The 72,089-nt window shown below is 43.3% G+C and overlaps 1 protein-coding gene across 1 annotated transcript; it reads left to right on the forward strand.

Moving 5' to 3' along the window:
* Positions 1-19,430: 19,430 nt before the first annotated feature.
* NEF1 (no exine formation 1) lies at positions 19,431-47,123 on the forward strand. The gene is made up of 4 exons (XM_086519949.1): positions 19,431-20,888; positions 44,552-45,126; positions 45,391-45,610; positions 45,683-47,123. The coding sequence occupies exons 1-4, from the start codon at positions 19,695-19,697 to the stop codon at positions 46,997-46,999; spliced, it is 3,306 nt and encodes a 1,101-aa protein (XP_086376075.1). The 5' UTR covers positions 19,431-19,694; the 3' UTR covers positions 47,000-47,123.
* The last annotated feature ends 24,966 nt before the right edge of the window (positions 47,124-72,089 follow it).

Here is a 72,089-nt window from a genome sequence, read left to right on the forward strand (position 1 = left end):
TGGGGATGGTGTTACCCATCTCCCTAGCATCTATATACATGTCCTTTTCCCTGAACTTAAAGGAGATTCTCCTTTCAGGAAATTTAACATGGGCAGCCAGACGGTCAAACCATGGTGCCCCTAGGATTACATCCTCATGCTTGAGAGGAGAGATAAAGAAGTCCTCTTTGTCCACATAGCCTTGGACATGAAGCCTCAATTTCCCGATTAAGGGAGTGACTGAAGCTTCTTGCCCCTTGAAGGCATTGTCTGCGGGTAGGATATCTCCCATCTCGTAGGATTGTATGCCTAGCTTGGTGGCTAACTCCATAGATATAAAATTGTGAGTAGAACCAGGGTCAAAGAGAATAAAAGCATCATGTTCTCTTACCTTTCCCCAAGCATGGCATAGAGGAGATCCTTTGTGGTGAGTTTGGTGAATCTCCTCCTCTTGGATTTCAACCAAAGAAGCTCGAGGAGGATCTTGGCGGTTGTTCTTTTGGGGACAAGCGCGGTACGCATGCCCTTGTTCGCCGCACTTGAAACACCGGTTATCTTTACGATAACGCTCAAGCTCTTCAGGAGAGAGTTTATTCTTTCCTTTGAAAACTCCCTTCTCTTTAGCTTTGTTGGAATTGCCCTTAGGAGACTTTTGGACATTGTCCTTCCCCTTAGGCTCATTGGAACCCTTGTTTTCCGGGGGCTTATTATTTCTTTTACCCCCCGTTTGGAAATTGATTCGCGAGGCCACCATAGTATGGTGTATTACCGCCGATATGGTACGTGGCCTTTGGGAGTTGACATACTCCGCCATTTCTTCGGTTAAGCCCGCACAAAATTGTTGCTTTTGCTCTCCAAAATCCAACTTTTTGAAGACAGTGGCTTTGAGTTGTAGGTCCCAAAACTTGTCTACATATTTGTGGATGGATTCATTGGGAGAGAGCTTTAAGCTTCGCCATTCGGTGAGTACTTTGTCTTTGGCATCGGTGGCCAAAAACTGCTTCATAATGGAAGCTCTTAAAGCCTTCCATGTTCGTGGAGCTTCACCGTTGGCTCGTAGGCTAGACCACCATTGTCTGGCAGACTTTTGAAAGTGCATAGCTACATGGTGTAGCTTAGAGGACTCCGCGAAGCCTCATCTCCAAACGCCGCATCGAATTGCTGGATAAAGGCCAAAACTTTGTCTGTAGCACCGAAGGTGCCATCATAGGTAAGGAAAGAGATGCTCTTCCCTCCCTCTTTGAATTTCTTCAGCTTGGACGACCTCTTCCATGCGGCATAGGATTTTCTATGGCCTCTTCTTTTTGATGGTTCAAAAGTTGCACCATCACTTTCTTCAGAAGATGAAGAATTTGAAGAAGGTGGAGAAGAGGGTGACCTCTTTCTCGCCTTTTTCTTGTCTTGATCTTTGTCGTCTTCACCATAGCTTTCATAAGAGGAAGAGGATGAAGAAGATGGAGAAGAGGGTGTCCTCTTTCTCGCCTTTTTCTTCTCTTGCTTTTTATCATCCCTCTTTGAATTATGGCGTGGAGAAGAGTGTGATGGTCTTCTCCGCTTTGGTGGTGATGGAGAGCGTTTAGCCCGCCGTCTTCGTGGAGCCATCTCCCCGAGGTGGCGGGAGACTCACTTCTTTCTCGTTCCTTCGGTGGAGGCTCTTGGGTTCTCCTTTGGGAAGGAGATGCATCATCAAGAAGTAAGTTCTTGAGCCCTTCATATGGATTCTCTTCTTCTTCCCGAATCGGAGAGAGACCTCTTTTGGTAGTCTCACAAGGAGGCTTCCTAGGTGTTCTCTCGTCATGGTGATGAGCTTGGAGAATCCCGTGAGCACGGAGCTGCCGTTGCACTTCACTTTGGAGAGATGGATTGCCCATGGCTTGTTGAAGCCTAGAAACAAGATAATTAACAAGCATTGAAGCATCATTAGTAGCTTGCTCATGAGCAAAATCAAAGTTATCAACATTAATTTCACTCTCTTTAATATTGTCAGCCATTCTAACAACTTTTAGGTGTAAACTTTTCAGGTGTACTTTGGCACTTCAAGCCCTAGTTGCTACTCCTCTTTACCCCTTTAGAAAAAGCACTCAAGCTACTGTACCCGCGGCTCGAATACCATTAATTGCAAGGAATAGAAGAGAGGGTCTTTCGACACCAAAACAGCACCGGCTCCTGTCAAGCTTCTAATAGCTCAATAGTGGTTAAGCCGTAGGCAAGCCCCGTAGGACTCCACTATTAAGACCATAGCTCTCGACGGTGATGCCCCGTTAACTGCACAAAGGCAGGCGCACTGCAAGGCTGAAAAATCCCTATTCTACTTATTCACAGGCAATTAATAATACCAACCATTTGTAGCTAGCTTGAGGACCTCCCTTCTTGAGCAAGAAAAGAGAAACCTTGAGCTCTGATACCAATGTAACATTTAATGGCCTAAAATCTTTTGTGTAGCGGAATTTAGCATGAACATAGTGGGCATTTCATTAGAGTTGATTCTTAATGAGATTTACAAGAGTGCTTGGGTGGAGAGAGCAACAAAAAGCATAACACCTAGTTAGATAGCATCGACAATACTTTCAAAAGAGAGAGCAATTAAGCTATTGACAACAGTTGAGGACCGGATTTGCATGGAGCCGGTCCCCCCTCCAAAAGGCTTGGTATTATGGTTTCTCCCATCAAGAGAGACATTGTACAATACAATTCTTTGTGTTCCTTCAAGACTAGCTAGTGCAATGAAGATGGAAGCTTCATACACAAGCAAAACACTTAATCAAACACAACTTGAATTATCCCCGTTCTCAGACCCAAGACCTCACACACCTTCGAAGATGGTGAGAGCTAGCAGGGTATGAGAGTAGATTGAGAGGAAAAAAGAAGTATCTTACGAGAAAGAAGTACATCTCCTCACATAATCACTCATATTAGCATAGCTTAGCTTAGTAATTAGCTTGGTAGAGAAGATGAGCATGCATTGAAGCTTGGCCCTTGGTTGGATTTGCATCCACATGCCAAGAGAGTGTTGATGTAGGCTTCTATCTCACAAGCTTGGAGTAGGTGATGAGCTCTCCATTAAAGCTTGGGAGGAGATAGAGTATTTTCCCTTCACACATGGTCAAGTGTGAGAGTGTGTGTGTCAATGCCAAGCAAAAATCAGCCCCCCCTCTCTCTTGGGCGAGCCCTAGCTGCTAAGTAAGTCTGGCTTTTGCCTCATTGGACCTCCCCAGGTCAAAAGCCAATAGGGATTAAGCAGCATAAGTGATAGCCTTCTGACATGTGTCCCCCTTTCCCCTTTTGTGAGAGCTTTAGGTAATTAAATAATTAAACTAAACTCTCATTGGACCCCTTTGCCTCCTGGCCAATAGGAATCAGGCAAGCCATGGGGCTCCTGAATGCTCATTGGACCCCTTGGGAGACTGCCCAATAGTCTTCTAGGACACTTAATTCTTATTGGTTTCTTTTATTAAATGTTTTTAAATTAATTAAACTAGATTTACTCTAGCTTAATTCTCATTGGTCCACTTCAAGGGTCTTCCAATAGGAATTGGGCACACCTTGTGGGCATCTGGCCTAGGGAGCTGACATGTGTCCCTCATTCCCTTTGTGTAAAGGGAGCCTGTGTGTGTGTGTGTGGCTTTCTCTCTCATCCCCTAGCTTTGGGGCTCGCCCCCTCCCATGTAGGGATATGCAAAGACTTTTTAGGGCACACACTAAGCATCCAATTTTCCCTAGGGTTGACCTTTGGACACAACCTTTGAATTTTGGAACCTTAGCATTTTGGAAGTCTTAATGGGCTGAACCTTAGGGTCTTTTTGGCCCATTGTTTCACATAGCTCTTTTGCAGATGGCCCCCCCTTTGGATCCCTATTTTCCCTCCTTTGGATCCCTACTGTGGCCGGTCTGCTAACTTAACCAATATTCTAGCTTTTTCTCCCTTGGCACTTCCCCACATTAAATGATCAGTTTAATATGAGAAAATCATTTAGGAGAATTAGATATTGATTATTATGACAAAGCATGGCGTTCTCTCTGGAAGCATGGCGATCTCTCTCTCTTTCTCTCTATCTCTCTTCATGGAGGAGACAAATTCGATGAAAGAATCGGTGAAGGAATCATGGAGAAAGGTCGTGGCCCTCATGCTTCTTTGCATGGATTTGCATGAGTTTGCATGCGGTGCCATGGAGAAGTGGAGGAGAAACCGAAGCTATCGAGCGTGTGCAGGGAAGCTAAGCCGGGAAAGGGGCCGTGATCGGACCTGCGTCAAATCGGTCGAGGTTAGGCTCAGTTGGAGCGCCTTGGCGAGGAGGTGAAGTCCCGACCCTGCAGCAGGCCCAAATTCCGCCTACAGCGCGAGTTATAGCTTCTTCTTCCCCAACGTTGTTGCCGCCATGCCTGGAACTAGAGGTTTTATTTATTTTTTAAGTTTTCCATGGTGCATGGCCGCCCTTAGGCGCCCAACCAAGGGTGCCCAAGGGGCAACCCTAGCACCGGTAAGGGCCAAGCCCCACGGTTCCTACGACCTGTATTGAGGCAGCTGATTCTTGCGAGCAGTTTCCGATGCATACTCTGCAGAATTTGCATCGGGATATGTGCCGTTTTTTTTGCAAATATCCTTGCATCATACAACGTGATGATGCTCATTGGCGGCGTGAATACCGCGACAGAGGAATATTTCCATGTCATGCATGGGCCTCCGCAAAAGGGGCCATAGTTGGAGAAAGCAAAGTGCTTTCACTGCGCATTGGAAAGGTGCCAAGGGTAGAGAAGCCATCTATTCGACAAGGGGTGCGAAGTACGCATTCCCTCAGGTATGCTGTTGATTTTATTTTTATTTTTTTAATCTTGTTGAGCATGCGTTCATGAAGTACGCCACTACTTTTATTCCAACATGCTTGTTGGCAACGGCATGTAAAAGATTGCTCCTGCTGCCATGCTGTTATGCATCATGGATGCACCACTGTGTTGCATGGCCGGATTGACGATCGGCATGCTCACGTTCTGAAAGTTTAGCAAGAGCCTTTCTTTTTTTTAATCTCTGAGCTTAGGGGTGCGGCGAAGCAAGGCTTCTATATGTATACATTGTTAAACCGCACCATGTATACATATAGACATGAATGATCACGGCTATCATTCATAGATCCAAGAAGGTACGAGCTGCATAATTTGCACGTTTGTACCTCGCATGGCCGAATCTTTGCAGGACAGACAACCCTCTCTTTTCGATGACTAGGGCAGCCACCAGCTGCTCGCATGATCGGCATGGCCGATTAACTGTCATCGTTTCTTGAAATAGACGATAAGATTCGTCAACAGGAGTACTTTATGAAATCTGCAAGTAGACAAGGTCTATTGTTTATGCATGCTTGACAAGGTCAACTCTTTTTGCTAGGTCAGCGATCGCTAATAGAATTTATTGGCAAAGAGGCCAGACATAGTTATATGAAGCATGGCTTCCCTGAGTACCTTGATGGAGCACGCTCATCACAGGTTACAATTTCCATCACAGGTTACATTTTGCTTCAAAGGCAAGGCCAAGGGCCAAATTTTCAGTATCTCAAGGAGACAGGCAGCAAGTTGCTCGGCATGGCCGACTCCTTGTCAATGTTTCTACAAGCCAACATAGGATGCTTGTCACACAATACTGGTTAATTTCACTTGAAATTGTTCGACAAGGTCGATTCTTTTTGTCATGCTATTTGCAACCACTTCAATTGGCTATTAGCACTAACAGATTTAGCTGAAGCACGGCTTCTATTTACGCATCTTGTGTCATAATAATCAATATCTAATTCTCCTAAATGATTTTCTCATATTAAACTGATCATTTAATGTGGGGAAGTGCCAAGGGAGAAAAAGCTAGAATATTGGTTAAGTTAGCAGACCGGCCACAGTAGGGATCCAAAGGAGGGAAAATAGGGATCCAAAGGGGGGGCCATCTGCAAAAGAGCCATGTGAAACAATGGGCCAAAAAGACCCTAAGGTTCAGCCCATTAAGACTTCCAAAATGCTAAGGTTCCAAAATTCAAAGGTTGTGTCCAAAGGTCAACCCTAGGGAAAATTGGATGCTTAGTGTGTGCCCTAAAAGTCTTTCTACATCCCTACATGGGAGGGGGCGAGCCCCAAAGCTAGGGGATGAGAGAGAAAGCCACACACACACACACAGGCTCCCTTTACACAAAGGGAATGAGGGACACATGTCAGCTCCCTAGGCCAGATGCCCACAAGGTGTGCCCAATTCCTATTGGAAGACCCTTGAAGTGGACCAATGAGAATTAAGCTAGAGTAAATCTAGTTTAATTAATTTAAAAACATTTAATAAAAGAAACCAATAAGAATTAAGTGTCCTAGAAGACTATTGGGCAGTCTCCCAAGGGGTCCAATGAGCATTCAGGAGCCCCATGGCTTGCCTGATTCCTATTGGCCAGGAGGCAAAGGGGTCCAATGAGAGTTTAGTTTAATTATTTAATTACCTAAAGCTCTCACAAAAGGGGAAAGGGGGACACATGTCAGAAGGCTATCACTTATGCTGCTTAATCCCTATTGGCTTGACCTGGGGAGGTCCAATGAGGCAAAAGCCAGACTTACTTAGCAGCTAGGGCTCGCCCAAGAGAGGGGAGGGGCTGATTTTTGCTTGGCATTGACACACACACTCTCACACTTGACCATGTGTGAAGGGAAAATACTCTATCTCCTCCCAAGCTTTAATGGAGAGCTCATCACCTACTCCAAGCTTGTGAGATAGAAGCCTACATCAACACTCTCTTGGCATGTGGATGCAAATCCAACCAAGAGTCAAGCTTCAATGCATGCTCATCTTCTCTACCAAGCTAATTACTAAGCTAAGCTATGCTAATATGAGTGATTATGTGAGGAGATGTACTTCTTTCTCGTAAGATACTTCTTTTTCCTCTCAATCTACTCTCATACCCTGCTAGCTCTCACCATCTTCGAAGGTGTGTGAGGTCTTGGGTCTGAGAACGGGGATAATTCAAGTTGTGTTTGATTAAGTGTTTTGCTTGGTGTATGAAGCTTCCATCTTCATTGCACTAGCTAGTCTTGAAGGAACACAAAGAATTGTATTGTACAATGTCTCTCTTGATGGGAGAAACCATAATACAAAGCCTTTTGGAGGGGGGACCGGCTCCATGCAAATCCGGTCCTCAACTGTTGTCAATAGCTTAATTGCTCTCTCTTTTGAAAGTATTGTCGATGCTATCTAACTAGGTGTTATGCTTTTTGTTGCTCTCTCCACCCAAGCACTCTTGTAATTCTCATTAGGAATCAACTCTAATGAAATGCCCACTATGTTCATGCTAAATTCCGCTACACAAAAGATTTTAGGCCATTAAATGTTACATCTTGCATAATGACTCACCACGTTTGGCATATGCTATGAGCATACAAACTTGGGACGGATTTGGCAAAATGCTTGCAGATTCTTTCATTCCGTATACGACGGATGTATATGATACAAGAGGGCGAATATACATATACAACAACTCTCTCTCGCACGGCAGATTTGGCTATGAGCCACGTTTACGCGAGCTTTTCCTTTGGAATTTTATAACAACTGGTTGCAGCAACACCTACCAGGTTAGCCAAGTTCAAGTTTTTGCAGTTTTTTTTTCCATGTTTACACTTTACTTGGCAATTACTGTCATTGTGCAAAGCAAAGTGCTTTGGCAATTTTACATGAAGCACGGCTTCTCCCTTGTGCCGAGATACTGCCATTGATTTGGAATCAAGGGCTTTGGCACACAAGTTTGGGGAACTGGAAAAATAGGGAATGTCAGCTCACAGAATCCCTACCAGTTTCTTCTGTGCAAGGCACTTATGGTTTTGGTTCGCACGCTTGAGACCATCATAGTAGCCAAGGGCTTACGTTTTTCCATGCAAGGCATGCTAAACAGGTGGCATGAATTCCACCACTTTATGTATTATGCTTCCGCTATCACACTCGCAACTCTGTCAAGGACAGACTAAGTGATGGATTGTTGAACCTACTAGTTGGTTGCTATCAACACCCAACAACACTAAAAGGAACCTAAATCTAGGACTTATTTTCACGGGCAATGTGCCAATGCTAAGTCATTTGCATACAATCACGACCCTGCAAGGCAGGTAGATCAAGAGGTGGTTGTGTTTTTCTGTTTCCTCTCTCAATGAGAGAGTCATAGCAGAAACTTGTTGCATGCTTATAGGATACGCTGCACGTTAGGCATAAGATGCACACGAGCATGGCAATCAACTATACACGTCATAGTCATTCAAGGAAAGTTCCGCAGCCCAGCATGCTCTTCTTCTCTCTCGTTCTCTCTATTTAAGGGAATAATGAAAATCTTCTAAGAAGCTTTTGATACGTGTTTTGCTCGTGAGTCAGCGTGAGCCAAGGTGCTCTAACTCTCAGCTAGCACGTGTCTAAGATGCTACTCAAATTAGTCTTCATCGGTTCGTCCATTGAACACTAATTTGCACAAGGGCTATGAGCCACACAGGCTAAGAGCTATTGTCAGGCCAAGGGTAAGACCCAACTATTGGCATTCTTTGGGTGATTGTTTTCAAAAGTGAATAGATCTACCCAGGGAAGTATACATCGACGTTAATGGACAAGCAAGGGTCTTGTCATTCACGATGTTTACAGTGTCATTTTTGCACTACATGTTTTCAGTGTGACACTCAAGTTGAGTTTTTGATAAATCTTCCACTCACAGCAGCTGATCTCTACAAGGAAGTATAGATGCAGCAATCAGTTAAGACAGCATGGCTGTCCACAAGAGCTACACAGTTCACTTGTGTGGATTTCTTACTCTCTCTATAGCACTACCGAGTGTCTATGGACATATTGTTTGGGGTACGACCCGGAGGGTGACTGCTAAATCACCCCATAGGCATTGAGGATCACAAATTGATCTCTCCCAGTTAAACTTTCAAGGAAAGAATTTCGCAATCTACCACACGGTAGTGGACGAATTCAACTTTTCGAGTCGATTCCAATCATTATGTACACGGTTAACTATGTTGGTTATCGTTGCCTGCTAGTTGAGCAGTTTCTACAGAGGGTCTTACCAAGGGGTTTGACTACGTAGATGTTAACCAAAGGGGTTGGATTGCGCAGGCAACACCCACGGTTTCCAGTGCAAGTTGTATAAATACACTTGAATTTTTCAAAGCCATGCCAAGGGCATGTTGGAACATAGTATTTTGGACCGTAGCGTCCACTATAACTTATGTTGTTACGAACCTAGTTGTAGGGTTCGCTTTGGCACATGTTGTCACATGGGATACAACATGGTCTAGGAACTCAAGGGGTTCAATTTAGCCAGTGTGGAGCATGATAATGAGGGTCCCTCTCACTCTTGTCGCAGAGTGTTTGTAGTTACCTCCACACACGAGTACCAGCTCGTACTTGATGGATGTCGCTTTTCTTGATATCCTTGTTTGAGACATATTCCACATGTGGAGAATATGAGTCTCTTGGACTGACACTGGCGCCAACTTTTACCAATGTGTCGCGACGAAGTCCTTAGGTGCTAGTCGCATCCATTGGTTCGACCATTTTAAGCACACAGTATCAGGAGCAATTTCAGTGGCCAGAAATTGGCGGGTACTAAGTACAAACTTGTTACAATTACAAGTGCTGTGAAACCACCTTAATGGAGGGTCGTTTCTACATATAGCTAAGTATGCTATATACATGAGAATGTCTCATGGTTGGTACCTAGGTGTGACTGAGTTGTCACATTCTGTTATGGTCCAACTTTTGTTGCAAAATATGCTATATTCATGAGAATGTCTCATGGTTGGTACCTAAGTGTGATCGGGTTGTCACATTCTATTATGGTCCAAATTTGTTGCAAGACTTTCACGTACGTACCGTAGAAAGTCTCGTCATGGAATTGCGGTTCGGATATGTTTGTGTTAAATGCATGCACACTAGGTGTTATGGGCCCTAGTGTTTAACACAAATTTATTCGGAGCGGCATGCAAATTCATGGACATTATTGTTTCTGCAATTTTTTGCACTGAAACTCCAATCTGCTTTCAACCTAGTTGGTTGTCTCCATTCCATATCGAGTATATGACTGGATAATCAATGATTGAGTCAGAGTTTGTCGTCAGTCGTGGGCGACTGTCTGAAAGTGGTTGGGGGAAAGCACCTCACTCTTACTGTTGCTATTCATCCCGCGTAGGATGGGCAGCTTACAAGCATTCTATTTAGTACTAAAGGATATGCAAAGTGCATACGTTAGTAAAGCACGCTAAAGGATATGCTAAGTGCATACGTTAGCAAGAAGTGAAACAACTAGATCGGTTACCTTTCTGGTATGGAGTTTGCTTCATATGATGAAAGGCATGTTACGGCTAGTTCTAGTCTCTGCCTGTTATTCTCAAGTTATCAACCTTAATCATCAGTTTGGATGAGGTTGACTATTGGCAAGAACCACAGCAAGTCAAGGACTTGGTTGCTTCTGATGAGTATGTCAGCATAGTACTTTCATGGAAAGATGAGCCGAGGTTGTATTGCACATTCCAGTACCTTCAGCAAGTCTGAAACCTAGGTATGCATTTAGACACCTCTTAGTTGTGATAACTCGTTTAGCATTCTCAAGTGAGTTCTAAATGGAGCTTTCACTCTCTTTTGATTATGGGTCAGTTAACCAAGACGGTTGCACAGGGACAACAATGTGGAAAATCAAGATGTTACTCTTGATTTCATTGAACCTCCCACTGAACCGGGTTCCGATTCAACGAACCATTGGATCCATGAGGGATGCCACGGTGGAAAACATTAGTGTTCTTATGAAGATACCACCACTTGTGTTTTCGAGGACGAAAACTCTTTCAAAGGGGGAAGTAATGTCAGGACACGGGTCCTACGGGCAGGGCCCTACCCTAAAGGGGGGTCACGGACCCCAGCCACGGGCCAGCTAGCAGTGTGGACAGGGGATCCTAGGGCTAAGAGCCTATAAGTATGGGCGGTTGGGTGGAGGATCCGGGTCTCTAGCTCCTAGGGTTCTTATATTAACCATATACAATATTATCTTTAATCCCTAAATTCGGGATTGTTATATGGGCCATGCAAGTTCCATATTTTTCCTAATGGACATGCTCAAGACCTTAAACAAGTGTGCAGCTAGGTTAGCCACTTGAATTGTCTCAACACGTTGTTTGCATATCTACAAAGAATTTCTTCACCATGTGGAAGATGTGTAGTCTACATCTTGTCATTTCACACATGTTCTCTTCCCAAAGTCAACTACAAACAAAATCCCACACCACATATCAAGAAATGCATGATCAACTTTACATAGGTAAATCCAGACCCACACACATAAATAAACCCAGACACACGATAATAAACCCAAACACATTGAACTAGATTGAAATACAACACAATAGGATATTCTAATATCTTGCTTTTGCCTAATTAACTCAATAGGAGTGCTACCCATCTTGGCCTTATGTTTGAGTCACTCACAAGAGCGTGTAGAAAATCCAAGGTTGATTGATTGATCCTTTCATTTAGGAGTGTGTATTTCACATATTTTCCATAGTCTCTCTACTAGATTGGTTGTTTCTACATGCCCATGTGGAAAGAGTTGTCCATATCTTGGCCACATGTGGTGCCATATGCATGTCTTTGTATCCCAGCCATTACTAATGTACCTAAGAATATTACCATGCATGAGTAGTCCATGAGCAATTGAACATACCTAGTCTCAAACTCCTCCTTGTACCACATTGCATTAGATTCTCCATTGATGTATACACACTACCAAACAATTCCTTACGAATCTATAGATAAAGTGACCAAATTACATCATATAATTTGAATCATAAACCAATTTACTCTAATTTCCACATCCAGCTTAACAAGTTAATCTACATTACAAACCTACAAAAGAAAATGCTTTACCCATGCTTTCTTGGTGTGGAAATAGCATACCAAGACACTACATGCCACTTGTTGTAATGTCCCTTATTCACCCACCTCCCAACAAAAATGATATCTCTAGACCACTTTCTCGTGGGCTTGTAGTAAATTGATGCACTTGTCAAAATCACCAATGCTCGAGGGTGAATGTTGTTCATTCTTTGAAAAACTTGCCTCAATGTGACTTGCAAGGTAATGCTTTCTTGGCTTGTTCCTGCATCATGGATACATAGCATGAACCACAATGGTAAGCCAACTCCATGTTGATTTGGCAACATTACTACGTATAGTGGCATCCTGATAACATTGGTTTTGAACATGAAGTCTATTGCCCCAGGCTTTATTTCTTGAGAAATGCATGCACATTTTGTGCATCCAACCATCTTGGATAATGAGGATGAACAACCTATCTTTATCATCTAAGGCATCGGGGTTGTAGGGTTGACAATATAGCACCTTATTTTGCTCTTTCAATTTAAGTGCCTCAATGTGCATTGAGGACTAGTCATCGCTTCCTAGTTTTCCTACAGAGAAAACAAAAGGTCAACTAAAATTTTAAATACAAGCAAATCCAAGCATCCTAGTAAACGTGGGCTCACACTGATAGACCTAGGCATGTGTAAACCTTGACATCATACCACCAAAAAAATAATCACCATGGATTGAGTGGATATACTTTTGTTCAAAGATTACCTTTAACATGAAGCTAATATGAAATTATTTGAGTTTCTTTTGGTATCATGAAGAATATATACAACACTTGATCTATTGGTAATGTCATCTTGATGCGGAATAGTTTCTTAGAGACACTCGCCTTGGAACCATGGTGATATGTACCAAAATCGAAGACATCCTGTATGCATCATTTCTTCATAGTAGGATGCACTAGCAAGTAATAAAGATCCTCCCGTGATCCTAACACATGACCATTGTGGCCAACAATGCACCCTTCTTCTTACTTTTTCCATGGTATTTAAGGGATGTGAATCACACCCATAAGCGCGCAATCACACTTCTTGGAGGTACACAACAATCTTCAATGGTCATGACCCGCTCTTCATGCCTTGCCTTGTCAATGACACACAAGTTGAATCAAGGTTTTGGAGAAACATTTCCACATCTACTAACATAATATGGCAGAAGGGGAAGCCCTTTACACGTGTCGCAATCTGCAACTTGAAGGCTAAAGTCCAAAACTAAAAAAAACCTGTTCCCACGCGATAAAGGGGGAGAGAGGGGGAGAGAGAGAGGCCGCTGAAGGCGGCCGCCCGTACTAGTAATTAATATGGCTTTGTGCTTGATATAAATAAAATTTATCATATTTTGAACATCAACCTTATGCACCATGGGTTCCTCAATGTACCCTTCATCCTTGGGGGGGGGGGGGGGGGGCTCTTCTGTCTCCCGTGTAAGCCTGAGCACTCTCCTATCAAACTAGGAAGGCAACCTTCATAGCTATGAATTTCATCAATGAAGGCAATGTTGCATGAGCACATGCGTCCTCAAACACCTTAATGTATGCAAGTGATATTCCATGTTGCCTCATGTTCGTGCACCATGTAGATGCAATGGATAACATGGTTGATTGTTAATTTAAATGATCACTTGGTTGGGATGTTAAAACCATGCTTTCCCAATCTTCTATGCATGCAATTTGTTTTTTGTTCTCAGTGGCAAGAAACATGGAGCCACCTTGATCCACTACTACATTATAGCGACTCTTTCATTCTTGCCCACTTTGTCAAATCCAATAAGCCTCTCTTGTCCTCGCCCTTGAGAGAACCTATGGTAATTGCTTTCCCATACTAGAGGCATGTTAAAGAGCGACAAAGAGCGAGGGAGCACGCGCAGATGCACCTCCTATAGCAGAGTGCTATACTGGCACATCGAGAGAGGAGAGAAGAGAAGAGAGAAGAAGTACAGAGACATTGGGTGCAATCTCCCCCCATGCAAGAGTTGAGTATTTTTCTCTTGCACGTATTTATTTATAGATTTTTTGAATGCTCTAAATGGATACAAATTGTCTTCTTGGACATAAAATGGAGCTCATAAAGAGCACTTGAATAATGAAATATCCATAAACACGATATCTTTTTGCATAGTACAAAGTTCTCTCATGTTTTTTCTACCTGTCACAACTGCAATAAATAAATAATTATCAATTTCCATTACATATCTCTCTGCTAGAAAGCAACTATCCTCAATTGCGAAGATAATAATTTGTAAGCCATACTTGTAAAGAACAATGGTTAAAATTATGTGTGAAAAATATAATGCAGGAAAATGAAAATTCATAAATCTAAAGAAACACATTTGCTTATGCATATCATCATCCACATACTACATATTCTAGTGTCCCATACCACGAGAATAAGCAATCTATGTCACATCATGATGTGATATCATTGGTCACATTCATCGTTCAATAAATCAATTCTCATAAATCTCAAGTCCAATTCCATACACAATGTCGACAACCAATCATAATAAACCAAACTCCAAATCTAGGTCCAATGGTAACAAAATCATAATAAGAATAGTAATGGCCAGCCAATTGCAACATGATTTTGTAATTGGTGTCTCCTAAATTGGCAAATCAACATCAATGAGATGTGCTACCTAAATCATCAAAGCTGCATTTGTGTTGCCTAAATTGCCAAATCTACATTGATAGTGTTTAAATTAGCAAATCTGTTGTTTATTGGTGTGTTGCCTAAATCGATGAATCTGCACTTGTGCTGCCTAAATCAGTGGATCTGCACAAATAACTGGTGTTGCTGAAATAAAAAAATCTACACCAAGATGTGTATTTACATACTGCCTAAATCGGCAAATCTATGTGCATGTGACCAATGGACTAGGCAAGGTATAAAAGACAAAACTATTACTACCTGTTTGTTGATACCAAACTGAAGTAGGTTGGAGTACTAATGTGGGTGGTTATATAATCCCTTGAGTCTTGACAAATCATCTCATAGAAGCTCCAAGCAATGTAAGTATAAGCCATGACATTAGAGATAATTGATTTTATAGCTTATAACACAATGTAGACAAGTAAAAAAGCCTTGTGTTTGAAAAGTATTTGGCAGTATACTTGTTTGTTGCAAAATTGCTTGCATGTAGCCTATTAGAAATATATGCAAAGAGAGTCACTTAAATAAAATGAGCATTAATTTATCAAACCAAGTATATTAAAGTGGGAGATTGTTGTATAAGAAATGTTGTAAGAGGTGGCACAAATTTTGGAGATCTTAAGACAAGGAAGGAAGTAGAATAAGCACAAAGGTGATGTATTATATATGGTATCTAGGTGTAAAGATACATAGAGAGAGAGAGAGAGAGAGAGAGAGAGAGAGAGAGAGCTTACTCATGAAGTGTTTCTTAAAGACAAAGTATTTAAGATGGTTGTTTGCTAGATTTAACCAAGGATCTACCCTACTATACAAGTCAACAATTTAAAAGTTTTTAAAAAATTGGTTTGCAAAGTGGCTATCAGGTACGCATCAAGGTATTCTGCCCTCCGAATATAATAGTGCAACATCGAGATCCACGATAGGAGTACCTGTAGTAGCAGAAGGAAACCAACATTGTGAAAGCTCAAAGGCAGCATGTGCATGCGTGCAATAAGTGAGATGCATACATGATATTCTAGGAAATGAACAAAAAAATCATGAATTGTAACATTGCCAACTAGAACAAGCGTAGTACCTGAATAAAATGTAATTGAGTTAAGGTCTATTAGGTTGACTCTAAGAGAAGTACACAAGAGCTAGGGCTAAACTAAGTACTAGATTGACCAACGTTAATTAAAAAATGTCGACTAAAGAGTAGTTAACCCTAGGAATGCTCATCGGGGTCTAAAGAATAGTGATCTTGTCACTTATACCACTTAAGTGTGATCATCATAAAATACAAGGAAGTTTGTGCTATTTTCTTTCTCTTTTCTCTCCTTTTTTTTTTGGTCATAGTTGCTACAAGTAGCTGGGGGACTCGATGTTTCAAATACCAGCAACAGCTGGGAGACCCGAGGTCTCAAATACCAACTTGGGTGTATGGTGCTCAAGATCAGAAGTCATGTTGATATATGAATCCATGGTGGCTGTGCAATGCTAGAAAGCAAAGGAGAATACCTAGATATCAAAAAGATCATAGCCGTACGGTGTATGCCAGACGCTTGTAATTAGCCATTGCTAATTACATCAGGGACCTCAATTCAAAGATGTAAGCTTGCCCCAAACTCAAGTTGTTCTTGGATCCGTGATGGTATTGAGGCTTCAATTGTTGTTGACCAATTTGCAGCTCGTACCAATCGGCATAGAGCTTCCTCAAACACAATCAATTTCAAAATAACAACGCTTTAAGACTTAGAAAGTGGAAGCCGAACTTATGCAATTGTAGCAAACTGGTTTGCCAATGATGTGTCGAAAAACTTGCTAAACCCTCCCGAACCCTTGTCGAGTAGCCGAGTTGCAGGCTTGAATGTCGTGGCACGCCCTAATTCAAAATAAGTCCTTGCACTAAGGCCAAAGGCCTTTGGGTGCTTATGTATGAAAAAGAAGACTAGCGATGGCGAGCAGCCGAGTTGCGGGCTTGAATGTCGTGGCACGCCCTAATTCAAAAAAAGTCCTTGCACTAAGGCCAAAGGCCTTTGGGTGCTTATGTATGAAAAAGAAGACTAGCGATGGCGAGCATGCCTTTGAGGGCCAGAAAGAGAAAGAGAGAGAGAGAGAGAGAGAGAGAGAGAGAGAGAGAGAGAGAGAGAGAGAGAGAGAGAGAGAGAGAGAGAGAGAGAGAGAGAGAGAGAGAGAGAGAGAGAGAGAGAGAGAGAGAGAGAGAGAGAGAGTTCAGTAGCTTCCCAAAACACGCTGCTGTGGAGGAATATCCTCCTCACGGCCTCTCGATCCATTTAAGCTCACCTGGACGTGTTATGGCGGTCATGGACTTCCTCTCCCCCCTAGCTGCAAACGGCTCTGCACACACAATTTTTTCTCCCCTTGTTCCTCTATCGCCTCTTCTCCAGAGAGTTTTCACACCCCTCCTTTGCTCATGCACATGCAAAAAGGAAGTGGGTGGCTCTACGCCCTTTGCCCCAAAAATAGACGCTCTGATATCAATGTGAAGCCCTTGGTGGGACTGCTCTCGAATGAACCTCACAACCTCCCTTTATATAGCCCCCTGGGCCTCATTCCCTATCCACACTAGCAGTCTGCCCCTTGGGCATGGTCCTTGACCACCAGGGTTTATGCCCTTTGCATGACAATAATCATATTTCCCCTTAGTAAGCTTCAATTATCTATCCCAGATAACTTTGCCTCGTGTGACCACGCCCTTACACAAAGCCAAATTTAGATAAGTTGACATGGCTACAAATAAAGAAAAGTGGGGAATCTACTAGAGGGGGAGGATCATTAAAGTCAACCAGGAAGTTGTTGAGGGTTGGTGAGTGAACATGCAAGGGCATCTCAATGTGAGAGAGAGAGAGAGAGAGAGAGAGAGAGAGAGAGAGAGAGAGAGAGAGAGAGAGAGAGAGAGAGAGGCAACAAGTGTTGCATCTGGCAACCTCCAAGGTATTTTGCCTTTTGTTATCATCAATCCCTTTTGGAACCAAAGGGAAACCATCGGAGACCTCTTCCTACAATTCCTCTTTCTGTTGTGCCCTTTGAACCTGTTTTGACAATAGCTACCCCATGGCAAACATTGAAGTAGTTGCTTCTAGATGCATTACTTAACACGTCACTCCAAGCTCTTAGGATGATTGCAGGTCAAAGTAGCTCGGTGGCCAAATGACAAATCAAAGAAGAGGCCAACTCACGTTTGATGAAGGCAATGTTAGCGGCACTTTCAGTGGTAGCTTCTTACAGATTTACATGTGCTTGGCTACGTATTGGGCTCTCATCAGAGTTAAGATCATTTGTCCACCACAAAGCTATGTGACTCTAAATATACACATTAGTTGGGGGTCTATAATTGACTTATTGTTAAGGAAATTGATCCAAAGTCTACAATATGGTATATTGTTTGAAGCACGAGGATTTCTTTCTGAGTTACCCATAAGGGATGTGGCCTCTTAGAATGCAACAAAATGGCTGGGGGATGAGATGGTCCTAACCAGATAGTGTAGACAAAGTACCTTATGGGGGACGGTAAATCTTGAGGAGAGACCATGCATATAGGGGTTCCATTTTCAAGAAGGGAGGCACCTCTCTAACATGGGCGCATCTGCAAAGATGAAGCCCAAGAAACCACCCCACATTTCGGTAAGTGGAGGTGCCTACAATCTTCAACGAGGTGCCTTCGTTCGATCACGTGCCTGATGAGTGGTTCGTGCTCTCGCCACATCAACTACGATCCAACCTCCCCCCATGCCTACCAGAATCTGGCCACCTGTGCGCGCGCGCGTGTGTGTATAAACACCCACCAACACAAACCTTCCTCCATTGAACTTGGCTCCAATCACGAGTTTCTCTCAGTGCTCGATTTGTGAGAGAAAAAGAGGTTGGCAGCTCAATAGTCAACTGCAATGCATCAACTGCTCAAAAAATTACAAGAAATAAGACGGATCCACGTGGATGCAGTCAGGCTATTGTCCACACACACACACACACACACACACACACACACACACACACACACACACACACACACACACACACACACACACACACAGAGAGAGAGAGAGAGAGAGAGAGAGAGAGAGAGAGAGAGAGAGAGAGAGAGAGAGAGAGAGAGAGAGAGAGAGAGAGAGAGAGAGAGAGAGAGAGAATCCATTAAATGAGCAACTCCTCCTCTGAGACAATCTATGATGGTTACGTGCTATTGTATCTTTCTCACAACAAAGAGGTAGAGATGGAAGCAAACAAGAAAGAGTAGCAAAAATATTAAGGCAAGTTGCATTCACAATGTTTAAGCCAATGTCAAAGTCAAAGGTGAAAATTAAAATACATGGAGGAGATGGATAGAGAGACCGACAGAAATAGAAAGAGCGGAGGGAGCGTATTGTATAGTATTCTTCAATGGTGCTCATGTGGTGCACATCATTTATACATATCATGGTGACCCTGTGAGTGTATCCAATGGTCCTTCTTTCTTATCGTGCTGAGGTTACTACTCTTAGTTATGTAGTAAAAGTGTTGCGTAAGTCAATATTGTCGACCATAATCGAGAATTGATTATACAACTTGTGTTACATAGGAAAAATACAAAGAAAGCACATAAAATTTTTCATTTAGGAAGGAAGGATTCTGTTAAAAGAGTGGAGTCATGCTTGACTTCTTTGCCGCAACAACGCGCGGGTCACATACTATTTTGTGAGCTCATTTATGAATATTTCTCAGACAATTGAAGATGGATGTCTATCATTAAAAGGAACAAACTATGTGGCTATTGGAGCAATCCATCCAAAAATGGAGGCATTTTGGGAATTACCATGAATTTCAGGGCGTATTTTGGTAATTTTCCTCTAATCAGATTTAATTTAATGAGACTTGATTCTCTCTCGGACTTCCCCTCAATATCGACTCATAGCTAAGCTCACAATTAACAATGGTGTCGTATTTTACCCTACGACGCACTCGCAGGGCTTTAGCCATGCTGATTCGAAAGATGCGAGCTCCGAATGGCGATTTGGGAGGTGCTCAGATCGGTTGCGCCCATTCAAACGCAGAAAAATCAGGCTAAGCGCGAGAGAGCGAGACTGATTCCAGTTTTGAATGCACTCGCATACGCCGGCCAGCTTCAGAGTTGATCGTGTGAGATCAAGCTTAAACGCGAATAGTTCAGAGCTTATGCAATCATGGATGCCTCTTACAGAACCAGGGGTTCTGCAATGATGACCCCTATTATGCAGAGCATGGACTCTCCATCATCATCAATGTCATCATCTAGCTACAATGGATATGGGCAAGCAAATCGGCTCCGGTCCAACGATTCTCGGTTTATGGCAGGTAGCTTTCAGTACAATATAAGGGTAGGCATTGGCCTGGTTCCATGTGCGATTTTCCTGCTTGGAATGGGGGGCAAGCCAGTCCTTGGAACCCTCACTGTTGGTCTCATGCTCTCCTACATACTGGATGCGCTACATATCAAGCATGGCACATTTTTTGGAATTTGGGGCTCCCTCTTTGCGTCTCAGCTGGCCCTTGTCCTAGCAGGAACAAGTTTCTTTTATATGGTCTCATTTCCCTTGTACTGCTTGGCCCTGTTGCTTTCATTCCAGGTGAATTTTCTTATTGGCATATGGGCTTCCTTACAATTCAAATGGTTGCAACTGGAAAACCCTTCTGTGATCCTTGCCCTTGAACGGCTCTTATTTGCCTGCATACCATTCGCTGCTTCTGCCGTGCAAACATGGGGCATTGTAGCAGCATTGGGGATTGATTACGCTCCCTTCTATCTTATGGTGATCCTCTTTGGATTGTACTGGCTTTATGCCTTGCCTTTACAATCGTCGTTCAAGAAAAAGCCTGAGAAAACTTATGGAGGAAAGATTGCAGATGAAGCCTTGATTCTAGGTGCACTTGATGGGGCATTTCACACTCTTACACTGCTTTTTTTGCCTCTCTTGTTCTATATTGGTGTCCATCATGCCCACATGTTGACGTCCATCAACGCCTTTTGTGAACTACTACTGCTTTTCTTCATACCATTGCTTTTTCAATTGTATGCCTCAACCAGAGGTGCTCTATGGTGGCTTGCAAAGGACCCGAAACAGTTCCATCAAGTTCGTGTAGTCAATGGAGCAATATCAATCTTTGTCATCATCATATGCCTGGAGGTCAGGGTTATTTTTTTCTCTTTTGGTCAATATATACACATTCCAGCACCATGGAGCTATCTTTTAGTGTCTATAGCTCTGCTGGGAGGTACATTAGCAATTGGTGCTTATGGGATGGGATTGATCAGTGATGCATTTAGCTCAGTTCTCCTAACAGGAGCAATGATGTTGGCATCTCTTTCCGGTTCTTTGGTTGTTGGTCTTCCTCTCAAGGTAATCCATGCTACTCATGTTTCATTGCATAAAGTTTTTCACGTGTAATGTTAGTGTTTTACTGTCACAAAGAGTTTCTCTGTGTAACATAATACGATCTATACAGTGAAATCTAAAGGCATTTTTGGTTTGCTTGCCATATATGTTGTTTTACAATGCCACAATATGTGTATGAAAACTGCTTGCTTTGTAGTTAAGGTTCATAGTGGGGTTTCCTTCATGGCGTTGGCAAATTTCAAATGTCTTGTGCGACCCTCTTTTCTCCATTTTTGAGTACATAGGATGTGAATTTCTCTTTATATTAAAGGGACTTGGAAGGTTTTGGCCACCATATCTCTATCCATAATTTGGTTGATTCTTCAAGCTCAGATTGTGTTCATACATGAACTCTTACCCTCTTGGCTATTTCTCCCTGCTGGATGAGTTTGAAGTGCCTCCTACTTGCTTTATTTTCTTTGTGCTAATGATAGTACTTGTGCATAATTTTTTGGGATTAATGTATGCTCATTCAATTGTTTAGGCACTCGTTTAGAGCTACTAATGTCCTTTTGTCCATGCCTAATATTTTAACCAAAGCATGAAGCTGTTTGAAAAGGGATGCATTTTAGATTTTTTGAAGAAAAATTTTCTTCAACAAAGTAAAGCATCTGTTGTTAAAGAGATCAAAATTATATAATGTTGTGCAACGTAGATAAGGAGTCTGTATGTTTTGTCCACCAATTGTGCTCCCCGGGAACGCTTTTGTTGTGAGATGATGAGTAACTGTCTTGCAAGTCGTCGAATTTTGCCAGTAAAAGCTGTCGGCAGTTTTGGGAATGAACGCTTTTTGTAAAACTAAGTGGTCCACGGAGTTGAGGGTTTCTAAATATGTATTGTGGAGGCATCTGTAGGCTCGAAAAGGTTTGAGTGATCTTCCTTGAGCCCAGGCTGACACCATAGTTTTTTCCATACACATATTGTTTGAAATACCATATTTACCTGTAAAAAGGAAGGTATGATATGGAACGATACTTCACCCAAGCCATAATTTTGAAACTTTAATGGAGCTTCTATATGTTAATACGCACAAATCTTCCCAGATTCTCAGATTCTGGTTTGCGCACCAATTTGCCTTAGAAAGCCAACCTTCAAAATTTAAACTTCAAAGACTACGGCTGGACTCGGACTCAGGGCTGTTGGAGACATCATCTTCAGAGAACTGATCTAGACCACGCGAGCGAACAGCCATTCTGTTGAGAAAGGAGCTTCTTTAAGTAAAAGAAAAACATGCCCAGACCTTGCCCCTACCACGAGTGTCTGCAGCAAGGCAGCGCAAACCTTGCATGTCCCTACCCGCAGCGCACGTGTCTCTGTCATGCGTGCCTTTTCCTTTCCAGAAAACTAGATGGTATTTCATTGAGATCTGCATTAAGAAATGCATTTATCAAAAGCGTGCACACATACTTCACCCAAGCCAAAACTAAAATACCCCCTAAAGTCATAATTTTTTGCATTTTGAGCCCTTGCAGTTGGCTGCCAATGACTTCTTATGTTTTGGTTCTCAACAAGTTATGAATCTCTACTTATGTTTTGGTTGTATCTACTCTCAAGTTATGAAAGTCGATGCTCTCGCATCCTGAATCTTGTTTTTGTCAATTTAGTTATGGCAATTGTGTACTTAAATATGAGTCTCTAATTTATGGTGCCCTATTTGTAGAAACTTGAAAGTATGAATTAAGTTAGGGTCACGTATGATTCAGCCCAGGACAGTGAACAATACTTTTTTCATACTTTCATACCTATGTGTATGCGGATAGAAAATGTATCGAAGAAACTATGGCTAACACTTTTTCTATGTTTTTGGGAGGGGGATTTTCGTGCGCGCGCACACACTCACATTGGTTCTTGGTGCTTGAAGATCAAGAACAAGCAGATTTCTGCTGTCCAGCTCTACTAAACCCAATCAATAAACAAATTCCCAACCGCGGGCATGAAGTGTTGCCTCTAAATGATAACGGGGCATGACTGAACCTGAGGAGCAGAGCACGATGTGAGAGCCCAAAGCTTGCTGGAGAAAGCGGCGAATTGAGGTTGGAATCAGAGTAAATTCTGGGGGTCTTTATGTAAGTGGAGGCACCGTCCTACAATTGAATCATAGTGGCATCTGAGCATGTGGATCGTCCGCATGGTGAGAGAGAAACTTCAGCGAGTCCATCCACGTGAAGTTTTCAGAGGAGACACATCCTCCGTCTGGTTTGCCATGTAATGTATTTGGTAGATCGACGATAAAACCCAACGAATGACCATATTGATTTAGACGCATTACATGCTTTTTAGAGTTCTATAATTCTATTTATCCTCTTCTTCCCATCAACAAAATTTAATGCTCCTCCTCACGATTCTATTGGAATCTTTTAGTTGTTTAATTAAGCACATGTCTTCATGAGAGCACTACCTTCTCTCATTAGGCTCAAGCTCGGTTGCTTGTAAACGGCAAGTTCCTGCAAGGTGGTGAAACAAACAAACACACCACAAATTGAACAAGTTATGGAATTGAGTATTGAAAGTGAAAAAGACACCATGGGGTAGATATGAGACAAGACACCATGGGGCAGATATGACAAGTTTTAGGGTTAGGGTTTCTGTGTTGAGGTCATAGACGCATTGGATCAATGCGTTCTTTTGGCCCACCCGGGACTCACTTCTTCTAGAAAGATTGTCCAGACTCCATGCCAATCTCTTGGTCAAAGCTGGAATCTTCTGTGCCATGATCAATGTCACGGGGACGGACACCATGTGCCAATGGAAAAGAACTTTAAGCTCTTCAAATTACAATTGAACTGAAAGAGAGAGAGAGTGCACGACGCACGAGACGGGGAGTGGCGGAGTTCCACCCCAAGAGAGCACTGGCCCCAAACCTTGGCGCCTTTTTCGGTACTTCTTTATATTGCTTCAACTGAGTACGACTCCCATGGCTGTGCTCTTCATCCCTCGTGGGTAGACTACCTGTTATGTCCCGTTCATAGGAGAGGGGATCTAGCCCAGACGCCGTCCGAATGGGCGTCCAGTGTCCGGGCGGACATAGTGTGAACACGGCCAGTGTGGCCGGCCATTATTATAAAAGGGAGGCCAAGGTCTCATTTGCAGTTATTGACCCCCACTGGCAGAGTGCCAGTGGTTAGCCCGCGAGGCTAGGAGTGCGCGAGGTCACCTCAAGGAGGTGAGGCCGGGTGGTATGGGACGCTCGATCTTACAGGTGCACGCCTACGTCCTTGGGCGCTGGCCCCAGCACGGGGGAGCTGCCGGATGGTGGCTAGGGTCGGGTGGTTTGTTCGACGCGTGTCTGTAGGCGATTCGTGTAGCCGGGAGATCCACTCCCCTCGTTTGTTTCATCGTATCAGAGCCGGCTTGGCTGCACGAAGGACTGTGTGCACACCTACGGGCTGGTTAGAGTCGGATAATCACTATATTATGTAATTTTTAATGAAATAATTGTCTAATCGATTATTTTCTTCTCATCAGCATGTTTGCAGGTGAAATTTAATGTGTTTTTCACTGATTTTTGATAAAATTCAACAATTTAGCAGGTGGAAGTGCTGAAAATCAGAGGATTTTTACTGAATTTACTGGTTTTCGATGAAAATCAGTGTATTTATCATTAACTTGCTGGTTTTAGATTATTATTCAGCATACTGTATTCTTTCAAATCTCTCTTTGTAATGCTCCTCTCTGCGAAGTGCGCAGAGAGAGAGAGAGAGAGAGAGAGAGAGAGAGAGAGAGAGAGAGAGAGAGAGAGAGAGAGAGAGAGAGAGAGAGAGAGAGGCTCTCCTCTCTGTTACCTCCAAGGTGGATCGAAGAGAGAGAGGATCCTTGCGTAGAGAAATTCATGCCAGCATGGATCCTTTCCTTCCACGCGGCATCCGCACCGCAGATCATCGCTCGATATTTTGTTAGCCTGCGCTGAAGTCTTTTTTTTACGCTATCACTTAAACTTGGTTTATTTAAATTAAGTGACCCTTCTATTTTTTTTAAAGTGTGGCCAGGACACCTTGAGTTTTTTAAAAGAGTGAATGTGAAACCTGCAAGTTATTGAAACAACCCACTTACATTGGGTTTCAACCCTCTGCTTCTCTCCCATTACTCCCCTCTCTCACCTGCTCGCACTCCCGCGCTCCCGCCATCACCTGCTTGCCTTCGGACGCTCACGTCGACGTGTAGAGCTTCTCGAAGTTCAACTTTTCGCGATAGAAAAGTGCAAAAAAGGCCTAGTTTCGCGTGAAACTTCCAGTTTTTCACGCACTTTGCCATGGATTCCTCCAGCTCGGATGTGCAACGTGACGACGCGCCAGGTAATGTTCAAATTCCATTCACGCATGCTATCTACACATGGATTACAAGTACTTTCAAGAGTTTCGACCAGCGTGTTACCGCTCTGGAAAACGCGAACATTCAGACGAACATTCGCTTGGCCTCTCTCGAAGGGGTCGTGCAAGGGCTTGGTTCTCGGCTTACTATAGAAAATACGGCTCAGTCAACGACTGCGCGTATTTTCGAGGGCGAAACCCATTTCCAGCAATGGACGCAGATTGCTGCTTTTGGGCGTTCACAAGGTGGTCCGACTGCCACGATTCCATACAAAACTACAAATTTCTCAGGTGAAGAGGAGGAGTGTACGGAACTGGCCGTAAATAACTAGCTGCATCAGTGAACCCCGTATTTTGATCTCCATGGGGAGCATGATGAACGGAGGATTCAGACAATTCCTCTCTATCTGCGCAGTAAGGCGCTTACCTGGTGGCGCGACATGACAGAGAAGCCTACGAAGTGGGTTGTTTTCTGTGTGCTTCGAAAGCTTACGCTAAATTGTAGAGTCTTTCGATGAAAGCTCTATCTTTTGATAAGTATACGACAACTTTCAAAGAGGCGCTCACCTTTTACAAGGTGGATTCTATGCACGCTGTGCACATGTACCTACTGGGATTGCATGAGGATTACCGTTGGGCCTTAATCAAGGACAAAGCCCCAACTGATGTCGAGGATGCAGTGGCAAATACCAGTACGTTCCATTTGATAAATGGAGCGAACTATGAGAAGAAAAGAGCTGCAGACCATCAATCCGGTGAGGGTGCTTCGAGGAAGCGATCCCGATTCCAACATAAGTCAAAAGAACTGTGAGAAGAAAAGAATTGCAGACCATCAATCCAGTGAGGGTGCTTCGAGGAAGCGATCCTGATTCCAGCATAAGTCAAAATCACTGCCGAAATCTTCTCAGGAGAAGAAGAAAGACAAAAATGCTTCAGTTGCTGATGCAGTGAAGAAGGGGGCTTGCTTCGGATGTGGCCAGACAGTCACCAACTCAAGGACTACCCCAAGAAGAAGAAGAAGATACAAAAACCGCAAGGTCGTCCTTCGGTTCAAATTCACGAGATCTGAGGTAACTCTGATGTTGTTCAAGTTGAAATCCATCATTTAGCGCACAGCTCATGCACTAACTGTACTTTTAGCACCAAAGTGTTTGATAAGCACGATCTTCTCCGTTTCCCCGAGAAGATCAATGGTCATGACGTGACCGTACTCCTTGATAATGGAAGCTCACACAATATTGTGGATGCAAAATTGGTGCAGATGTCACAAGGCGGGCACCATGTGCCAATAGAAAAGAACAGATTGAACAACTTTAAGCACTTCAAATAACAACTGAACTGAAATGGAGAGAGAGACGACATGCGACACGAAGTGGCGGAATTCCACCCCAGAGAGTATTGGCCCCAAACCTTGGCGCCCCTTTCGGTATTTCTTTATATTGCATCAACACAGTACAAGCCGGTACTCCAGACTCTGCACCTTCGTATTGAAGCATGCAAGAGAATGAGCCCTAGCCTCATATTTAAAGGCCCTTGGCCTGAAAAGCAGTTATAGTAAAAAGCCTTTAAAACTCAAAAGCTTCTGGTCCAAAAAGCAGTTTACATAAAAAGTTTTCAAAAGCTTCTGGTCCAAAAAGCAATGCCAAAAGCTGTCAGCGTAAATCACGGAAATCCGTACAACCTACCCAGTCATCATGCCAGTCTTAGGGTTAGGGTTTGCAGGTTTTAGGGTTAGGGTTTTCAGAATTAGGGTTTGCAGGTTTTAGGGTGAGGGTTTAGGGTTTGCAGGTTTTAGGGTTAGGGTTTTCAGAATTAGGGTTTGCAGGTTTTAGGGTTAGGGTTTCAGCAGGTAGGGTTTCTGGCAGAAATTAGGGTTTAGGCCCCTCGGCCACATCTGCACGTTGACTCCATTCTTTAGGCTTTGACACGTCAACAGTTTGTTACAACAGAAACCGACCCTGTGGACGCGGGACAACGACCATGAGTATCGGGTGAAGATGGCTCGTGGCGAGGATACGGATGTATGGAATCGGATGGTTTCAGACTTGTCGCTCGACCTGGTTGATTACAAAGAAAACCTGGATTTCCACATCATGCGTTTGGACAGAGCAGATGTTAATATAGGAATTCCATGGTTTTATGATAAACAAGACTCATTGTATATAGACTATGTACATCACTCTCTTGTTTTTGTTAAGCAGGACGTGCCTCATGTATCTGTGTCGCTTTGTAATCAGAAGTCTGTAAATAATGGTTTTGCAATACCAGTTGTTACTGCATTGGAAATGTATAAAGAAACGAAGTCTTCTGATGTTGACTTTTATCAATGTGTACCATCTGCTTGGTTTGATTCATTAGTGCTTGGTACTTCTGTCACTGAGTTTCGTAAAAATGTTTCATGTTCTTCTGTTGAACTTGGGGATTCTGACGAATCCAACCTTATTCGAGAAATCATGACCGATTTGAAGGATGTTTTTCCTGATGATCTACCTCTTGGCTTGCCACCTTCAAGAGGAGTAGATCATGGCATTGAGTTGGCGGCTGGTAGTCAGCCCTTCTCAAAGCAACCCTATCGGTTTAGTAAAACCGAGGAGGATGAGATTCGGCAGCTGAAAGATTATCTCGATCGAGGTTTTGTTCGGCCAAGTAAATCCCCGTGGGGAGCGCAAGTGTTACTTTCTCGAAAGAAGGATAACACTATGCGCTTCTGCGTGGATGACAAAGGGTTGAATAAGCTCACTATTAACAAGTATCCGCTCTTACGCATGGACGATCTGATAGATCGATTTTCTCGTCTTTGTTCTAGTAAATCTGCTTTTGTTGTTCAATCTTGCCATCTTATTTCTTTACTAGTTAAAAAAGGATATACTCATTCAAAAGAATCATGAAAAACGTTCGTTCATTTTTGCATCGTAGTAAGTTTATTTTTAATGTTTCTTCCTTTAGAATGTTCAAGATAATTAGTAGTAAATTCAATAGAAGTGGGGAGCTAAAAAGCCCACTTATTGTTTGATTTAATAACACCTTATGTTGTTGTTTTGATCTTTAGCGCTTCTAGTATTTTTACTATAGCTTGACAAATTGCTAGCCTTTATCATGGTTGAGTATGCCCATCACCTTCGGAGGGTGATAGAAACTCAACTCGTTGGTTTTGTAGAGTACATTCAAAGCATGAATGACCTCTATATAAACCTGCACCTACTCTTGGGCACTGACGACGTGAGTAAGGATGTCATAGCTGTTGTCCAAGCTATGCATGATAAAGGTGATAATCTTATTCTTCCTGTTTGGACAAGCAGCGAAGTTGAGATCACCTATTGTCAAGTTTAGTTCTTTGCTCTTTGTAGGTTTGTAGTAGTATTTTTGTTTCGATTTCGTATTTAGCTTACCTGAGGACTTAAGAATATGTTCCGTTAGAAGTTGTTGTGTGAAGTTTGATTTTTAGGATTAAGTTTTTAAGATGTTTTATCCTTTTTTGCTTAAAGTTGAGTACCTGTTTTAAGCCAAGTAAGTTGCGTCAACTTATTTTACACATACCTTTTCTAAAACCATTTGTTTCGTCAAGGGTGCAACAATGTTTTGTTTTATCTAGTTTTGTTTCGTAGCAAACAAAGTGATTTAGTTTGTTTTGTTTGTTTGTTTTTGTTTTTCTTTTCTTTTCTTGGTCCCTTGCTTTTATAGTTTTATGAGTGCTTTATTCCCTCTTATAATTCGTGAGTTCAGACTATTCTGAACTTATGAAGGTATATATAGATTTGATAGATCGACTCCATGGAGTGTTGTATTTTATGAAGATAGCCCTACGATCAGGCTATCATCAGATACGGATCAAACTGGAAGATATTCCTAAGACAGGCTTCCATACGTGTTATAGTCACTACGAGTTTTCGGTCTTGCCATTTGGTTTGACCAATGCTCCAGCTACGTTTCAGCAGATGATGAATGATCTGCCGAGACCATTTTTAGGCAACTTCGTTGTTGTATTTTTCGATGATATCTTGATCTACAACCGAAGTTTGTCTGAGTACCTAGCGCATATACGCACTGTTCTCGAAGTACTGCGCTAAGGCTTCTCTAAGTGTGAATTCTTTAGGAAAGAGCTTCTGTACTTGGGTCATATCATTACTTGCAATGGAATTCGCGTTGACCTGAAAAGTTGGATAAAGTGCAAAATTGGCCCATTTTGAAGAATGTACGCCAAGTAAAGTCCTTTTTAGGCTTTACTGGATTCTTCCGCAAGTTTATCAAGGATTACTCTAAAGGTGTTGCTCCGCTTATGCAACTATTAAAAGGAGGGGTGAAAGGGCCAAAGACTTCGGGACCTCATCGTAAAGGTAATCCCATGTTGTTTGGAATGAGCGTCTCGACGAGAGCTTTCGGACACTAAAGCACTTGGTGATTATTGCGCCAATATTGCACATTGTGGATCCTAGCAAACCGTTTGTGGTTGAAACGGATGCTAGTAATTATGCTATTGGTGCCGCATTATACCAAGATGGACGTCCTGTTGCGTTTGAAAGTAAGAAGCTTTTTGACGCTGAGATGCGTTATCCAACGTATGAAAAGGAGCTTTACGTCGTAGTCCACACCTGGAGGAAACGACGGCACTACTTGTATGGCTCTATGTTTGTTGCATGGACAGATTATCACTCCTTGCGCTATATCTGTGATCAGGGTGATCTCAGAGGCCGGAAGGCTAGATGGGTTGAGCTTATGCAAGAGTTTGACTTTGAGATCCGTTATAGAAAAGGATCTAGCAATCGAGTTGCTGATGTGCTCAGCACGATTCCCGAGGTCAATGCCTTGTCTATGGCTGAAATCTCGATGGATTTCTATCTCTCTCTTTGAGGGCTATGTCGTTTTGATGGCCATTTGGCAAGATATGGAACGAGGTCGAAGCGGGGCATGACTCGCATATAGGCTTGGGTGGTCCGGAGACCCAAGTGAGTCGTGCTGGAGAGATGAGACAGCGACAATATTCCATTAGAGGTGGACTATTGTTCAGAAATGGTAAAGTCTGCGAGTCGGAAATCGATGAGATTCGACAAAGGATTTTGTGCGAATGCAACGATGTTCCTAGCGCTAGGCACCCAGGCATTCAGAGAACTTTGGCTTTGGTCAATCGATATTTCTATTGGCCAAGAATGCACTCTTACATAGAGAGCTATGTGAAGAGATGCGCTCAGTGTAAGGTCAATAAGGCAGAGTGCCTTAGGAAAGCTCGCCTACTACATCCATTGGAAACCCCAGATGCCAAGTGGCAGAGTATCTCCATGGACTTTATCGTTGGTTTACCAAATACTGGGGGCAATGACGCTATTTGGGTTGTGTTCGATAGACTTACAAAAATGGCGAAGTTAATACCAACGAACTCGACAGTAAAAAGCCATGAGTTGGCGGTTTTATTTGTTGATCAGCTTTATAAGCTGTATGGTCTACCAGAGGATATCGTCAGTGATCGAGATGCTAAGTTCACTGGCCGATTTTGGCGAGATGTGTTTGCTCATCTTCAGACGAAGTTGAGTATGTCGTCTTCTGACCATCCTGAGTCCGACGGACAAACTGAGAGGATGAATCAGACATTAGAGGACATGTTGAGAGTGTCACCAAGAGGTGTATTTTTCCTGTTGCCTTCCGTAAATAAGTACTAGATATTTTTATTTATTTTATTTTTACTTGTTTTTCCCGGAACCCTTGAAAAGGTGCAAGTGGACATTGCATGGCCAGTGTGAAACGGCTGCGGCCGAATAGGTTTCTCACAGCGGGAGTCTGGGTCGGTCAGTCTGGGACTGGTCGGGCCAGTTAGCACTGAATTTTGATGAATATGGAAGCCTGTGAGCGCCAAATGAAGTCTGGGCCACTCGGAAAGTCACTTATAACTTTATAAGTCAGTGGGAACTAGAGAATTAACTCAAAAGGGGCAAACTGGACACATGGCGGCTCCAGGCAGTTTTGCCACTTCCAGCATGAAGAGGGGGCGCCCAATTTGAGAGAGGAGGTTGATTTGACTCAGAAGTGACCTACAGTGTGTGTGTGTGTGTGTGTGTGTGAGTAGTGGGTGCAGGTCTACAGCTTTAATGGAAAGCTTGCCGCGCCCAATTTGAGAGAGGAGGTTGATTTGACTCAGAAGTGACCTACAGTGTGTGTGTGTGTGTGTGAGTAGTGGGTGCAGGTCTACAGCTTTAATGGAAAGCTTGCCTTCTCCTCTGTCTCATGTAGCGCGATGATTTACTCTCGTGCATCTCTCTCTCCCCTTTGGCACATATGGTAATGCCCCACTAGTTGGGCTACTCAGATGAACATTTACAGTTCTGGAGGTTGATGCGCGTTTGCCAAGGCAAGAGCCTTCTGAACAGGAATTGGATTAGCTAATTGCTAATCCCCCACAGGTACGCACAGTTCCATCCCGAAAGATTGCGAGTTTGGAGAGTTTTCTCGCGTGAAATCGTCCGATTCACAGGGGAACTGTCCCATTGCGTGCGGGAGCCCTTGGGACACGCTTAGGCGTGTTCGCTCCGCTAAAAACGATCCGAAACAGCGAATTACAGCCTGCTGTGTTTTTCTGCAGGTTTAGGGTTTCGCACCTAAACTGCAAGGGAACACCGGGGGAGCCTCGTGAGACCCTTGGGATGCGTGTACAGGCTTTTGGGCACCCGGCAGTGAAAAACAGGGAATTACAGCCCGCTGAAATTCTGTGACAGCTCACCAGAAAGCTTTCAGATAGTGAGGAAATCCGTCCTAGACAGGTGCTTTTGACCTACAGGGGTTTTTGCGTTGTTATGCTGCCAAAATCAGGTCGAAAACCTGCGTTTTCAGCCCTCGCCAGGTTTGGACAGCTTTGTGAAAGCTTGTGCGAAGTGGTCAGATGGTCTACCTTAATTTGAATAAAGAAATACCGAAAGGGGCGCCAGTCTTTGGGGCCTACAGGGTGACGGTCTCGTGTGCGCAGTGACATTCTAGTCGCTGGACGCAACTGTGTTCTCTTCCCTTCTCAGTGCTTTGTGTAAAGTTAACAGGTAATTGAAATAGTACCCGCCCTCTACGTTGTACATGCCGGTTATATGGTTCCATCGACGGGATAGTCACTTTTTCTTCAAAAAGTGCAGCGTGGATCGTTGTGGGTGAAAGCAACACAGAGCTTGTCGATATGGCAGAGAAGAGAGACCAAGTACCTGAAGAGGGATCTTCCTCACATGGCACGGAGAAAGTTCCTTCAACTCTTCAAGAAGAGGACAGGTTGTTTAGAACTCAACTGCGTTGCTGCATGGACATGTTTTAGCAGTTGGCTAACAACCCAAGGATGCAGGAGTTCTTACAGGCTCCGACACAGGGTTTTCAGTCTCCTACACAGGGCACGATTGAGCCGTTGCAGGAAAAGGAGATTTCCAATGTGCAGAGGACTCATGATGCTCAAGGGAAAGCCCATGTGGTTGAGCAACTAGCGGTGTCCTATGATCCAAAGCAACTTGCTTTAGCTGGACAGGAACCGTTTGTGAATGGTCAAGGGATTAATGAACATGCTATGCGTCAGACCCTTCCATTACCTAATACTTATCTTGTTTATTTTGGAGGTGGTTCAGTGTTTCAAGCTATGGCTGGACCTTCCACAAGTTATATGCCAGGGAATGTGTTCGGGACAATGCAAACAGGCATGGGTAACCCTATGTACGCGAACATGGGTGTCCAACCAGGTTTTCAGGGTGCCTATGGCCAGTTTCGAGTGCCTGGAACACAATTTGGTATGGCTTGTTTTTTGCAGCCATACGTACAAAATGCAGATATGACAGGTAAAACAGTTGATGCGAGTGCTGGAATGAACAATCATGGAGCACCACTGTTACAGGCACCTGTTTATGATAATGTGGCTCCTTTGAGTCAACCTAAGGATTACAAGGAAGGTGGGCAGGGAGTGAAGTTTGAAACTTTCAGAGGAACTGAGGATCAATTGAAGGCTTTGACCTTCATACAACAGTTCGATGCAGCTTATGTTGGAGGGAACTTCACGGAATCTTCAAAGATACGCAAGGCTGCCACTTTCTTGAAAGGGAATGCGCTTCAATGGTGGACCGCATTGTTGAACCAGGGTCAAGCCCCAACAACGTGGGTCCAATTCAAACAGCTTTTTGCGCCTGCATGGTTGACGAACACTTTTGAAGTGGATGTGATGACAGAATGGCACGAGTTGAATGCTAAACAGTGTGCGAACTTGGAAGAGTACAATAAAAAGTTTTGGCCGCACTGTTGCCAGTCACCTCTTACAGGTTTGTGCCATTGTCAGAACAGATTGAGAAGTACTGTTGCGGATTGCCCAAGAAAATCAGGGACTACTGCACAAAGACTACTGTCATGAATATGTTTCAGTTGATAGAGAATGCAAGAGTGGCCAGCAATCTGTCGAAGGGCGATTCCGATGGATTTAATAGCCACAAGAAAGGGTCCCAGGGCAAACAGTTTTCGGCCAAGGGCAATGTTGCAGCAAAGCCTTCTGAGCCTTCCACAAAGAAGCCCTCCACTGAAGAAGGTGATACGTCCAAGAAGCAGTCTAAGTCTTCTTCGGGACGAGGACAAGGACAAAAGAGGCATTTTTCTGGCAAAACTTTTGAAGAACGGAAAGCTCTTAGGGAGGCCAAGAAATGCTACATTTGTGAACAGGAAGGACATTTTGCAAATGAATGCCCACAGAAGTCATAGGATAAGGATGACAAGTCAGACCATAAAGGGAAGAAGCCAAAGCCAAGTGCAGGACTTGTTCCAGATTTGGTTGGAGACCAGCCAAACACAGATGCCACGGAGCTGTGCAGAGCTTGGGGCAAAGTTAGAGACCAGACAGTGCTGGTTTTCTTTGATCCAGGAGCTCGTGCAAATTTCATATCACCAGAATTGGCATCAAAGTTGGGCATTCGTGCAGAGGAGATGGGTATGACAGGGGAAGCAGGTTTGGCATGCCCAGGTCATTGAGAGCCCGTTACTCCCATTTTGGGAAAGCTTCGTCTGCACATTCAGAGCTATGTGGGTGCGGAAGAGTTTCATATTATGCCACTTGAGGGCTGTGATGTGTTGCTGGGTATTCCATGGTGTTACAGGTTGCATGCTATGGTGGATACTTACAACAAAAAGATTACCCTTGTACATAGAGGAAAGACTCATGTCCTTGATGTAAAGCTTAAAGGCGAGTCTGTTCCAGTTGTTTCTGCTTCTGCTATTTCATCTGTAATAAATAATCATCTTTCTGCGTACTTGATCTTTGCAAAAGAAGTACCTCAAGTTGTATCTAATTTGTCTACCTTAGATAAAGATAGGTCAACTTTTTTGAGTGGTTTCAATGATTGTTTTTCGGACTCTTTACCAGGGAAGTTACCTCCTGAGAGACCTGAGGATCATACTATAGATCTTGTGCCAGGTTCTAGTCCACCGAATAGACCACCATACAGGGTTAGTGCAGCCCAGCAGAAAGAGATTATGAGTCAAGTCAACGAGCTTTTAGAGAAGGGGCTGATTCAGCCCAGTTCATCCTCTTTTTGTTCACCTGTACTCTTAGTGCAGAAGAAGGATGGTTCATGGCGCATGTGCATTGACTATCGCGCCTTGAATAAGAATACTATCAAGAACAAGTTCCCCATACCGAGGATAGATGACATTCTTGATCGGCTTGAGGGAGCGTCATTGTTTACAAGGATAGACCTAAAGAGTGGCTACCATCAGATACGCATTAGGCCAGAAGATGTCCATAAGACTGCGTTCAGGACAACATTTGGTCTCTATGGGTTTCTTGTTATGCCATTTGGTCTCACAAATGCTCCGGCCACGTTTAATAGAATGATGGACAAAATTTTTAGACCACATAGAAACTTCGTGGGTACCTTCTTTGATGACATGATTGTCTATTCAAAGTCTGAAGAGGAACATAGGGATCACTTGACTGCAGTTTTCAATGAGTTACGTAAGAACAGACTACTCATTAATGCGAAGAAGAGTGAATTCTTTTTGCAAGAAATTCACTTCCTTGGGCATATTGTTTCAAAGGATGGGGTACGCATGGATCCCGCTAAAGTGGAAGCAATTAGGTCATGGCCAGACTTGAAGTCCGTACGTGACATTCGAAGCTTTCTAGGCTTATGTTCCTACTACAGGAGGTTCATCTGAAATTTTGCTGAGATTGCTTCTCCACTCCATGCACTACAAGGAAAAGGAGTTACTTTCAAGTGGACAGCCAAGGAAATTTTAGCGTTCAAACACTTGAAAGAGAAGCTGACTTCAGACCCGGTAATCATTTTGCCAGATCTTTCAAAACCTTTTGTCGTTCAGTGTGATGTGTGTGGCCATAGTCTTGGTGCAGTTCTAATGCAGAATGGTCGAGTAGTCGCATATGAGAGCAGAATTCTTTTGAAGACTGAAAGAAACTTGCAAGTCTATGAGAAAGAATTGCTGGCAGTAATTCATGCTCTCACTAGTTGGAAACACTATCGTCTAGGGGCTGATTTTGTTGTCCAAACAGATCATCAAACCTTGCGATATTTTCTCACACAGACGAAGTTGTCTGAGAAGCACATGCGATGGGCAAATATCTTGTCAATGTTCCATTTTCAGATTGTGCATGTGCAAGGGAAAAAGAACGTGGTGGCTGATGCGTTGTCACGAAAGCCCCAAATTTCAGCAGTGTCAATTCCGTACCATTGTGAACTAGACGAAATGAAGACACAATATGCTGAAGATTCAGATTTTGCAAGGATCTATGACCAGCTAGTTGATGGGCAACATCATGAGCACTATATGCTTAAGAAGGACTTTCTCATGATGCATGGAAAGTTATGCGTTACTAAACAGTTACGGCCAAAGATTTTGATGGAAAGTCATGCTCCACCTTATGCTGGGCATCGTGGAATTGATGCGACAGTGAAAGGGGTTGAGGCATTCTTCTATTGGCCAACTTTACGTCAAGATGTTGACACATTTGTAAGATCATGCTTAGTATGCCAAAAAGTCAAATTTGACAGACAAAAGCAACCGGGATTGTTGCAGCCATTGCCGATCCCAGATAGGCCATGGGAAAGCATAGCAATGGACTTTATCTTTGATCTTCCAAGGACGCAAACAGGCAATGATGGGATTTGGACTATCATTTGTAGGTTCAGTAAGCAGGCCCATTTCATTCCTGTGAGGAAGAAGATAAAGCCATAACACATGGTCAAGATATTCATGAGCAATATCTTTAAATATCACGGGATGCCTCAATCAATTGTCAGTGACAGGGATCCACGTATGACGAGTCTTTTCTGGAAGACATTGTTTGAGAACATGGGCACTACGCTAAAGTTCTCTTCTTCGTTTCATCCGTAAACTGATGGACAGTCAGAAGAGGCAAATTCTACTATTCTGGACCTGCTCAAATGTTATGTGTCAGAGCACAAGGCAACTTGGGAACACCATCTTCCATTGGTTGAATATGCTTACAATAACACTGTGCATACGTCAACAGGTAAGACACCATTTGAGATAGTGGAAGGAGGGAAGAAAGTCCCGCCCATTTTGCAGACTAAGGACAAGATTTTTGAGGTAGACAAGTATGTGCAAGATATGGATGAAACATACAGAAAGATAAAGATTGCTCTTGAGAAGACTCAAGCTAAGCAAAAGAAAGCTGCTGATCGTCACCGTCGTGAACTTGTATTTTCACTTGGTGATTGGGTGCTTTTGTGCTTTGAAAAGGCCAGGTTAAGGAAAAGGAAAGGCAAGGAACGCTTGTTTCCTAAGCTCAGTATGCGATATTATGGTCCTTTTCAGATTTCAGAAAAGATCAGCGATGTAGCTTACAAGTTAAAGCTACCAAAAGGCTGGAAAATACATAATGCTTTTCATGTCAGCCTTCTAAGACCCTTTGTTGGTGATGTGCCAGAGAATATGCTTGATGAGGAACAACCCGAAGTGGAAGAATTGGATGAAATCCTTGTTCCTGAACAAATATTGGCACATAAAGAAAGAAAGGTTAGAGGAAAGGTTGCAAGACGCTATTTGGTGAAGTTCAAGAACTATCCATCATTGGATGCCAAATGGATGGAAGAGTCTGAATTGCTTGCTTCAGAGTACACTAGAAGGCTTCTATGCTTGATATATGTGTCGTAGCCAGGTTGGTGGGATTGTTTAATCGTCCAACGCTACATTTCCGGAAGCACGTATATCTTGGATTCCCATCATAGAATATATGTGATGTCAGGAGATATTGCATGTATTGGCATGCAAGCGAGGTCGCTTGCAGTATTTCAAGGGTGGGGTGTGTCATCAGGAGGTGTATTTTTCCTGTTGCCTTCTGTAAATAAGTACCTAGATATTTTTATTTATTTTATTTTTACTTGTTTTCCTCGGAATCCTTGAAAAGGTTCAAGTGGACATTGCATGGCCAGTGTGAAACGGCTGCGGCCGAATAGGTTTCTCACAGCGGGAGTCTGGGTCGGTCAGTCTGGGACTGGTCGGGCCAGTTAGCACTGAATTTTGATGAATATGGAAGCCTGTGTGCGCCAAATGAAGTCTGGGCCACTCGGAAAGTCACTTATAACTTTATAAGTCAGTGGGAACTAGAGAATTAACTCAAAAGGGGCAAACTGGACGCATGGCGGCTCCAGGCAGTTTTGTCACTTCCAGCATGAAGAGGGGGTGCCCAATTTGAGAGAGGAGGTTGATTTGACTCAGAAGTGACCTACAGTGTGTGTATGAGAAGTGGGTGCAGGTCTACAGCTTTAATGGAAAGCTTGCCTTCTCCTCTGTCTCATGTAGCGCGATGATTTGCTCTCGTGCATCTCTCTCTCCCCTTTGGCACATATGGTAATGCCCCACTAGTTGGGCTACTCAGATGAACATGTATAGTTTTGTGGGTTTATGCGCGTTTGCCAAGGCAAGAGCCTTCTGAACAGGAATTGGATTAGCTAATTGCTAATCCCCCACAGGTACGCACAGTTCCATCGCGAAAGATTGCGAGTTTGGAGAGTTTTCTCGCGTGAAAACTCGTCCGATTCACAGGGGAACTGTCCCATTGCGTGCGGGAGCCCTTGGGACACGCTTAGGCGTGTTCGCTCCGCTAAAAACGATCCGAAACAGCGAATTACAGCCTGCTGTGTTTTTCTACAGGTTTAGGGTTTCGCACCTAAACTGCAAGGGAACACCGAGGGAGCCTCGCGAGAGCCTTGGGATGCGTGCACAGGCTTTTGGGCACCCGGCAGTGAAAAACAGGGAATTACAGCCCGCTGAAATTCTGTGACAGCTCACCAGAAAGCTTCGAGATAGCGAGGAAATCCGTCCTAGACAGGTGCTTTTGACCTACAGGGGTTTTTGCGCCGTTATGCTGCCAAAATCAGGTCGAAAACCTGCGTTTTCAGCCCTCGCCAGGTTTGGACAGCTTTGTGAAAGCTTGTGCGAAGTGGTTGGATCGTCTACCTTAATTTGAATAAAGAAATACCGAAAGGGGCGCCAGTCTTTGGTGCCTGCAAGGTGTCGGTCTCGTGTGCGCAGTGACATTCTAGTCGCTGGACGCAACTGTGTTCTCTTCCCTTCTCAGTGCTCTGTGTAAAGTTAACAGGTAATTGAAATAGTACCCGCCCTCTACGTTGTACGGGCCGGTTATAGAGAGCCTATGTCTCTCACTGGTAGTCTGATTGGGAAAGATATCTTCCACAGTTAGAGTTTGCCTACAATAATTCTGCTACTGGATTTAGCCCATTCATGCTGATGTATGGATTTGAGCCTAAATCCCAGATTGCTATTGGCTTAGAGAAAGTCAAGGAACGCCAAGCTTATGATTTCCTATATGACATGCAAGAAATGCTTGAATTGGCTAAGGATAGTATAAGAACGGCTCGTGATCGAGTCACTACTTATGCTAATCAAAAGAGGTCTCCAAGGACTCTAGATGTGGGACAATGGGTCTACCTGAAGATACCCAAGGATTCCAAGACTATGCGAACAGGAAAGCATTATAAGCTTTCAGCTAGATATTGTGGTCCGTTCTTGATCACAAAGAAAATTGGCCAAGTTGCCTATAAACTGGCTCTTCCTTCGGATGTTAGTGTACATCCAATGTTCCATGTCAGCCGCCTTAAAGTAAAATTGGGCGAAGTCGACGTTGTTGTGCCTATCGAGGAAATTGTACGGTAAGATATACAAATTGAGTATATTCCTCGAGAACCAAAGGCAGTTTTAGATCATTGTATCCGTCATTCGCGCCAAAGGGTTAATGGCGAGTACTTAATTAAATGGAAGGGTCAATCTGAAAGGTTTGCTACTTGGGAACCAGTGAGAGCTCTAAAAGCTCAGATCCCCACTTCATTGATGAGGACATCAATAATTCTTAAGGGGGGAAGTATGTTATGTCCCGCTCACACAGGAGAGGGGATCTAGCCCAGACGCCGTCGGGATAGGCGTCCAATGTCCAGGCGGGCGTGGTGTGAACACGGCAAGTGTGGCCGGCCATTATTATAAAAGGGAGGCCAAGGTCTCATTTGCAGTTATTGACCCCCACTGACAGAGTGCCTGTGGTTAGCCTGCGAGGCTAGGAGTGCGTGAGGTCACCTCGAGGAGGTGAGGCCGGGTGGTATGGGACGCTTGGTCTTACAGGTGCACGCCTACGTCCTCGGACGCTGGGCCCAGCACGGGGGAGCTGTCGGATGGTGGCTATGGTCGGGTGGTTTGTCCGACGCGTGTCTGTAGGCAGTCCGTGTAGCCGGGAGATCCACTCCCCTCGTTCGTTTCATTGCTAGAGTGAGAGCCCATTGTTCATATTTAGAGGACCTTGGCCTCTAAAAGGGGTTTACATGAAAAACATTCAAATTCAAAAGCAACCGGTCATAAAGCTACCAACGCAATTTTAGGGAATCCATATAAGTGCCACGTTAGCAGTGTAAAACGTGAAAATTCGTATAGGTGCCACGTCAGAGCTAGCGTAAAATGCGGGATTCCGTACAGCTCTTGCCATGTCATCATCTTTACGCCTGGCTTTTGTGTGGGTCCTGCTTTATTTAGGTCACTTGGGTCACTTGAGCCACCGTCAGGCGGGGTTCCATAAATTGGTAAAAGCTTCTTCTTCTTCTTCTTCTTCTGGCTTAGATTTGCAGGTTGGCTCCATTCTTCAGTGGCTTGACACGTTAGTGGTTTGTGACAATCAGTTCTCTCTATGTGGGATTTGCATCTAAGACATTTGCATGGTGCTAGGAACATCTAGGTGACCTGTGGGTCTTGAACTGACTTGACTGAGTTTTACAAGAACTGGTCGAGAGGCCTAAAGATTAGCAGGAAGAGAAGAAACATAAGAAATCTCAAAAGGTCCTGTCGAGTGGCCCAAAGTAACTAAAGGGTTAGGAATTAATAACCCTAAACCCAAATATCAAAAGCTTGAACTCTGGAGCAGATTTTTGTAAGTCGTGTTGACATGCCACGTGGCACTATTTATATGCTAGGAGGGGCAAGCTTCCCAACAAACCCACAATTTCTAAAAAAAATTCCAAAAGTCACTTATAAATAAATGACCTATAAGAGGTGGTTCACATGGTAGAAAATGCTCATGTTGAAATGACTGTACTGTGCAAGAGAGGGTATGCAACTATTACCGGCTTGGGCATGCACGTCCTGCTAGAGGCTCACAAAGGTGCCAGGCTAGTGTTGGGTATTCAAGCCCGGGTCTAGTTCGTGTGTCAAAGCCTGTGGGAAACTTCTCTTATAGCATGCAGTTATAGCTCAGCTTCTACTAGAGTATGCATGGGAAAGGTTTATGAAAGGTTTTTATATGTAAAGGCTTATCAAAAAGAATATAGCGTGTTTTTTTTGTTCTGTGTTGTCTCCTTCTCTTTCTCTCTCTCTGTTAGGTGCAGCGGAATAAATGTTTGTGCTTTGCTCAAGATGAGTGCTCCGAACTGTGCTCAAGGTTCCTTTTGTTCTTATGGAAGGTAGAGCCTTCCGTTCTTAGTGAGAGAATGCTATGATCACAAACAAAGTGAATGGACATTGTGCGTGCAAGTGAATGAGATTGAGAGATAGAGAGAGAAGACACTAGAGACGTTGTAAAACCCTCCTCCGAAGGCCCCACTCTCGTCGGCGAGAGTGGTCTACTTATTGATTGCACAAAGTGGTACAATGATGATGCATGGAAACTGATGCAACTTGAGACTATGCCGGTGACGACGACGGGGATGACGACGACGACTGAAGGGCTGAAATCTGCGGTCTTCTATCTGCTGAATTTCGGGGCTGATTCGGACTGCTAAAAAACGCTGGTTTGTTGCGTTTTTGGGAGGCTGAAAATGGGGTGTTTCTGCAGGTACTTGGGGCTGAATTGACTGCCGTACTTGATGCTGAAAATGGGCTGTTTGAACTGCTGCAAAAACGCTGTCTAACTGTTGAAAAAACACTGATTTTTGTCTGCTGCGTTTTGGGCTGAAAAACGCTAATGGTACTGCTGCGTTTTGGCTGATATGGAATGCTAGGTTCAAGGTTACTGTTGGCGATCAAGACAAGCTGAAAGCGCCAGGGCTAGGGGGCTGTGGGTGGTGACAGAACGCCAAGGCTGAATGTGGCGATGAGGTATGACCAAAAACGCCAAGGGGTGCTGAGGGGTTCTTGCTGAGAGAGAGGGAGTACCTGCTGCTGCCTGAGGGGCTGTTGTGCTCCTTGCTCATCTGCGAAAGAGTGCTAGCTTTGGTTTGCTTATATATTTTCTTACCCAATTTGCCCTACTTACTTTTGTTGGAAAGTCACTTAAATTAATAAGTGAAAAATGTTAAAAATAGGGAAAATAGGCTAAATGTATTGGAAAATTCCCCTAACTGATTCTAATGGATTCTGATGGGAATACTGACGATCATGTTGTGTGTAACCAGAGGATATGCATCTATAGTAAGTGACTGTGCATGCACGGTCTACGAATAGACTCACAAAAGTGCCAGATCACTTCTAATCTAGACTGATTGAACCCTGATCATGTTGTAGCTTGTCCACTGACACATAGGGCTGGATGTGTCACGTGACACACTCTCTCTCTCTCTCTCTCTCTCTCTCCCCCCCCCCCCCCCCCCCCTCCCCGTTTTGCTTTTCTGCAGGCCCAACTCCACCATGGCTTCTCCGCACTGGCATCCCCCATAGCCATGTTCCAACGATTGGTATCAGAGCTTGGCCTTGGCTTGACAACCGCGCGAGAGCAGTCGCATGTAGAAGGGAAGGGAAGGTCGTCGTGTCACAAATTGTTGACGTGCTGAGTCACTGAAGAACGGAGCTACCGACCGAGGGACCTAAACCCTAGAAGAAGCATAAGCAACTGAAGAAGCAGCAGCATCAGAAGAAGCAAAAGCAATAGAAGGTGTAACAAACTTGGACACCCCAAGTCTAGATTCTACCGCGGCACAACAGAGATTCACTTTAAACAGTTCACAAATGACGACATGGCCTTGCGCAGTTCCGTTCCAAGAGGTATTGGCCCCAAAGACTTGCGTCCCGTTCGGTATTTCTTTTTATATTAATCTGTGTGCAAAGTACAAGAGAGTCCACGGGAACTCACACTCAGACTCTGCGTCCAGATGCTCTGAGTAATGAGACCCAAAAGACTTATTTATTCTTACAAGGGTTGCCCAAAAGCAGAGCCCCAAAAAGTTTAAACTCAAAAGCAACTTCAACCCGAAAGCAAAAATCAGCAAGCGTAATTTCTGGAATTCCATACTCACTGCCATGTCAGCAAGTCAGTGGAAATTGCAGAGAATCTGCCATGTCAACAGTCAGCGGAATTTTCGGGAGTCCGTATAGTTTGCCACATCAGCATGTCGGCTCATTTCACGGGCTGCTGCCACATTAGCAGGGGTGTGTGTGTCTGAGAGCCTACCGCGTCACCAATTTGCGACAGAAGGATCTTACGCTGTCCTGCTGATGTGGCAGAGCCGTACGAAATCCCGCATTTTATGCTGACATGCTGACGTGGCAGCCTGTACTTGCAAAGTCTTGCCGAGTGGCCTATTTTTAAAGAGAAGTTCTCGCCAACTTATGGGACTCTCCGTCCGATGGGGCCCAAGTGACCTAAAGATATAAAAATAAAGCAGGAGAGCACACGCACACACACAGGCTCCTTAGCGTAAAAACTGATGATGTGGCAGCCTCTACGGAATCCCAGATTTGGCGCTGACATGCTGATGTGGCAGCTGCACGGATGTCGGCAATTTGTGCTGACGTGCTGACGCGGCAGCTATACGGATTTCCGCAAAACGTGTTGGCAGTTTTTGTCGCTAGTGCTTTTTGGGACCATTGACTTTTGAGTTTGATTGCTTTTCATGTAATTGCTTTTCAAGGCCAAGGGCCTTTAGATATGTGGAGAGGGCTCATTCTCTGGCATGCTTCAGCGTCAAGGTGGATTGGAGTACCGGCATTGTAGCAATATAAAGAAATACCGAAAGGGGTGCCAACGTATGGGGCCAATGCTCTCTTGGGGTGGAACTTGGCCACTCCCCATCTCGTGTGTCGTGCACTCTCCATCTCTTTCAGCTCAGTTGTTATTTGAAGTGCTTAAAGTTGTTTGGTACGTTCTTTCTCCATTGGCACTGGTGCCCCGTCTTGTGACAACTGTTACTTGGGGTGGCATGTCCATAAATGGTGGGAATACTAAATATACCCTTCAATTCAAACTTTTGGGAACCCAACAACTCCCTCGTTGAACCTGTCCCAAATTAGTCAAGGATCTGTCTTGGCCCTTTCAAAAGAATCAATCTCAATTCTAAAATTTTCATTTCGTAATGTATGTTCTGTAACATTATTTCCATTATTTACTAACGACTTTTGATGCGCCTATCCTTGACTTGATCCTTTGATGTACTCACACATGTGAGGCATAACTCTTGATAGTGGTAAGCTCTAGACCAAGAGCATCAAGAAATAGCAATCACACACCTGATGATTTTTTTTTTCTAATGAAAACCACAATTTGTTGTTGAAAAACCTAAAATTTTTAAGGTTTTAGACTCGGTATTATGATCCCTTATAAAGCAGATCATTGATGGAAATCATTGGTGTGATATTTGTGTATTTTTGGGGTCATCTGAATACCAAGGGGAAGCACAAAAATAGCCTGGAACTCAAAAAGTTGGGCTATGTTGACATCAGCGTTAAATTTAATGGCTCAAGAACAAGGTTCATTGCATGTGATACTCTCATCCTAAAGATGTCTGGCTGCTACAAGCTTGTTGACAATGCAGCACACCGCAATGTCTAGTCAGTCGGTCTCAATTGCTCGTCTTGTTATGGTGGTAATGCTTAAAACTGCTGTATGTATGGAGGAGTGCTAACTTCTCTTTCTTCTTTCTGCAGTTTTTGCCAGCTCCACTGGTAGCGTCATTTTACTTATCACACTTTTGCATGAAGAAGAATATCTCATCTTACTTCATCTTTGCTGTTACTGCAAGTGTTCCGATGGCATGGTTTGTGGTGCATAATTTCTGGTTCTTGAATGTATGGCTGGGTGGTGTGATGTTGAAGAGCACGTGCAAGCTCTTGATCGGCAGTGCAGTGTTGGCATTAGCTGTGCCGGGGCTTCTGCTGCTTCCTTCAAAGGTCCATTTGCTAGCAGATGCTGGTCTCATAGCTCATGCTATACTTGTCTGCCGATTGGAAAACAGATTGCATAATTATTCCAACATTTACTTCGGAGGTTATGATGATGAGGAGGTGGTGTACCCAAGCTATATGGTTCTGCTTACAACAGCAGTTGGCTTGCTCTTAGTTCGCCGCCTTTCAGCACAACAGCGTATCAATTCGTTGACACACTGGATTTTGACATGCCTCTATTGTTCAAAGCTTGCAATGCTTTTACTACCTTCACAGGGTGCTTTGTGGGCAGCAGCCATCTTACTGCTTGCGATTTCTCCACCTGTTCTTTTGTACAGGTACTGGATTCTACCCTCTTTAAATTTTGTGATGTTGTAATTTAATAAACTATTGCCAGTTTCTTGTTTGACCTGGGACTTGCTGAAAATCCTGACTTCCAAATGTATTGCATGTGTTTTATGTTATGATGACGTGTAAGTGTATAGGCTTCTGTTATTTGTACAGGCTCATGTTAATTATTTGTGTTAAATGTTTGCTTGGGCCCTCTATATATCGATATTATTACTTGCTATTCTTATGTGTTTGTGCTCCTTTGTTGGTAGGGACAAATCAAAGGGAGCTTCAAGGATGAAGCCTTGGCAAGCCTTTGCACATGCTGCAGCAGTCTGCATCTCGATTTGGTTTTGCAGATACACAGTGTTTGAGACACTACAATCTTTCATGGGGCGGCCTCCTTCAGAAGGCCTCATTCTTGGTGCGATAATATCTATTTGTGCTGTCGCAAATATGCCGATTGTAACATACCACTTTGCTCATGTACAGGTGAGCTTCTTTGTGCATCGAGTTCTCTAATTAAACTGTGGGATTAGTTCTTATCACTTGAGTGGTGTGCAGGCTGCGAAACGAGCCCTTGTTTTGATAGTGGCCCTTGGTGCTGGCCTTGTATTCTTGCAACCTCCAGTTCCCCAGGCTTGGACATTCTGGTGGGACACATATCACACGCCCAGACACATGCTTGATGATATGGCGATATATGGTACAATTTCAGAAAAGCCTGGGTGGCCTTCTTGGCTACTCCTATTCACAATTGTTGCGTCTCTGGCTGCATTCACTTCTGCCATACCGGTACAGTACTTTGTAGAGCTCAGGCTCTTTTATGCTCTGGGAGTTGGTCTTTCTCTCGGCGTCTACATATGTGCACAGTACTTTCTGGAGGCACCCATTTTGCACGCATTGCTTGTTGGTGCTCTATTGTGCTGCACGGTATTTCTGGTTTTCACACACCTGCCCTCTGCTTCGAGCCCAAGATACATGCCCTGGGTGTTTGCACTATTGGTGGCTTTGCTACCGGTCTCTTATTTTGTGGAGGGACAGGCGAGGCTTAGCACAGGTGAGAGTGATGACGAGAGACTAGTGGCGCTTTTGGCAGTGGAAGGCTCGAGGGCTTCACTTTTGGGGCTCTTTGCTAGCATGTTTATGCTGATTGCCTTGCAAGTGAAGTTTGAGCTGGCATCTTTGCTGAAAGAGAAGGTGATGGAGAAAGGCAGAAATTGGGTGCAACCAGGGGCGAGTTCTGGCTTTGTACCCAAGTATCGGCTTCTTCAAAGACGCCCGTCGCTTGCAGCATCTTTCACTGTAAAAAAGCTGGCTGCGGAAGGGTCATGGATGCCGGCAGTTGGGAACGTCGCAACGTGCCTTTGTTTTGTGCTTTGTCTCATATTGAATGCTAGGTTGACAGGTGGTTCAAACAGGGCTATATTTTTCCTTGCACCCATCTTATTGCTTCTAAATCAGGATTCAAGCTTGCTAACAGGATTTGGGGATAGGCAGCGCTATTTTCCAGTAACGGTTGCTATCTCTGGGTATCTTGTCGGTGCCGTGCTTTACAAAATATGGGAAGAAGTGTGGTATAGCTATCAGAATGCTTCTTGGGGATTGGATACCGGAGGACCCGGCCTCTTCTTTGTGGTGAAGAACGCCCTGCTGCTACTTGTCACCTTACCTAACCAACTCATATTTAACCGGTTTATGTGGGATAGTTTAAAACAGCCAGATATGTGGCTTTTGCTTGTCACCCCTCTTAACCTGCCCCCTCTTTTCATCACAGATATGTCTGCAATTCGAGCATTATCGCTCCTCGGTATAATGTATGCCTTAATACAATACTTGGTGTCAAGGCATGTAAAAATCGCAGGCATGAAATTTATCTAGCTTTTTGTTAGCTGTGGAAAGAAGTGAGGGAAAACTTGTAAACTCGCAGTCAATGCCGAGTCTTGTTGTTTGTAAAGGTCAGAGTATGCGGCGTCTTAATGACAACATTTTTTCTTGTACCTCTGCCAGTGGTTTCATGATAAGCTTAAGTAAAGCTCAGATCCATCTTGAGGCTTGTCGCATTGTGAGTTCCATCCAATACAATGTTTCCAAGTGATTTTTTTTTTTTTTGGTTTTTTTTTTTGGGTCTTGGGTTTTTCGTTTTTGTTTTGTTTGCTTTTTTGGTGCAAAGGAAAGGAGCTGATTTCTATTACTTTAAAAGCTCCTAAGAACGCCCCGATTTTGAGGACTGTACAAAACTGTTGACAAAGCTGGCCCAAGGGCATCATTTGATAAACTGCATACAACTAGCCACATGGGGCAAAACTTTAAAAACTGAAAGGCCAAGGGAACAAATCTCTTTAAAGAGTAAAAAGTGCCCTGGCAAATGAGAAAGACGTCTCGTCTCTTGTAATTCTTCTCCAAGAGCAACATCATGTCTTGGATAGTTCACAGCTTGCTTTAACACAACAAATGGGCATTTGGTGTGGCAGTTAGGATAAAAGTTTCTACACCTGCAAGGACAAGCCACCTATTATCTTAAATGCAGATATGTGCGCCTTAATTGTTGTGTTTGTTTTGATTTCCCTCGGACCTGCCTTTTGGAGGGTGTATGCCAAGGGAGTTTTAGCCCGTGTACGATGGACTACCGTTGAAAATTTTTAAGTTGCGGTTTGGCCTCATAGGTCATATTGGCCTTCTTGGAAACATTAATACATCACATCATTTCAATTCTCCCCAATTTTTAGGGTGTGGCTCCCCCCCATCCCCCTCTTTTCCGTGCGCACGCATATAAAGGCGGAATGCGTCATGTCCAAACGCCTTCTTTATGTTATTTGAATAACATAGGAGAGGGGATGCCGTTGTTGACATGGGTCTATATTAGGACGGATGTTTATGTGAACATGGCCAATGTTAATGGTCACTTATAAGAGGTCGCATGTCTCATTTGTGACGACAAAGAGCATTAAGCATAGTGCACATGAAGCTAAAACAATAAGAGGTGATCTTGAAGGGGGTGAAGTCAGCTCTTATAGGTGCTTGCCGGGACTGTCATCCTTGAATGATACATTGTTAGGTCGGTCATTTGATGTGCAGTGATAAGTGGACCCAAGAAGTCACGAGGTCCTCTTGGATCTATTTCATGGTATGAGGATGAGGCCACTTTGGGGTGTGTTTGATTTTAGTTCAAACGCACTAGACCAAAGAGTGTAAGTGCGTTTCGACGAAAGGGTAGTCCCTTTGAGGATTTAAATTACCTTTTCGTCTACTAAGCTCTTCTTGGTGGATTGGCTACCACTCTCACCCATTCAAGTTCATGGTATGAGGCCACTTTGGGTGGTTGATGGGCATTGTATATGCCTATGGATCACTAATCACACTCCTGCGATTTTGCTTTATATATAAAATTCTTTGAAATACCATGAAAAGCCAGCTTACAGATACTCACGATTTACTTGAAAGAGAAAAAAAAGAAATTTGAGTGGGTGAAGAAGTCAACCCTATTCTGATCCACTTTATTTTTAAGTGAGACGTGCTTAATATTTTATATAAATTGTAGTTATATATATTTTCAAAAAATAGTAAATTTATATGTAGTCTTTACACATTAGGTGATCGTCTCTTTGTTTGTGGCTTGTAGGTTTTTTTTTCTTCTTTGTAGAATGAGTCACCAAATAACTTAATTTTTGTGCAAATTTGATGCTTCTTGTCAACTTCTTGTGTTATGGACTACGACTTACAGAGTGAGGGTATGCTAACACACTCCCTCACTCTAACTAACACATTGATTCTTTCACACACACCTTGTATTCATAGATTGTAGATGCAACTCATCATAGAAAGCAAAAACAACTTTCTCTCATTGCGGCCATGCAACATCTATAATTATATCTATACTATTATAAAAGGCGGAGGGATCCCCCCCCCCTCCCCCCCCCCCCCCCCCCCCCCCCCCCCCCCCAAAAAAAACCAAAATGTTGCAACCTCCTTCAATCGGCTAGTGTGCCCTGCAGCTCCGACGTTAGAGAGAGAGAGAGAGAGGCGGCCTCGCCTGCTATACTAGTTTTAATGCTAGTGTAGGTGCTTTCAAAAGTTTGCACCAATCAATGGTTGCAATTTTATGAAGCAAAACTTTATTCGTAGCACGGCTTGGGATTCAAAGGTCTTCTCAAGAACTTCCCAAGCGTGATGCTAACTTTCACACTCATGAATAAAATGTACATATTTAAGACGGGTTGTTTTTATGATTATCTCTAGGCCTTGCTGATGAGTTGAGCACCACTGGTGGAGAATGAAGCTTAATTTCATTTGCCACCTAGATGGGGCTTTTGATCTATCGGTGCCTTGAACGCAAAGTTCAAACATAAGGTCATTTTCATTATATAATCTCTCAACTTGGTTTGCCATGTGTGAAACCCCTCACCAAGCTATTTAAATATCTATGTTTTTCTCTCTAACTAGTAAAACGGGCAGTGCCGCCTTCGGCGGTGGCATGGCCCTTCTTACCCTCAAACCCCTTGTTCTTGGTAAAGTTCATAAAGGCAGATCAAGAAAAGTTCTCTCTCTCTGAGCAACAGCTGAGTAGATGGGCAGAGAGGGAAGGAATACGTGCAACTGGGCAGGCAGGATTCAGGAGAGGCTTCTCTACTCTTGACCATATCCTAACACTCAGGGCCATCATCGAGGAAGGTAGATCTCATGGGAGACGGATCTATTGTAGCTTTGTGGACTTCCGCAAAGCTTTCGACACGGTACCCAGAGCTAGATTGATGCGCAGATTACAGGAAATGGGAGTACCCATAGAACTCATTTGGGGGATCATGGCATTGTACAGATCAGTAGTAGGGCATGTACGCACCCTGGAGGGACTTTCTACACTGGTTCACTCCACTATTGGGGTAAAGCAGGGCTGCCCGCTCTCTCCCACTCTTTTCGGTATGTATGTGGATGAGATTTCTGACTACACTGACAGCAATGGAGATAAAGGTGCTCAGTTGGCAGGGACATGGATTCCACTTTTGTTATATGTTGATGACATAGTGTTGATCTCTGAATCCCCAGAGGGAATGCAACGTCAATTGGATGCTCTGCATACATTTGCCCACGAAAGTGGTTTGTCTGTCAACCTGGGTAAAACCAAGGTTATGGTGTTTAATACCACCCCACAGTGGATCAGGAGGTCAGCACCTACACTCACATACGGCCAGGAGACTGTGGAGTACATAGACGCTTACACTTACCTCGGAGTGGTTTTTAGCGGACCTACATTCTCACTCAGAAGAGCAGCAGAAACCAGACTTACTAGAGCCCACGCAGCATTGGGTAGATTGGAGAGGATGTGTTCGCAGGTTCAGTTTCAGGAGCCGCGGACGAAGCTCTGGCTCTTTGACACCTTGGTGGCTTCAGCATTGCTCTATGGAACCGAGATATGGGGACCTTCACTGGATCACCACGGGAGGACGGGTCGCTAAGACTGATGGGGGAACGTGGAGAAACCTCTCGTCTCTATGATCTCGCAGTTGATTAGAGCCAAGGCATCAGTACCAAGGGCCATTATCCGAGCAGAGCTAGTGCCCCCCCCACTTGTGGTGGAGGCGCTCACCAGATCAGTCTCCTTCATAAACTGCACATGGGCACTTCCTAGAGACAGATATGCTTGCATAGCACTTGAATCCTCTCGACAATTAGCCATACAAGGAATGCAACATGCTGGTATGGGGAGATGACATCATGGCTTTAGGCACATGGGTTCAGTATAGACCGGCTACCACCATTCCATTACTCATTGGATGCACCATCTCTCACCCTCACACAGTCAAAGATCACCAAGCTCATACGCCAAGACCTGACCCAGCTAGACACAAGAAGGACATGGATACAACCAGCACAGGAATTGGGCACGAAGATGGCCTTTTACAAAGACCATCTTCTCCAGCTTACGGAAGATGGTTTTGTGGCGAGACCCATATACATGGATACCCACTTGTCTCATGGGATACGATGTGCTATTGGCCAGTTACGCACATCTTCTCACCAGTTGCGGATTGAGACGGGGAGATACAGCGGAGTACCAGCAGAGGACAGGACATGCCCCTTGTGTAACATGGAACCTGAGATAGAGCTACACTATACATGTCGCTGCCTCGTCTACTACGAGATACGAGGCCGCTTCCATTGCTTGTTCAGAGAAGGTTTTGGACCACTCTCAAGAGTCATGGGATACGAAAATCAGAGATGTCTGGGTTTGTTCTTTGTTCTTGCTCGAGCTGCGCAGACACAGAGATAGCCCGATGAATGGAGAGGCTAGCCAGTCTCAAAGACGGATCACAGACTTCTTCAGAGCAGACACGGGATAGCCGTAAGAGCCACTCCCACAATAGAGCTCCCCCTCTTCTCACACCAGAGGCACATTGATTGACCGAGCGATTGAACTGGGGAAATCCAGGCGCCCGCGACTGCGAAGAACTACACAGCATTGACGGAGGCTACGACAGAAAATTCGAAGCACGCTGGCCAGGCACGCACGACGCCCGGTCAGACTACTAACCATGGAGGAAATTGATGAGATTCGCCAACGATCGATGCTAGATCTCTTGTGATTCAGCTATCCCAACAAGCTGCCCATTTTTTTGCTTAGTCTTTTGCTTGGTTCACATCGATCAACTTAGGACCCCATAGTATATATCTTTGTTTTGTACTGTTGTTAGGTTATTTTGTTACTCTGACTTTGTATCAGATCCACCACCTTGGAACTTTCGGGTCTCATAGGTCATTATGGCCTTTTGAAGACGTTAGTATAACATTTCATTCTCTCTCTCTCTCTCTCTCTCTCTCTCTCTCTCTTTGTTTGAACTCGATGGAACATCTCCAGTCACATTAAGCCCCTTCTTGGGCCAATGAGTGACACCAATGCATTGAGCTTGTTTGTGATAGACCTGACTTTAGAGACACCTGTTTATGTTGTATTGCTACGGCAATCAATTTGTTGCTGTTGCTTTGCAATTCAGACACAATGCTTTTTAAATCCATGTAATCCTTATCAGGTTTGTTCTCAAGAAGAGACCTCTCTAAGAGACTCATGCTTTTTTCATGGTTGCTTTTTATGTCAGAAAGTTGTTCTTGCACTGAGTTTTCTTGCTACAAAATACCATTGATATGTAGTTGTATCTGCCCCTCTAAACAACGAAGATAAACCCTTTGCTCATGTTGTAAATGGCTCAACCCATGAATGCTCTCTGTAGGAAATATGTGATGTCTCTACTTTTTCACATGAGGTTTGAATGTTGGACCATACTGTGCAGATGGTACCTAGTCATCTACAATCTGCCTCTTTGAAGGTCCATCCCCCCTCGGGCAATACACTTGGCATTTCGTACATTGTTGATTTGGTCGCTCCTTGGGGTAGAAAAGACCATCTCCAAAGAATCTCCTCTAGAGGTAATGGCTTGCTGTTATACATGTTTTTCTATTAACGTCTCTCTCTATTCCTATCCCTATTTCTCTCTGTTTAGGGCTTCTATTTCCCCCTTTCTCTCTGCCCGTACCTCTTGTTAAACTCCATTGTAGCATTTAATGGTCTAGTAACTTGTGTGTAACGGAAAATAGCATGAACACAGTGAGCATTTCATTAGAATAGATTCCTAATGAGAATAACAAGAGTGCTTGGGTGGAGAGAGCAACAAAAAGCATAACACCTAGTTAGATAGCATGAACAATACTTCAAGAGAGAGAGAGAAGTTAAGCAATTGACAACAGTTGAGGACTGCATTTGCATGGAGCCGGTCCCCCCTCCAAAAGGCATTGTATTATGGTTTCTCCCATCAAGAGAGACATTTTACAATACAATTTCTTGTGTTCCTTCAATACTAGCTAGTGCAATGAAGATGGAAACTTCATGCACTAAGCAAAACACTTATCAAACACAACATCAATTCCCTCACGGTCTCAGACCCAAGACCTCACACACCTTCGAAGATGGTGAGAGCTAGCGGAGTATGAGAGTAGATTGAGAGGAAGAAGGAGTATTCTTACGAGAAAGATGTACATCTCCTCACATAATCACTCATATTAGCATGGTAGAGGAGATGAGCATGCATTGAAGCTTGGCTCTTGGTTGGATTTGCATCACAAAGCCAAGAGTTGTTGGTGTAGGCTACCTTCTCACAAGCTTGGAGTAGGTGATAAGCTTTCCATTAAAGCTTGAGAAGGAGATAGAGTCTTCTTACTTCACACATGAGCTAGTGTGAGTGTGTAGGTGATAATGCCTTTGAAAAATCATCCCTCTCTCTCTCTCTCTCTCTCTCTGTCGACCCTCTTGCTATTTGCTCTTGCTAGCACCCTATTGGACCTCCCCAGGCTTAGCTAATGGTAATTAAGCAGCATAAGTGATAGTCTTTTGACATGTGTCCCCCTTTCCCCTTTTGTGAGAGCTTTCGGTAATTAATAAATGCAACTAAACTCTCATTGGACCCCTTTGCCTCCTGGCCATTGAGCTGCTGAATACTCATTGGACCCCTTGGGAGACTGTCCAATAGTCTTCTAGAGAGCTTAATTCCCATTGGTTCTTTTATTAAGTGTTTTTAAACTAATTAAACTAGATTTACTCTAGCCTAATTCTCATTGGTCCACCTCTAAGGCCATCCAATAGGATTTGAGTACACCTTGTGGGCATCTGGGCTAGGAAGCTGACATGTGTCCCTCATTCCCTTTGTGTAAAGAGAGCTTGTGTATGTGTGTTTTTTCTTCTCTCTCATCCCGTACTTGCAAGGCTCCCCCCCTCCTATGTAGGGATGGATGAAGACTTTTGGGGCACACACAAAGCATCCAATTTTCCTAATGTTTGACCTTTGGACACAACCTTTGAATTTTGGAACCTTAGCATTTTGGAAGTCTTAATGGGATGAACCTTAGGGTCTTTGAAGCCCATTGGTGCACATAGCTCTTTTGCAGATGGCCCCCCCTTTGGATCCCTATTTTCCCTCCTTTAGATCCCTATTGTGGCCGGTTTGCTAATTTAACCAATATTCTAGCTTTTTCTCCCCTGGCACTTCCCCATATTAAATGATTAGTTTAACATGAGAAAATCATTTAGGAGAACTAGATATTGATTATTATGACATCCATCATCATCTTCTTCTCTCTCTCTCTTCTCTCTCTCTCTCTCTCTCACACACACACACACACACACACACACACACACACACACACACACCATATCTTATCCCTCCATTTTTGTCTTTTCTCTATCTCGCTAACTCTTTCTCTATGTATTTCCCTATAACCACCTCTCCCTTTCTATATCTTCTCTCTCTAAATATTTTCATCCTCTCTCTCTCTATCTCTATCCCTCTTTTTCTCTCTACCTATCTCTCGACTTCTTTTCCTCTCTCTCTCTCTCTCTCTCTCTCTCTCTATATATATATATATATATATATATATATATATATATATATATATATATATATCACAAAAGTGCAAAAAGTTTCAATCATCACTCATACCCCATACAATTCAAGCTATTTTATTTTACTTTATTTTATGTACCTAGACATGGTATTAGATTCATCCGTTTGTAACGTTTTGGTCTCATAGATCATTTTGACCTTTTGAAATTGTTAATATATAATTTCATGTCTCTCTCTCTCTCTCTCTCTCTCTCTCTCTCTCTCTCAAAAACCAAGATTAAGTTTGCGAGAAAACCTTTAAAATATAAAACATATTATGCTACGCAGTATGTAATGTTTTTTTTTTCGAGCACTGGCGTAAGATTCAACTCTAAATTTTAAATTTGAATGCAATCAAAATCTATAAAAAAGGGGCGTGGGATTTAACTCTAAATTTTATATTTAAATTAAATTTGACGGCGACTGCAGCTCAACGGTGACTGCGGTCATCGCAGCGCGAGACAGAGGCAGCGCTGGAGGGTACCGGGTCAGGAGGGAGAGAGAGAGAGAGAGAGAGAGAGAGAGAGAGAGAGGCTGTTGGCTGGTCCGAGCCGTGCATGCAGGAGCGGGGGAGCATCGACGCTATAGCTGGCGCTAAACGGCACATCACTCATCAACAACAGGCTCTAGAATCGCTCGCTCCAGGTGCGCACGTCAAGCAGACTGTCAACAAAAGAGCAAACCGGTCAACATACTATATTTAGTGTTGCAGAAAGGCTGTAGACATCGAAGCTTGGAGCAGGAGTCGCAGAGAGGCTCTAGACGGAGTAGGGGGGCTACTATCAATTGAGGAGGCCGCGGCTGCTTGGAGCAGGAGTCACAATTAATCTTGGAGGAGGGGGGCTGCTATCAACTGAGCAGGTTGCGGCTCCTTCCTTGCCATCAACACCAACTGTCCACCAAGCCGAGTCGTTTGCGGCACCCGCTCTCGTGCAGACTGCTCGATAAACACTCTCTCTCTCTCTCTCTCTCTCTCTCTCTCTCTCTCTCTCTCTCTCGTCAAACTTGAAGCATGCAATGCTTGGAGCAGGAGTGGCTGGGTAAACACTTCAAGGAGGTGCACGTCGCTCGCTCTGAGAGCTAGTGGCTCGATAACAACACACACTCTCTCTCTCTCTCTCTCTCTCTCTCTCTCTCTCTCTCTCTCTCTCTTAGCCTGCGCACATGCAGTGGTCTCCGATGGCTGGCCGGTTGAGACCCCAGCTGCACTACCAATCGGCACCTTGCGCACATGCTGCAGCACTACCGTCGATGGGCCGTTCAAGTCAAAAGTCAACCTCTTCTGGCACACTGTCCCTACGTCACAGCCAATGAGGCCTGCTCCCTCCACGTGAACGGCTAGCACCGGGGGTTACCGTTTACGCAGAGCTGTTGAAGTTCCGATGCTGCCGGTACACTGCCGGTGACTCTCTCGGTGCTTAGCTACAGGGGCTTGGCGGGCTATCAAGCCTTTTTCGTCGGGAGTAGCCACCTTGGTGATGCATGATGTGTACAGGCTATCCCTCCCTCCCCCCCTCCCTCCCTCCCTCTCTCTCTCTCTCTCTCTCTCTCTCGATAAACTTGAAGCATTCAATGCTTGGAGTAGGAGTGGCTCGATAAGGAGATAAACACTTCAAGGAGATGCACGTCACTCACTCTGAGAGTTAGTTCTCGCGACTCTCACGAAGCTATTTTGAACGCTGCCCATCATTCGTTCTATCCATAAATTCCCTTTCTCTCGTCAAAATTCGCTCGGTTGCCGATCAGTCACCTGCCAATGCGCTCGTCAAAATTAGCCCTCTCACCAAATGTTCCTAAGAGCGCCACGTGTTGAGGGGAAGGGAGAGAATTCCTCCCCCTGGGGAAGGGGGAGAATTCCTCCCCCTGTTATAATAGTATACATGAGCTTTATATACAATATAGATATAGAATTAGCCAAGGCGATGTTGAGGGTTGATCATTAGGATCCTGCATGAAAGGCTAACGTGGGGAGAGTAGTATAGAGGTTACGGTTGATGCGCAGAGCTCGTCAGCTTTATAGTCTCTTGCATAAGGGGTGTGTGAGTCGAAGCCTCCTTCTTGAGGGGCACCGGTTTGTTGAAGAGCCTCATAATCTTCACTGATTTTGCTACGGTCTATACCATACGCTGTTTCTATGCAAGAGGCCGCGTTGCTTGCTTGAAGCGTTATTGAGCCTCTACTGCATTTGTTTTTAGTCGCTCTTGAGAGGGCAAAACGTGGACACGTGCACCATTGCCATCATTGATGTTAGGATCGTAGCAGCTGAGACGGAGGTTAATAGAGGATGCAAGACAACGTGGCGATGGGATAGCAGGTCAATCAATCTAAGCCTTCTGCAAAGGGACATCGACTGCCCGAAGAGCCTAATAATCTTCTCTAGCTTCTCCTACATATGGGGCATGTGAGCCGAAGCCTCCTCCATGAGGGGCACATGTTTACCAAAGAGCCGCATAATCTTCTCTATTTTTGCACGATCTATACCATATGTTGTTCTTATGTAGGAGGGCACGCCGCTTGTTTGAAGCATTGTTGAACCTCTATTGCATCTGTTTTCTTTAGTCGCTTCTCGAGGGGACTGAACACAGGTGCATGCACCATCGCCATCATCGACGTCAAGCAAATCCGCAGGGCAAAAAAGGAAAGTACTCTAACATGGTGACAAGCTTTTTATCATATGTAAGTTTGCTAGGTTTTTGAAAGAGATTTTCATCTTGTGTTTAGCTTTAAGGGGTCCTTGACATCTCTAAACTTTACATTTGAAGGCGAAACATAGTAGTATGTACAAAACTTAGAGGAGAATACTCTAAAATCCTCCTTTTTTACCCAAACAAGCGGCACCTTTGCTATAGATCTCTCTCCCTTGCTAGGAAACCACAGGATTCTCTCTCTCTCTCTCTCTCTCTCTCTCTCTCTCTCTCTCTCTCACACACACACACACACACACACACACACACACACACACACACACACACAAATGCCAAGTCTTCAATGGGTAGCTCCAGCTACAATCTGCAACTTTTCAAGCAATTAGGACGTGCACACACCTGGTCCTCAACACATTGCATTAACATCGTACCTGGAGCCTTTTGACATCTTTTACTTGCAAGGAACACTCGCGTAGAGTGTAATCTCTCTCTCTCTCTCTCTCTCTCTCTCTCTCTGTTTCTCTCTCTAAGTACGCTGGACACATGTCTGACTGCTGCTCTGCAGGCCACAATTGTCGGACTCAAGAGCAAGCAACATGTGTTGGGGCTCCCTCTTTATTTACTAGCTCACACCCTGCCTATTGATGGGTCTCGCTCGCTCTTACCACCGTTAAATGCATGTGTGTGTGTGTATCTTTATACATCTTTCCATGAAACACACACGATCGACACTATCACCAATAACCTACGTATACTTATTTACCCATTCTTCAAATGCAAGTTTTTGTCTCACTCTGTCTTTGGCTCCTTAAGACTACTCCTGCTACATTTAAACTTTTTGCATGTTTCTCTTCTCCTTCCCCCTTTTGCGCACGCGCACGCGCACGCGCGCACACACACACACACACACACACACACACACACACACACAGAGAGAGAGAGAGAGAGAGAGAGAGAGAGAGAGAGAGAGAGAGAGAGAGAGAGAGAGAGAGATTACATAAAAGCACATCACTAAAGAGACATATTTCAAACTTTTTTTTTTGTTTAAATTATTGCCAAAAAGGCTCAGGAATATATCTGCATAGCACTCTTAGTTGTGCTATTTTAACAAGATCAAGATGATTGAGTTGGAGCTCTACACACTTCTCTTAAATCTATTTTTTGAACCCAACTCAAGTAAATTTTGTAATGACGAATCAACCCAAGCTCTTGCTTTAAGAGCATGAGCTTAAGATTGGGAAAGAAATAGTGATCAAGCAATGTGATGTAAATCTTGTCCAACTCTTCATCTACAAATGACCCTCATAGAATGTAGTTTTTCTCGATCACTTCCCATGCCCATTGCCATCCCCATTCAACAGGTAACAAACTTTCTTCAAAGGCATCAACAATAAGATATTTTACACTTGGAAAAATATTCACAATTTTGTGGACCATTTATTTGGCTACAAGAAAAGAGGGAAACATTAGTACTCAAAGCTTAAAATTATGGATGGAGAAAGAGAGAGAGAGAGAGATGATCACCATGGCCACTTGTTAAACGTGCACTTAAAATCTTAAAAAAAGTATAAGTGCAATACAAACACTTCAATTACTCAAAGTCATGCCAAAATAGAGCTGCATTGCCAAAAAGTGTAAAGAGATCCATTAGGTCAAAGTCTTTACAACAACCTCAATGTTTTTGTTTACAACGACTCATATTCTACTCTATACTTGGACGGTTGAGGATCACTCCAATATATCCCATTTATATACTTCACAATTAATTTCAAAACTTCAAACTCTTCATCTGAAATATAAGATTTATGATTGTGATATATCTTTTGCAATTGAATATCACAACCACAAACATTGACATAATAAATATCAATCATATATTGTAGTTCTTGTAGAACTCTCATCAATTTTATCTCGCTCAATATTTGTGACACTTTGCATAGTGAAATGCTTAAGCGTCTTGTCAGGACAAGGGCAAGGCCAGGGAGTCACAGATTGGGCCAAGGGCCTGACTAGGCAGTGTGGACAAGGGAATCCGGCTAGGAGCCTGCCTATATAGTGGGAGGTTGGGAGGTGGATTCCAGGTCTAATCACCCATGCTTTACACTGGTATCAAGAGCAAAGTCTATTCTAGGCAAAATGGGATGGGTCGTGGACCTCCACTTTAGCATGAGCATGTAAACCTAGAGGGTTAAGGAGATTAACTGTGGGCATGGCCGCTTGCTAAGCAAAAAGAATAAAAAAAACATAGCGTGTGTAGGGGAGCTTGTGCCAAGAGGGAGCGAACTCTACCTCCGCCATCTCTGGCGCAATCGAACTTGACGGGTTCATGTTGTCCCTGCGGACCTTTCACGACATTGGAGGCGGCCCCAGAAAGCATCACAGGGCCCGCCCTCTTCTTCTGCGACCCTTGCGGAGCTGTAGGTCTCCATTATCGACAGTGCTAGTTTTTTGTTTACACTACAAACGCCCTAAGGCCTTTGGCCTTGGGCAATTGACTAAAAAAAAACAAAGCATAAGGGTGCATGCCCACCCCGGCACATACCCTTACGAGACAAAAGGCGTCTCGACATATCACAAGGGAGTCATGGACTTGATTCACAGCATCCTGTTCAACAGGCAAAGAATAAATAAGCTACAGAATTTTGCAATTAAATCCCAATACAAGGGCAACATAATCTCGCCAACAGCTTGCAAACATATTCAAACAACGTCAATTTCTCGTGTTGCTTGTGTTCCTCCAATGAATTAGAGTAGATGATAATATCATCAAAGAACAATCCAGTGAAGGTTCGATGAGGCCTGAACAGCTTCTCCATCAAGCGGTTGAATGTGGCTGGTGCATTGGTCAAGCCAAAAGGCACGACAATGTATTCGTAAAGACCAAATGTAGTACGAAATGCGGTCTTTACAATGTCTTGATCAACTATCCTTATTTGATGATAGCCACTTTTTAGGTCAACCCTACTGAAGTAGGTCGATCCTTGTAGCTTATCAAATAGGTCTTCTACCTGTGGAACGGGAAACCTATTCTTGATAGTGATCCTATTTAGTGCTCTATAGTCAACACACATACGATATGTGCCGTCTTTCTTTTGCACTAATAGCACAGGTGAGCAAAATGGAGATGAGCTTGGCCTAACCATACCCTTCTCAACTAACTCATGCACTTGCCGCATAATCTCCTCTTGTTGAGCTTGAGAAACTCTATAAGGAGGTTTATTAGGCGGTGAACTTCCTGGAAGAAGTTCAATTGCATGGTCATCATTACCTCGTTTAGGAGGTAGCTCACAAGGGATGTCGTCAATAAAAACATCTTGAAACCCCTTGAGAAAATTGGATAACTCTAATTCCTTTTGGTTGCTTTTATTTTCTTTTGCTAAAGCATTAGGTTCATTTTGAGAGTCTTTAACAAAAATCATGTACACGGAAATAGAGCTCTTTATTGACTTGTTGAAAGCTGGTGTATGTACAATGGGGATGGTGTTACCCATTTCCTTAGCATCTATATATATACATGTCTTTTTCCTTGAACTTAAAGGAGATTCTCCTTTCAGGAAATTTAACATCGGCAGCCAGGCGGTCAAACCATGGTGCCCCTAGGATTACATCCTCATGCTTGAGAGGAGAGATAAAGAAGTCCTCTTTGTCCACATAGCCTTGGACATGAAGCCTCAATTTCCCGATTAAGGGAGTGACTGAAGCTTCTTGCCCCTTGAAGGCACTATCTGCGGGTAGGACATCTCCCATCTCGTAGGATTGTATTCCTAGCTTGGTGGCCAACTCTATAGATATAAAATTGTGAGTAGAACCAGGGTCAAAGAGAATAAAAGCATCATGTTCTCTTACCTTTCCCCAAGCATGGCATAGAGGAGATCCTTTGTGGTGAATTTGGTGAGTCTCCTCCTCTTGGATTTCAACCAAGGAAGCTCTAGGAGGATCTTGGCGGTTGTTCTTTTGGGGACAAGCTCGGTACGCATGCCCTTGTTCGCCGCACTTGAAACACCGGTTATCCTTACGATAACGCTCAAGCTCTTCACTAGAGAGTTTATTCTTACCTTTGTAAACTCCCTTCTCTTTAGCTTTGTTGGAGTTGCCCTTAGGAGACTTTTGGACATTGTCCTTCCCCTTAGGCTCATTGGAACCCTTGTTTTCCGGGGGCTTATTATTTCTTTTTGCCCCCGTTTGGAAATTGATTCGAGAGGCGACCATAGTGTGGTGTATTACCGCCGATATGGTACGTGGTCTTTGGGAGTTGACATACTCCGCCATTTCTTCGGTTAAGCCCGCACAAAATTGTTGCTTTTTCTCTCCAAAATCCAACTTTTTGAAGACAGTGGCTTTGAGTTGTAGGTCCCAAAAATTGTCTACATATTTGTGGATAGATTCATTGGGAGAGAGCTTTAAGCTTCGCCATTCGGTGAGTACTTTGTCTTTGGCATCGATGGCCAAAAACTGCTTCATAATGGAAGCTCTTAAAGCTTTCCATGTTCGTGGAGCTTCACCGATGGCTCGTAGGCTAGACCACCATTGTCTGGCGGACTTTTGAAAGTGCATAGCTACATGGCGTAGCTTAGAGGACTCCGTGAAGCCCTCGTCTCCAAACGCCGCATCGAATTGTTGGATAAAGGCCAAGACTTTGTCCGTAGCACCAAAGGTACCATCATAGGTAAGGAAAGAGATGCTCTTCCCTCCCTCTTTGAATTTCTTCAACTTGGAAGACCTCTTCCATGCGGCATAGGATTTCCTATGGCCTCTTCTTTTTGATGGTTCAAAGGTTGCACCATCACTTTCTTCAGAAGGTGAAGAATTTGAAGAAGGTGGAGAAGAGGGTGACCTCTTTCTCGCTTTTTTCTTGTCTTGATCTTTGTCGTCTTCACCATAGCTTTCATAAGAGGAAGAGGATGAAGAAGATGGAGAAGAGGGTGTCCTCTTTCTCACCTTTTTCTTCTCTTGCTTTTTATCATCCCTCTTTGAATTATGGCGTGGAGAAGAGTGTGATGCTCTTCTCCGCTTTGGTGGTGATGGAGAGCGTTTAGCCCGTCGTCTTCGTGGAGCCATCTCCGCTGAGGTGGCGAGAGACTCGCTTCTTTCTCGTTCCTTCGGTGGAGGCTCTTGAGTTCTCCTTTGGGAAGGAGATGCATCATCAAGAAGTAAATTCTTGAGCCCTTCATATGGATTCTCTTCTTCTTCCCGAATCGGAGAGAGACCTCTTTTGGTAGTCTCACAAGGAGGCTTCCTAGGTGTTCTCTCGTCATGGTGATGAGCTTGGAGAATCCCGTGAGCACGGAGCTGCCGGTGCACTTCACTTTGGAGAGATGGATTGCCCATGGCTTTTTGAAGCCTAGAAACAAGATAGTTAACAAGCATTGAAGCATCATTAGTAGCTTGCTCATGAGCAAAATCAAAGTTATCAACATTAATTTCACTCTCTTTACTATTGTCAGCCATTCTAACAACTTTTAGGTGTACTTTGGCACTTCAAGCCCTAGTTGCTACTCCTCTTTACCCCTTTAGAAAAAGCACTCAAGCTACCGTACCCGCGGCTCGAATACCATTAATTGCAAGGATTAGAAGAGAGGGTCTTTCGACACCAAAACAGCACCGGCTCCTGTCCAGCTTCTAATAGCTCAATAGTGGTTAAGCCATAGGCAAGCCCCGTAGGACTCCACTATTAAGACCATAGCTCTCGACGGTGATGCCCCGTTAACTGCACGAAGGCAGGCGCACTGCAAGGCTAAAAAATCCCTATTCTACTTACTCACAGGCAATTAATAATACCAACCATTTGTAGCTAGCTTGAGGACCTCCCTTCTTGAGCAAGAAAAGAGAAACCTTGAGCTCTGATACCAATGTAACATTTAATGGCCTAATAACTTATGTGTAGCGGAAATTAGCATGAACATAGTGGGCATTTCATTAGAATAGATTCCTAATGAGAATCACAAGAGTGCTTGGGTGGAGAGAGCAACAAAAAGCATAACACCTAGTTAGATAGCATCGACAATACTTTCAAAAGAGAGAGAAATTAAGCTATTGACAACAATTGAGGACCGGATTTTCATGGAGCCGGTTCCCCCTCTAAAAGGCTTTGTATTATGGTTTCTCCCATCAAGAGAGACATTGTACAATACAATTCTTTGTGTTCCTTCAAGACTAGCTAGTGCAATGAAGATGGAAACTTCATGCACTAAGCAAAACACTTAACAAACACAACTTGAATTATCCCCGTTCTCAGACCCAAGACCTCACACACCTTCGAAGATGGTGAGAGCTAGCAGGGTATGAGAGTAGATTGAGAGGAAGAAGGAGTATCTTACGAGAAAGATGTACATCTCCTCACATAATCACTCATATGTAGCATAGCTTAGCTTAGTAATTAGCTTGGTAGAGGAGATGAGCATGCATTGAAGCTTGGATCTTGGTTGGATTTGCATCCACATGCCAAGAGACTATTGATGTAGGCTTCTATCTCACAAGCTTGGAGTAGGTGATGAGTTCTCCATTAAAGCTTGGGAAGAGATAGTCTTCTCTTTCTTCACACCTGAGCTTGTGTGAGTGTGTGTGTGATAATTCCTTGCAAAAATCAGCCCCCTCTCTCTCTTGGGCGATCCCTCTTGCTAATTGCTCTTGCTGAAGCCTCATTGGCCCTCCCCAAGTCAAGCCAATTACAATTAAGCAGCATAAGTGATAGCCTTCTGACATGTGTCCCCCTTTCCCCTTTTGTGAGAGCTTTAGGTAATTAAATAATTAAACTAAACTCTCATTGGACCCCTTTGCCTCCTGGCCAATAGGAATCAGGCAAGCCATGGGGCTCCTGAATGCTCATTGGACCCCTTGGGAGACTGCCCAATAGTCTTCTAGGAGACTTAATTCTCATTGGTTTCTTTTATTAAATGTTTTTAAATTAATTAAACTAGATTTACTCTAGCTTAATTCTCATTGGTCCACTTTAAGGGTCATCCAATAGAAATTGGGCACACCTTGTGGGCATCTGGCCTAGGGAGCTGACATGTGTCCCTCATTCCCTTTGTGTAGCCTCTGTGTGTGTGTGTGTGTGTGTGTGTGTGTGTGTGTGTGTGTGTGTGTGTGTGTGTGTGTGGCTTTCTCTCTCATCCCCTACCTTTAGGGCTCGCCCCCTCCCATGTAGGGATGTGCAAAGACTTTTAAGGCGCACACAAAGCATCCAATTTTCCCTAGGGTTTACCTTTGGACACAACCTTTGAATTTTGGAACCTTAGCATTTTGGAAGTCTTAATGGGCTTAACCTTAGGGTCTTTTTAGCCCATTGTTGCACATGGCTCTTTTGCAGATGGCCCCCCCTTTGGATCCCTATTTTCCCTCTATTGGATCCCTACTGTGGCCGGTCTGCTAGCTTAACCAATATTCTAGCTTTTTCTCCCCTGGCCTTCCCCACATTAAATGATCAGTTTAATATGAGAAAATCATTTAGGAGAATTAGATATTGATTATTATGACATAGCTAATTGAATCTTACTAATCTATTAGAGATATTAGAGTAAGAGATAGCACACACACACACACACACACACACACACACACACACACACACACACACACACACACACACACACACATATCCTTCTTAAAGCTAATTGAATCTTACTAATCCATTAGAGATTAGAGTAATAGATAGCACACACACACACATAGCTAATCGAATCTTACTAATCTATTAGAGAGATTAGAGTAAGAGATAGCACACACACACACACATAACCTTCTTAAAGCTAATTGAATCTTACTAATCCATTAGAGATTAGAGTAATAGATAGCGCGCACACACACACACACACACACACACACACACACACACACACACACACACACACACACACACACACACAACTAATTGAATCTTACTAATCTATTAGAGAGATTAGAGTATATCCTTCTTAAAACTAATTGAATGCTCAATTAATACGCACCTTATTAGTCCACTAGAGTTTTTGCTCTCTTAGTGGTTTGTGGACGCCTTCTCTCTAAGAGAAGTGGCAGCACTTCGTGAGCGCTATAGAGGCAATCTCTATAGCTAAAGTGTGAGCATGGATGCTCTATTTATAGCAGAAAAAAAACGTCCAACTTTTCTTTTTCCAAAAATTTTTATATATTTTTAAAAAATAATATATATATATATATATATATATATATATATATATATATATATATATATATATATTTTTTTTTTTTTTTTTTTTCTCCCCCCAAAAATCATATCCGCGTTTTTGGTACCCTAGTACCCTTGTGGTACCCATGAGCTTGACCACTTTGTCATTATCATCAAAAGATAAGGCCACACAGGCCCCCCCTCATTAAGATTAGTCAAGAGTAGCCTCTCCTTTTTCATGTGACAGTGTGTCCCACTTTGTCCCCTCCTATGTGAGTCCATGTGCCTTCATTTGTCATCCTTGTGTATTATTTTATTTGTTTCCTTAATGATAATTTACTTTACATTTTTAAGTTAAACTTTACAGTAGTAAAAGAAAATTCTACAATCAGTAAATAAGTCTTGCAATAAGTTAGTTAGTGATTCATATAGCTAAACATGTCAGAATTTTGTAGCGTAAATTTTAATTTCTAGGTTTTCTCAACCTACGATTCATAATTTGAACTCGAATATCTTAAATAAGGAGTGATGGTTCAAAAAAATGCAAATGCGTAATAGAACTTGTGTGCAATTTGAAAGTGGAGACCTTACAATCTCCCCAACTTAGAATTTGAGATGCCCTCATCTCAAGAACAGTGAAGGGTAATCCTTAAGAAGGGATGTCTCATATTCCCAAGTAGCATCTTCTATAGGGAAATCCTTCCATAAGATAAGATGTTCTTTGATGGATCTATTCCTAAGCTTTCTCTCCTGAGTTTCTAGGATAGTATCAGGTTAGAGTTGTAGAACATCTTGAGCAGGTAAAATGATTTGCTCATCATCAAGGACATGGTCAGAGTTATATATATAAGGTTTTAACAGACTGACATAAAATACATCATGCAGTTTGAGATGAGAAGGGAGTTTTAGTCTATAAGCTTGATCACATACAACCTTGATTATTTCGTAAGGTCCACAATATCGGTAGCTAAGCTTCTTATACCTTCCGAGAGACAGATTGCTCTTTTTGGGATTTACTCGTAAGAAAACTTTGTCACCTTCTTTGAAAATCCGATCAGATCTTTTTAAGTCGGCGTACTTCTTTTGTCAATCTTGAGCCGCTTGAATATCCCTTCGAATAGCTTTGGTTTGAGCTTCCATTTCTTCAAGCATTTTCTTTGAGGCTTCTACCCTTATAGTGGGATCAGAAAAGTTAAGAGGTGATAAACATTCTTGACCATAAAGAGCATTAAAAGGTGTCATTCCAATACTTCTATGAGTAGAGGAATTGTATGCATACTCTACCAAGGGTAGGTATTGAATCCACTTGCGAGGTTCTCTATTGTAGTAGGCTCTGAGGATGTCTTCAATTACTTGATTAACTCTTTCAGTTTGGCCATCAGTTTGAGGATGATAAGCAGTACTAAAACATAACTGGGTTCCAATAGCTTGAAACAATGATACCCAAAACTTTGAAGTAAACTTGGCATCACGATCAATGACAATCCTCTTGGGTAAACCATGAATTCTGAAAACCTCTTTCACAAACAGACGAGAAATATTTGAAGCTGTAAAGGTTGTCTTGACTGGGATTAATTGAGCCACTTTAGTAAGCAAGTCGACTATGACCATGATTGAATCATATCCATCTTGGACAGAAGGAAACCCGGTGATAAAGTCCATGCTAATACATTCCCATTTCATTTGGGGAATATCTAAAGGATGTAATTTACCTAGCATCTTTAGTCTCTCTGCCTTAATCCTTTGACAAGACAAACACTGCTTGACATAGCGAAGGACATCACCCTTCATACCTTGCCAATAGTAACTTCTGCGAATTGCATTGATGGTTTTGTCATAACCTGGATGTCCTGAAGTTGGGCCATCATGTGCTTCATATAGGATAGCATTCCTTAGGGTAGAATCCTTAGGTATGCATAATCGATTCCTATGGTAAATTTTCCCATCTTCTAAGGAGTAATATAGAGGTTTAGGCTGATTTGATGATACCCTCTCTTCACGTAGGATACTAGCAAGCATCTGGTAATCTGCATCTCTGACAGCAGCATAGGAGACCTTGTCTAAAATAGGGTTGTTAGCCATGGAAATTGCCCTCAGAAAATCTTTACGACTTAGGGCATCTGCCACAACATTATCCTTACCTGGTCTAAATTTAATATCAAAATCATATTCGTGCATGAGCTCTATCCATCTCCTCTGTCTCATGTTAAGGTTAGGTTGGGTAAAAATCCACTTAAGACTCTTGTGATCTGTTACCAATTGGAATTTGCATCCCAATAGATAATGTCTCCATAGCTTGAGAGCATGAATAACTGCTAGCAATTCTAAATCATGTGTAGTATAATTCACTTCATGAATCCTAAGCTTCCGAGAAGTATAAGCTACAGGCCTTCCTTCTTGAGTAAGGACTCCTCCTAATGCAAGGTTACTAGCATCTGTGATCACCTCGAATTCTTGGGTGAAGTCTGGAAGTTTTAAGAGAGGTTCTGAAGCAAGATACTCCTTAAGCTGTTTGAAGCAAGATTCATGTTTTTCTTCCCAAAGTATCGTTGCTCCTTTCTTTAGCAAGTCGGTTAGTGGTGCAGCTTTAAGAGCATAGTCCTTTACAAAGATCCTGTACCACCCTGTGATACCTAAGAACCCTCTGACTTCGGTTTGTGAAGTGGGTTGAGGCCATTCTACAATATCTTTGACTTTGTCAGGGTCAACAGAGACTCCTTCAGGTGAAATGATAAACCCTAAGTAATAGACCTTAGGGGTAAAGAAGGTACATTTGCTTTTCTTTGCATACAGCTTATTTCGGCGTAAAAGCTCTAACACTTTCCTAACATGTCCTTCATGCTCTTCCTCTGATTTGGAATAAATTAAGATATCGTCAAAGAATACTAGGACAAAATCATCCAAGAATTCTCTAAAGATATCGTGCATCAGATGATTGAAAGTTGCAGGAGCATTCATAAGTTCGAAAGCCATCACTGTAAATTCGTAATGACCATAACGAGTGTTGAAAGCTGTTTTGGAGATATCAGCCTCCTAGATTCGAATTTGATGATAGCTAGATCGAAGATCAATATTTTTGAATATTTTGGCTCCATGTAATCTGTCCAACATCTCATCAATACGAGGAATTGGATATTTATTCTTGATGGTAACCTGATTTAAGCCCCTATAATCTATGCAAAGTCGAAGAGCCATCCTTTTTCTTTTGGAAGAGAACAGGTGCACCCCATGGAGATGTACTAGGTCGGATAAACCCTTGCTCAATCAACTGCTTGAGCTGCTCCTTGAGTTCTATAGCCTCTGGAAGTGACATCTTGTACGGCGCTCTTGAGACTGGTTCACTACCTGGAAAAATTTTGATTTCATGGTCTACCTCCCTAGGTGGTGGTAGTTCAGAAAGTTCACTGGGGAAAACATCCGAAAATTCTTCTAGCCACATTGGTTCAGGGTTGGAAGAATATTTTTCTACTTTGTTTAGCTTGACTACAAAAATTTGTTGACCCTTGCGTAACCCTTTCAAAAGACGATTAGCTTTGACCAAGTAAGATTTTGGTCGTCCATTCTGGCCTTGAATGGTGACCTCTTGACCTTGGTTGTCCACAAAAGTAACACTTCCTTGGGCACAATGGATATTGGCATTATGACTGGCTAACCAATCCATTCCAAGAATTCCGTCATAGATTCCTATGAGTAAGGTTCGAAAAGTAGCAGTAGAGTATTCTCCCAACTTGAAATCTATTTTGCCCACAGTGTACTGAGATAACACCTCCTTTCCATTGGCTAATTCAACTCTCATCTTTCTTGTAGGATGTTGATTAAGTCCTAACCTCCTTAAACATTTAGGTGACAAAAAAGAATGAGTACTACCACAATCAATAAGAAGCTCAAATTTTTCACCTTGGTGATTTGCAGGTGTTTGAATGACAGCATATTGTTGTCTTGCTCTTGGGTTATCAATTGCAGCATGTAGAGTTTCTCTTTCCTCTTGTTCTTCTCCCAATGTTGGTTCTCCTATGATAGCATTGACTCTGGCAGCCATTCCGCGCCCTCGACCTCGTCTTCCATTTCTTCCTCCACGATTTATTATTTTTCCTTGTCCTCTAGCTCGAGTAGGTGTATTTGTTGCGGAGACTCGTCTAGGACATACATTCCTGAAATGTCCTAGCTCGTTGCATTCATAGCATCTAAGATCAACATTTTGAGCTCCATTTGCTGAAGCTGCAACTATTGGATGAGTTTGGTGAACTGGGTGAACTTGCCTTTGGTTCCACATCATAGACCGTCCTCTCCTTCCAGCATTCCTTAAATTTCCATTTTGTACCCTTTGAGAGTTTGACATCTCTTTAGCTAAGGGTTTAGCTCTTAAAAGAGAATCTTGCAAATTTACAGGCATCATGGCTTCTAGACGAGTATTTAAAGGAGCATTTAGCCCTTGGCAGAAACGGGCTACTTGTTGATCTGCGGTCATTGGCGGAGCATAGCGCCTAAGAGTTACAAATTTGGAGTAGTATTCTTCCATTGTAAGATGAAACTGACGTAAGTTGAAGAATTCGTTCATCTTAAGGGATTTGTGTGCAGGTGGAAGATAACGTCCTTTGAAAACATACTTAATGTCTTCCCAAGTTTGAGTGTTTTGAGCTACTTGATTATGTTTGCAGTGTTGTTTCCACCAAAGCTTGGCATCCCCCGTGAGACGAAACATAGCCTGGTTATCGGGACTAGTACCAACATCAACAAAATAATCCTCCATCTTTCGAGCCACACTTCAGCATCGCGCTCAACTAGGGCTCCTTCCCCTTTGAAAGAGGGAAGTTTAGCTTGCTTGAGAAGTAGCTTTTTCTCTTGAAGAGATGTGTACACTGCACTCTGTGCAATATAGATTAAGTGAAACTTTATTGGATACTCTAACTTTAATCCACTTAAAGGCAAGACTTGATCAGACAATAATACAAACAAAAGATAATATTAATCCAAACTTTATTTATACACATATTATTTGCTACCAAGGTTGGGAGTATTTAGGTACAAGGATTGTAGTGTCTCTCTATTTTGAGTTTAGTGACTACAAAAGGATAGGCTAAAGGATCAAAGTAATAAGTTTCTTTTGACCCTTGAAAGCTACGAGATACACATATGGGTCAAATCCTACCATCATGGATAACTTTTGTAACTTGGTTATAGACCCATTGAGTCTGAGATATCTTTTCTCCTCCCAAGGTAATGGTAGCATCCGGATTCTTAGTACCAAGGAAAAGATAAACTTCGATGACTTTTAACTCCTCTGCCCAACGAATTTTCTTGAGATTGGTATCCATGCACCATATCTTGTCAGCATCGATGGTATAGATTCCTCCAGATGGACTCCAATTGATGCCCCATCCTCTATGCACCCTTGGAATAGGTGGTGCAAACACCCTATCCAAAATCATCATCACCCTTTTTCAAAACTGATAATTTGGTGATTGGCATGCATTTTCAAACATGATGGTGAACACCTGGAATTTCTGGTAGGCTGAATGAACATTTTCCTGTACCAGGAAAGTTCAGTCTTCAATACCATATAAAAACTTAAAACAATTTTTCTAGGTTCTTCTATTATTTCAAACATTCGCATCCTTCAACATCCAAACATCAATCTAACAATCTCCCTAAGCTTTAACCTAGGCTCTGATACCAGTGTGGGTCCCTGCCTCTTATTGAGAGGAGCGGAGTGCCTTTGATAGGTCTCCAATCCTGAGAAAGAAAAACCAACGGACATTGCCTTAGCTACTACGTAACCACGGGCATGAACCGTTAGTGAAGGATTGGTCCTATCTCGCTATGGCGGAGCGTGACCACCATAACCCTATCTAAAAACTATCTATAATTAGTTATACCTAAAAGTATACATCTTAGAGTGACCAACCTGTGCGCTTTTTTCCCCATGTTTCAGAAGCACAGCCGCCAAGGTTTGTCTCTTTTAAGATTTATGACTAATAAAAAAAATTCTAGCATTGGAAAGTTACCCGACTCATCGGGTCCACCCGTCCATAGAATGATACCGTCGGGGTATCATTCTCCCACTTTCCACACCACACTCACCCTTCTTTTGTTATCTAATTACTACCACACTGTTTAAACATACACGTTCCTTTACTTTATTTATGATACTGGTTCGTTAAAACAGTCCTTCAAACAGTATTACAAACAATAGTCAAACAAGAAGTCGTCCAATTTTAAACCAACAACTCTTGGATTAGGTTCACTCAAGAATCTGTACTGACGCTATTATGTCCGATCGGTATATACATTATTTATAAAAATCCTTGTCCTCATGAGCGTCCTATACCGCTCGACAAGTATTCGTTGTGCTAATTTGGACGTACTCCCGTCACAGCAACAACGGTGCCAATCTGGGCGTCATCCTCACGCCACGGCAAAATAAAATCGCAGTATCTAGCTGGGCTAATCTGGGTGTACTCCCACCACAGCATCAGCGGTGCCATCTTGGGTGTCATCTCACGCCTCGGCAACTGCCACATAATACCAGCGCTAATAAGTAGAGAGACTTGAGAGAAACCATACCGAAGGTTTTGGACAAACATTCTTTCCTATAACAACCAGTTTAACCAGACAATCTTTCCTACTTATCAAACATATGACGAGTTTCTTGGGGTTAAGCCCCGTGGTTTCGGTCCGTGTTTTCTTTTCATAAGGTAAATAATATATTCCTATGGTCTCTCGCATATGCAATGATGCATAACTTGAAACTGCAATACTAACCTGTACCATAGCTC

This window comes from Adiantum capillus-veneris, chromosome 9 (genome assembly GCF_014529385.1).
Source record: "Adiantum capillus-veneris isolate H3 chromosome 9, ASM1452938v2, whole genome shotgun sequence".
NCBI lineage: Eukaryota > Viridiplantae > Streptophyta > Polypodiopsida > Polypodiales > Pteridaceae > Adiantum > Adiantum capillus-veneris.

Bases quoted from the DNA above. Each gene is read 5' to 3' on its own strand.
- NEF1 (XM_086519949.1), top strand. From the start codon at position 19,695: ATGGATGCCTCTTACAGAACCAGGGGTTCTGCAATGATGACCCCTATT. The intron at 45,127-45,390 runs GTACTGGATTCT...CTTTGTTGGTAG, and splicing joins CCACCTGTTCTTTTGTACAG to GGACAAATCAAAGGGAGCTT. The intron at 45,611-45,682 runs GTGAGCTTCTTT...AGTGGTGTGCAG, and splicing joins ACCACTTTGCTCATGTACAG to GCTGCGAAACGAGCCCTTGT.